The 64,730-nt window shown below is 58.8% G+C and overlaps 4 protein-coding genes across 12 annotated transcripts; 1 reads left to right on the forward strand and 3 right to left on the reverse strand.

Moving 5' to 3' along the window:
- Positions 1 to 8,161: 8,161 nt before the first annotated feature.
- Positions 8,162 to 27,985, reverse strand: MMP15 (matrix metallopeptidase 15). 2 transcript variants are annotated; one of them, XM_036345412.1, is made up of 10 exons: positions 27,217 to 27,375; positions 17,051 to 17,199; positions 16,292 to 16,417; positions 14,651 to 14,958; positions 14,190 to 14,351; positions 12,777 to 13,030; positions 12,261 to 12,399; positions 11,532 to 11,682; positions 11,293 to 11,408; positions 8,162 to 9,997 (listed from the first exon to the last, which is right to left on the reverse strand). In XM_036345412.1, exons 1-10 carry the CDS (start codon positions 27,373 to 27,375, stop codon positions 9,561 to 9,563), a joined length of 2,001 nt encoding a protein of 666 aa, XP_036201305.1. In that variant the 3' UTR covers positions 8,162 to 9,560. The 2 variants fall into 2 exon arrangements, with proteins under 2 accessions (XP_036201305.1, XP_036201306.1); XM_036345413.1 differs by lacking the exon at positions 16,292 to 16,417 and having other exon boundaries at positions 27,217 to 27,985.
- A 54-nt stretch (positions 27,986 to 28,039) lies between these two features.
- On the forward strand, positions 28,040 to 50,817 carry ZNF319 (zinc finger protein 319). 5 transcript variants are annotated; one of them, XM_036345414.1, is made up of 3 exons: positions 28,040 to 28,220; positions 29,824 to 30,063; positions 47,006 to 50,817. In XM_036345414.1, the coding sequence occupies exon 3, from the start codon at positions 47,263 to 47,265 to the stop codon at positions 49,021 to 49,023; it is 1,761 nt and encodes a 586-aa protein (XP_036201307.1). In that variant the 5' UTR covers positions 28,040 to 28,220; positions 29,824 to 30,063; positions 47,006 to 47,262; the 3' UTR covers positions 49,024 to 50,817. The 5 variants fall into 5 exon arrangements, 4 of the variants coding, with proteins under 4 accessions (XP_036201307.1, XP_036201311.1, XP_036201308.1 ...); XR_004973574.1 differs by lacking the exon at positions 47,006 to 50,817 and adding an exon at positions 30,313 to 30,371 and having other exon boundaries at positions 28,044 to 28,220; XM_036345418.1 differs by lacking the exons at positions 28,040 to 28,220; positions 29,824 to 30,063 and adding an exon at positions 33,351 to 33,954.
- On the reverse strand, positions 36,378 to 45,472 carry USB1 (U6 snRNA biogenesis phosphodiesterase 1). 3 transcript variants are annotated; one of them, XM_036345421.1, is made up of 7 exons: positions 45,454 to 45,472; positions 42,976 to 43,142; positions 42,331 to 42,514; positions 40,760 to 40,813; positions 39,619 to 39,724; positions 38,361 to 38,444; positions 36,378 to 37,402 (listed from the first exon to the last, which is right to left on the reverse strand). In XM_036345421.1, exons 2-7 carry the CDS (start codon positions 43,085 to 43,087, stop codon positions 37,298 to 37,300), a joined length of 645 nt encoding a protein of 214 aa, XP_036201314.1. In that variant the 5' UTR covers positions 43,088 to 43,142; positions 45,454 to 45,472; the 3' UTR covers positions 36,378 to 37,297. The 3 variants fall into 3 exon arrangements, with proteins under 3 accessions (XP_036201314.1, XP_036201312.1, XP_036201313.1); XM_036345419.1 differs by lacking the exon at positions 45,454 to 45,472 and adding an exon at positions 43,944 to 44,239; XM_036345420.1 differs by lacking the exon at positions 45,454 to 45,472 and adding an exon at positions 43,944 to 44,239 and having other exon boundaries at positions 37,328 to 37,461.
- Positions 50,818 to 54,747: 3,930 nt separating the features above from the next.
- Positions 54,748 to 59,013, reverse strand: LOC118674675 (testis, prostate and placenta expressed). 2 transcript variants are annotated; one of them, XM_036346732.1, is made up of 8 exons: positions 58,789 to 59,013; positions 57,703 to 57,764; positions 57,247 to 57,421; positions 56,531 to 56,592; positions 56,434 to 56,448; positions 56,252 to 56,385; positions 55,909 to 55,941; positions 54,748 to 54,909 (listed from the first exon to the last, which is right to left on the reverse strand). In XM_036346732.1, the coding sequence occupies exons 1-8, from the start codon at positions 59,009 to 59,011 to the stop codon at positions 54,879 to 54,881; spliced, it is 735 nt and encodes a 244-aa protein (XP_036202625.1). In that variant the 5' UTR covers positions 59,012 to 59,013; the 3' UTR covers positions 54,748 to 54,878. The 2 variants fall into 2 exon arrangements, with proteins under 2 accessions (XP_036202625.1, XP_036202626.1); XM_036346733.1 differs by lacking the exon at positions 56,434 to 56,448 and having other exon boundaries at positions 56,252 to 56,316.
- Between the last annotated feature and the right edge of the window lie 5,717 nt (positions 59,014 to 64,730).

Here is a 64,730-nt window from a genome sequence, read left to right on the forward strand (position 1 = left end):
GTACGCACACACTGTGCTTGAGTAAGTAAGAGTGAGGGCCGGGCCTGGCCGGTGTGGCTCAGTGGTTGAGCGCCGACCTATGCACCAGGAGGTCACGGTTCGATTCCCGTTCAGGGCACATGCCCAGGTTGCAGGCTTGGTCCCCAGATGGGGACACGCAGGAGGCAGCCGATCAGTGATGTTTCTCTCTCATCCATGTTTCTGTCTCTCTATCCCTCTCCTTTCTTCTCTCTCTAAAAGTCAATAAAAACATATTTAAAAAAAAAAAAAAAGAGTTTTGGGTCGTGACCTGGACCTTCCTCCAGGGGCCAGAGGACCACGTCTGAGCCTAACTCTACCACGGACTTTCTCTGGGACCCTGGGCAAGCCAACAGGCGTCGTTTTGGACCTCAGTTTCCCCAACTAGAGAATGAACCGGATGCTCTTGAAGGCCCCTTGGCCCCCTCCCGCCCCCCACGGGGCTAATTTCCCTTCTCTCGCCCCTCCCTCCTCTGTGAGTCCCAGCGGAGCCCTCAGTCCTGGTGGCCTGTCCCGTGCTGCCGAATGGACTTGTGTTGTAGTATCCCATCACAGGCCGGCCACGCCGTGACCGAGTTACCCCGTGTCCTGTTATTGGACCTTTTGTTTGTCCAGTTGTTCCCATTGCGAATGAAGAACAATAAACATCTTTGTGCACACAGGCTTTCCCATGCTTTGAAAATATACTTCCTCAGTATTGATTCCCAAATGGCTCCATGCGTGCATGAACCCGCGCGAGGGCACATGTGCGCAGAGCCTCTTGTTAACGGCAAGTTCTCCTGGACGTGAGGGAGGGTGACGGGGGCTGCGCATCACGCAAGCAGCTGGCCCCGGGAGCTGGGCACCGTGGCCGGGGACCGTGCGTCTGCGCTTCCGGAGCCCTCACTCCACTGCTGAGTTGTATGTGACCTGGGCCCGTCTCCTCTGCCCCTTGAGCCCCAGACGTTGGCAGTAAAGGGCCGGATTGAGTGACAGGTGTATTGGTTGTTGTTTTCAGTTACAAACACAGAAATGCCAAGTCAGACTGGAGGGACCAAAGGGAGTATTTATCGGCTCTCACCAAAGAGTCAGGGCGACAGCACCAGGTCAGGCTGCATCCAGGGGCTCAAACTATGTCATCTTTGTCTTTGCCTGTTCCCTGTGTGCTGCTCCCAGGTGGGGGCAGAGGCCAGAGGTGACTGGGATCGTTGCCTTTTCCTGGAAGGGATCGGCAGGGGAGAAGGGCTGACTCCACCTGGGCCCACCGGTCCCCACAGCTGAGGGGAACTGATGATGAACTCAGCGTGAGACAGGAGTGGCTCCCTCAAGGAAAACCAAGGTGCGTAGCCAAGAGATGGGAGGATGGGTGCTGGGTAGGCAGGGACACTGATGCCGCCACAGTTTGCACATTTAAATCCATTATTTCGCTGCTGCTTAGCACCAGCTCTGGGAACGGAACGCCCATCTTACAGCAAAGGCTGCAGCTCAGTGAGTTCCCAGGCAGAGGTGGGCCCTGGCCCAGGATTTCTGAGCCCCATCAGGACTTGCTCTGACTCACTCCACTGCCCCTTCTCTGGTGCCCCGCTCCTGTTCGAAGGCCTGCCTCTGCCAGCCTTCCCATCACAGCATGTGGCCCCTCCTGGTATCTGGGGACAAGGAGAGGACAGGGGCCCCACCCCTTCACCCCCTCCCAGTCTCCACTGCACCCAAGAAACGAAGCTCTGCTCCCCGGGACCCATCCTCTGTGGGTGACATCATCTGCACTCAGTTGTCTGCAGACTGTCTCCTCTCCATCAAGAACCAGATCGGAGGCTCAGGTGAGGAACTGGGTGTGTGTGTGTGGGGTGGGGTGGGGGGGGCAGGCAGGGGATGAAGCCTATTGACAGCAGCAGGGCCTGGGGGGCGGGGGGGGGGGAAGGGAGCGCTAGGCTCAGCACACAGCCGGCAGAATCCTCCTCCTGGGACCAGCGTGGCCCCAGAGACCCGGGAACCCGATTGGAGCCAATACCCATTGTCCGGGCCTCAGTTTACCCATCCGTACACAGGGGCTTGGGCTAAGAACTTTGCAGCTCTGAATCTCATGAAATAACAAAGTTGTTTAAGAGTTCCTCACACTATGAAGAGTTCCTACAAATCAATACGATGAGATACCCCAAGAGCAAACCAGGCAATGAACAGGCAATCCTCCCTCCCCTAAAAAAAAAAAAAAAATCCCCAAATAGTTAACAATTGACAAGGGAGAAAGTTTAAACTCAACAGCAACCAAAGGACTGCAAGTAAAACCAACAAAGCAAAATGACTTTCACTGATAACGGTGACCTCAGGCCTGGTCCTGGGGGGCGGGGTGGGCACTCAGCCGCTTGGGGGAGGAGTAGAAACAGGTGCTACTTCCTTTCTGGAGGGTAATTCCTCCTGTAGTAAAAGCCTTAGCACATTGTGGGCGGGGGATCGCACTTCGGTTCCCCTGCTAGGACTCTCTCTGAAGGCGAGAATCATGGAGATTTGCAAAGGTAGTTCAGCAAAACATGCAGTAGCCGGAGAAATAGTCTTAAAATCATAGCTCATGCCACCTTCTTCCCTACCCTTAAAATGCTCCGACGGTTTCTTGTTGGGCTTGGAATAAATCCAGCTCCTGACCCTATAGCCTGGTCCTGCGCCTGTTCTCTCTCTCTCTCTCTCTCTCACCCCCTTTGGCACCCAGCTGTCGCCTTTCTGTTCCTCGAACATGCCAGGCCTGGCCCAGCCTCAGGACCTTTGCACCGGCTGTTCCCTGTGTCCGGATGCTCATCTCCCTTACAGATAAGCCCCGTGAGGGAGAGGGTCCCTCCCTGTATGATTCGCTGCTGGATCCTCGCCTGACCCCTGACATCCATAGATGTTCACTGAACAAACAAACAGCTAAGAGTGTGAGCTTTGGGGTCACAAGAAGGTGTGGGCTTGAGTTCAGGCTCCACCACTGATTCGCTGTGTGACCGTAAGCAAGTTCCTCCACCTCTCTGAGCCCTGGGCTCCTCTGGTGGGAAGTGCAAACAGAAGAACTGCCCGTGGGCTTCTTATCAGGATTTACTCCTGTAAACCACACCAGATCCGGTGCAGAGAGAGCCCGTGAGAACTAGCGATAATTAGGGATGTTCCCAAGGTATCATCTGTGATTGTCCTGCCGTGGGTTGAGGAAGCCTCTCCGTAGCATCGTAGCATGAGTCCGCCAATAGGAGGTTGTGGAAAACAACCTGTGGACATGAAAGGGGGTTAAAGATAACTGTTTAGCCCAGCCGGCCTGGCTCAGTGGTTGAGCGTCGACCTAGGAACCAGGAGGTCATGGTTCAATTCTTGGTCAGGGCACATGCCTGGGTTGTGGGCTCGATCCTCAGCGTGGGGCGTGCAGGAGGCGGCCGCTCCATGATTCTCTCATCATTGATGTTTCTATCTCTCTCTCCCTTCCTCTCTGAAATCAATAAAAAATATATTTTAAAAAAAAGAGGTACGCTGTGTAGTCACTCCTTTCACCATCCTGGGGATGGAACGCATGCTCGTAATAATTCAGGCAGCAAATAAGGAAAAAGTCTCCTATACCTCACGTTTCTCATCCGCATCTCATGCGATACTAAATGAAAAAGGCATGACTGCAAGGAACTCATGTTTAACAAATAAAATATATTAACATATACTTGTCAGGGAAAGCCTGTGGGATTTACAATAAAACGTTAAGGTCGAGTAGAAGAGAGGGTAGAGATGGCTGGCATTTTCCGAGTCACCTTTGGCTCTCCTGTGCTGTCCTCATTGGCCAACACGTGTCACCATTTGCAATCGGAAAAAAACCCACGTGACAGTTAATGGAGCCCCCCGCCCCTCCTGCCACCACCTGGCTCCTTGCTTCCCAGGCCTCTTGAGAAGATCAAGTGTCCTGCGTGGTCTTAGGCAGCTGGGGGTTTGTGTCAGGACCCCAGAGTGAGCTCTGGCTCTTAGTAAACATCCAAGGATGGAGGAGATTGGTGCCCTGTGGTCCTGGCGTTGGGCTCCCTCTGGAGAAGAGTCCTAGATTGGCAAGAAGAATGCACGAAGCTAAACACACATCTGGGTACCCTGGGCATCAGCCGGGATAAATGTTTTAAAATAACCAAAACTAACTCACGTTGGCTTAAGAAAAAAAAAGGGGGGGGGAGTTTATTGGTACATGTAACTGAAAAACCCAAGCCAGAGAGCTTCAGGAATGGCTGGATCCAGGTGCTCAAATGGTGCCTTCCAGAATCTTCCAGGCTCTGTTTTCCCCTGTCCTGGCTCTGCTCTGAGGCAGGCTCTCTCCATATGGTGGCACGATGACCCATCAGCAGCTCTAGGCTCATGCTCCCCTAGCTCAGCGACACCCCCCTCCCCCAGACATGGGGCTTATCTCTCCCCAAAGCTCCAGAAAAAGTCACCAGGAGACCCTGATTGGCTAGGCTTGGGTTTCCTGCCCACCCCTGAACCATGCCCTGGGTGCTGATTGGCCGGCCCTGGTTCACAAGCTCATCTGGCCACCCATCGGATGGGGTCAGCGCTGCCAGACCCTGGACTGAGAGGGAACCAGGAGTTGTTCTCCCAAGACAGTGTGTGTGTGTGTTGGGGGGTGGGGTAGGGCTGTTCCCAGAGGGTGGGCTCCCCTCCACAGTGTGTGGAAGCACGAAAACGCCCTTTATCGGGAGGAAAGCTGGGTCCATCGGCACACCCTGTGCTCAGCTCTGCCGAAGAGCAGAAGAGGAAGCCCCATGTGGGGCGGGGAGGTCGAGGGGTGTCAAGGCGGGTGAGGAGGAGAGCCTTGCCTGGGGACCGGGAGACAGTTCAGGGCGGGCGCCCGGGCCTGGGCCTCAGGGTCCCGATCCGTAAAGGGGTTGGTGTGGCGAAGCCCACGGGCCTCAGGACGGCGCTGTGTGTTTTTGGAGATGACGGGCTCCCGCCGCCCCTCCCTTCCCACCGGCTCCGAATGATCTCTTGACGGAGCCCGTGTGCGGCTGCGATGCGTGCTGGCAGCGCCGTGATATCGTTTTTCCAGGCGGGGCCTGTTCGCTTGGCTGTCAGTGGAGGTTGGAGGCTATTTCTGGCCAAGACCGAGGTGGGTGAACATGTGGGGGTGGAGGGTGTCAGGCACACTTGGGGGGAAACCCGAGCCGGCCTCCTGCCCAGTGCCTGGGAAGGAGGGCTGGTGCTGTGGGTGGGGCGGGGCCGGGCCAGGGTCACAGGAAGAGGCCTAGGCAGCTGGGAGTGGAGCTGGTGGGACTTGAATGTCCCTCCTCCCCGCACCTGTCCCCGGGCTGGTGACCTTTGACCCCACACCGCACAGTCCTGGGGAGAAAGGCGAGGAGGGATGCCTCCTCCTCAGTGCCCACCAGGTCCCTGCACCTAAAACAGAGACACAGTAACAAACCACGATTCCCTGGGCGAGGTGCCGATCTAAGTGTTTACAAGGATCCGCTCGATCAAGCCTCACGACTGTGTGAGATCAGGTGTGGCCACTAGTCTCCTAGGGAAGGAGAACCTCAGACAGGTGAAGCGACTTGCCCAAGGACACACAGCCGGTGAGCAAGGGAGCCAGTCAGCATCTGGGCGCCTGGAAGGCCGGCCAGGCTGGGCTCCAAGGCAAGGAATGGCCTGGACGCAAGGGCTGGGCGAGCCAGAGGTGGGAAGAAACGCAATCACCTGGAGGAGGGAGGGAGGGGATGTGGAAAGGCAAGCCTTAATCCGGGCCTTTGAAGGATCTGCGCACCCTGGACAGGATGAAATGTGCAGGGAAGGGTTTTCAAGTAGGCGGGAACAGCATACGCCAAGTCACAGAGGCAAGCAAGTTCAGGGGGCATGTGGGACAGGCAAGCCGCCTGGCAGGGGCCTCTGGCAGAGCTCTGTGGGTCCTGAGGTCGCTGGAGCAGTGGGCTGAGGCGGGTACTACTTTGCCCTGAAAGTATCTTGAGGCCTGGAATGCCCAGCATTTGCTGGAATCGCCGAGGAGTGGCTGACCTCTACCCTTTGGGTGATCTCATGGGTTGGGAAGCACAGCCTGGCAACCTGGGGCCCCAGAGGCGGGACTGGAGGGCGCGGAGGGGGCCTGCTTCTCTCGGGCCTACATGCAGGAGTCCACCAGTCCGGGCGGCTGTGGATGGGCAGGAAGCCGGCCATTCCTTCGCGAGAGCCGGAGGAGAATGGCCTCTGTGTGAGCCACAACAAAAAGGCCTTTCTGCCAAGTCGGAGGGGGAGGAAGCGGCCGGCTTGGCCCCTGCCCCAGCCTGAAAGGAGGCTCTGTTGGTGGCCCTGGGGTCTTCCCTGCCTAGAATGTGTGGGGCGGGAAGGCCAGGGTGGCTCAGCGGTTGAGCATCTCTGTCTCAGGGTGGGGAGGCATTGGGCTGCTGCGGAGTCGGTCCTGTAGGTTCTAATCCCGGCACAGCCACTTCCTGGCTGTGTGACCTTGGGCAAGTCACTTCACCTCTCTGAGCCCCATTGTTCTCAGGGGTTAATTGTAAGTGGGGGAGCATGCGCGTCGCCTGAGGCCGCCAAATGCCCGCACTGTCACCAGCGCTGCAGCCACCATCCTCTGTCCATCTTCCCGGCAGCGGCCGAGGCAGGTCGCCTTATCCCTCCCACTGAGGTTTAAGTTTGCAGTATCCGGGCTGAAGCCTCAACTCCACGCTGTGCGAACGCGGAGGGAAATGGGCTGGAAGAAAACCCGCCGGCTGTCCGTACTGGCTGGGGGAGTTGATGGGACTCATCTTCTTCCCCTTCTCTTTATCTGTAGTGTCTTCCCTGTCTTACTTTGGAATTAGCAAAATCTAAAGGAAGAAAAGATCTAAAGGAAGGGATGGGGGCTGTGAGGGGCCCAAGGTGTTTAGGTTACAGCCGTGTTCATCAAAAAACCAGTTTAAAGATGCAGGCTCCCGTTTAATGCTGGGGCAGCCAGTGTCTGGGGGTGGGGTGGGGGGACTGGCTGGGGTGCTCCACCCGTCCCTCCCCAGAGACCTCCTTCACACAGCCGGCCCCCCGAGGGATGAGGAAGGGGCTCCAGAGATGAGCTGGCTGTCCCTTCGGCCACTGGGTTTCTTAAGATTTTACCGAAGAGCTTGGGGGTGTGAGTTTCCTGCCGGGCTGACCCCTCCGCCAAGTCCCAGTGAGAGGCCCTTCCCCCCCTCCCTGCGCCCCACACTGCCTCCCACCTGCCGGTGACCTCGGGCTTCTGGGTGACCCTGAGGTTCAGCAGAAGGCAGACCTGGGTGGGGGTCCTTTGGCTTCTGCCACAGAAAAGCTTGTAAGATGGAGTCCGCCCTGGACCCCCAGGCCCTCCCCTCTCCGCCCCCCCTCCCCGCGGTCCCTGTGTGGGGGCGCACAGGGTTTCCAAACTTAGCCTGACGGGCCTTGGGGCTTCCTAGGGCCAGCATTTCCGACTCTCTTCAGCCAGTTTTCAATACAAAGAGAGGAAAGGGAGGGGTCAGGGGGGCTGGGGAGGGGCGTGCAGCTGTGGGGGAGGGTGGAGCCCCGAACAGGTTGAAGGACCCTGTTGGAGGAGTTGTGGGACCCACTGCAGCTGATCACTGCATTCCTGGGGGTGCAGGCTGGTGCCCAATAGGATGGCCCAGAAGACAGATGGGGCTGGTTATGGGGTGGGGGGTCCAAGGCTGACCCAGACCTGAGGGCCGGCACTGCTTGTCCCCTGCCCTCCTGGGCGAGCCTTCTTGCTGCTTCAAAGATGCGAGGGCAGATCTGGGGTGCCCCTCACCCTCCGACAGAGCACAAGGTGAGGGGAGTCCGCAGTGGCATCGTTTCCCAATCCTTCTTGACCAGGCTGGTCCTCAGGCTGCTCAGAGCCCAGCCTGGATGGGTGGCCCGGGCCTCCCACTCCTGGGTGTGCAGGGCGTGGGACGCTGGGCTGCCCTTTCTCGCCAGGAATGAATGACACATCTTCCCCACCCCTTCCTGTCCCACCCCAGCCCCCTGCCCCAACCTCCTCCCAGCTACTGAGGGCAGCTGCCTCTCACTCTTACCCCAGCTCCTCCCGCCCAGGGCGCCTGGGAAGGAGACCCGCAGAGCTGGGAGCAAGGCCTGTTAGATGTGGGAACAAGTCCCCACCCCACCCCCTCCCACCGGGGACCTGCAGCCCCTCCAGCTGTCAGCTCCGGCCCAAGGCCTCTTACAAAGGAGGCCACGCTCGCCGGCCATACGGTTTAATCAGTGCAGGTTATTTACAGAAAGACACATACGGGGGTGGACACGGACCCCTGTCCCCGCTTGGCTGGCTCTCCGTTCTCAGGATGGAGGGGGCGGAAGCTGCTGGACCCGCATTTGGGGGCCAGCCCATGAGAAGTCCCTCCCTGGGGGCCTCGGGGTTCTGGGGGGCAGAGCCGGCTATACAGTACCATTTCCCACAGCAGCCTCGCCTCTGCTCGGTTTGGGAAGGAAAAGAAGGGAGCAGCTCGCCCTCAAGGCTGAGCCCGGCAGCCTCCAGGCCCCAGGGCTCCCACTGGCCTCTCCCACCAGGGCGGGGGGGGGGGGGGGGGGGGGGGGAAGGGAGTTGCAGGGGAGAAACCCCCTCCAAGCCTGGTGCATGCTGGGTTGTGGGCACCCACACAGGTGGGCATGCTCTGCTACTCCAGCGCCCCAGCCTAGGCACCCATCAGCCCCCTCTCTCCCAGGAGAGCTGGCCAACTGGTAGCTGGAGCCTGAGGCTGGTGGGGTTCCGAGACCCCTGAGGATGGAGGTGTGGGCGAGAGAGGATGGGACTAGGCCCAGGGAAGGGGCCCAGGTGGGTCCTATAGCTCAGAGAAGAGAAGGCGGACTGGGGGCTGGAGGCCCAGCCAGGGAGGCGAGGCTCCTGGCTGGAGGGGCCTTGGCAGACGCCCTTTGGTCCTTGGTAAGGCGGGCCCAGAACCCCGTCTCTAGACAGATAAGGAGGTATGGGCTGAAGGGGTACGTGGGAGCTGGGGGCTGCCGGCCCCTCCCTGGCCAGGGGCAGGTAGGGTTCTTAGGCACAAGGAGCTCAGGCTGCTGGGGTTGGTTGGGAAGGAACCAAACTCAACATGGACTCACAGCCAGGGTCACCTCCCCCTCCTGCCGCCCTGACTTGGGGTGGCCCTGGCAGCCTACACCCACTTCGCTGTTCCTAAGGCAGAGAAAGACGTAGGTGGGCGGAGGCCAGGGGAGCTCCCGGTCAGGTTCTGGGGCTCAGGCTGCGGGCAGAACCTCCCCAGCTCAGCCAGGCTCCCACCTGCGCCTTCTGACCCTCCCCTCTGCTGGCTGTGGCCTCGCCAAAGGTGGGTGGGGCCTCATTCCAGGTCTGGAGCTAAACTCCATTTAGAAAGCTCTACCCCCTGCCCTGAGGGACTGGCCCAGGCCAGGAAAGTAGAAACCAATGCTCAGTTAGTGTGCAAAAACCAAACAAAAAAAACCCTGGGCATAAATAAACCATGGGGGCAGGGCTGGCAGGGATGTTGGAGGGCCTGGGGGGCCCCACCCAGGGGCTGAGGGAGCCACGGGAGGCTCTCACCGGGTGCCCCAGGGGCAGTCTCAGAACCAGCCTGGCCCTAGCACCGTGAGGAGCAGGAGGCGGCTCAGACCCACTCCTGCAGGGAGCGCTTGCAGTACAGGAGCATGCGGGGCGCGCCCTTGCGCTGCATCTGCACCAGGGCGTACGTGAGGCCCAGGATGCACAGCAGCAGCAGCAGCGGGGGCACCAGCACCATCACCATGTTCACCGTCCGCGTCACCTCCTCCATCTGCACCACCACTCGGCTGCCCCCGTCCTCCTCCGGCCCGGCCCCGGCCTCGCGGCCCCCGTCACCCTCCTGGCCGTCCCCGCCGGCCCCTGGCTCTGCGCCTGCCTCGGGGTCGGGGTTGAAGGGCGGGCGGGCGACGTCGGGCCATCGGGGTCCCGGCTCTTCGCAGCCCATGAAGTCCCGCAGGATGGACTTGGGGTAGCCGGGCTCCATCCGCAGGCGGTCGTTGTCGAACTTCCAGTATCGGGTGCCCTTGTAGAAGTAGGTGTAGGCTGCGGGGCAAGCAGGCAGGGGTCAGAGTGGGGCCTGGCTTTAGACACCCTCCTTTCCGCATGGCCGGTGTGGCTCAGTGGAGAGAACGTCAGTCTGTAGACCAAAGGGTCCTGGGTTCGATTCCGGTCAAGGGCACATGCCTCAGTTGAGGGCTCAATCCCCGGCCCCAGGTTGGGTGCGTGTGGGAGGCAACCAATCGATGTGTCTCTCTCACATGGATGTGCCCCTCTCTCCCTTCCTTCCAGTCTCTCTAAAAATTAATGGAAAAATATCCTCGGGTGAGGATTAATCACAACAAAAAACACACAGAACAACTTCCTTTTACTTGCTTCCCTGAGCATTTTCAAATCTGCCTCTTCCCAATTACAGGTGCCCTTGACCCAAACCCTGCATAGAGGGGCAGGGTTTGGGTCAAGGTCACCTGTGCTTCTGGCGGGGCTGACACTGACGCGGGCAGTGCAGGGGGCAGGGTCCTGCAGCCTGCTGGGCAGGAGGCTCAGTCAGGGGACCCTGTCCCCTGTCCGAGGTCTGGCTTCACCCCACACGAGACCGGCCAGTGTCTCGCTCAAGGCCGCACAGCCAGCCTGTAGCGGACCTGGAGCAGAGCCCAGCACCGCCTTGGCCCGGCTCTCCGGCCTTGGGCATCTGGCCACGTCCCGTCAGCCCCAGGAAGGGCCAGAATCACGGGGTGAGTCTACACTCCGCTGAGCAGGGAGATGAGAGCGGCTGCAGAGTGCTGGCATCACACACAGAAGTACGGTGATCCCCTGAGCAATGGCAAAGCCCGAAGGGAACCTAAGAACCAGGGCTACGGTCTTTTAAGCCCGCCAGAGACCACCCTGGAGAAACAAAGCCACAGCTCCCTGTCGCTCGGTTATCACGACAGAGATCTGGCTTCCATTTCCAGGGAGGAGAGTGGGTACCGGGGAGGACTCCCATCCCATGGCTCTGAGCCCAGCTCGAGGCTGCCTGGCGAGCAGGGCGGTTCTGAGCGCCAGTGCTGGACACGGGCGGGCCTGGGTGGGACTCCTGACCCCACCACTTCCTCGCTGTGGGGTCTGGGGCCCTTTATTCAAGCTCCGTGGTTGAGTGTGTCCGTCTGTAAGCTGGGATGGTGAGGATGCAGGGAGGACCAGAGGGTCATGCGCCAGAAGCTCCCAGCAGCCTGGGGCCTGACACAACCCTGTCCCCCACACATGTCATCACAAGGTCTGATGGCCTTGGAAAGCCCCGCCCCCTGTGTGTGGGGGAGGGGATGGTGAGTGAGGCCACGGCAGGGTGCTGGCCTTGGTACCTGCATCGTTGCTCAGGAAGGCTCCTCTGGGGGAGACGGGGATCCCCTGCCAGACACTGATGGGCTTGGGGTAGCCGGGGTCTCCCCGCTGCGTCTCCTCATTGAAGCGCCAGTACCTGTGACCAAAAGCGCAGACTGTGGGCCCGCTGGGGCCTGGAGTCTGGTCCCCACTGGTTGGGGGTGCTCTCTGGGTGGGCCTGGGGGCAGGGGGGCGTTTCCCTGTTGGGGAGGGCACTCACCTGTCCTCCTGGAAGAAGAAGGTGTGCCCCGTGGGCTCCCACCAGATGGCCGTGTCGATGCGGTCGTAGGGGATGCCCAGGCCATAGCTGGTCAGCGGCTGTGGGTAGCCGGGCTCCAGGTTTGCCTCTCGGAAGAGCCAGTAGCGGTCGCCTGTGGGAGGAGCGGGAGGTGGTGAGAACAGGGCTGGGGGCTGAAGAGGTGGGCAGGGCGGGGGCACAGGAAGGTTATTCTGGGCCCACAAATCCATTCACATCCACTGCCACACTCATCACACACACACACACACACACACACACACACACACACACACACAGTCACAGTCACACTCACACCCTTGTACATAGGACAGGCACTGACACCCACGACAATACACAAGGCAACTCACCCTTGTGTCACACCCACTCTGCACTCATGGACAACTGTGACACACTCGTTTACACACACGCATGTGACCGCTCACACCTGAACACACACCACACACCCAGTCACATGTGAACATGCACCCCTGCCTGGCCTCTGGGTCTGGGGGCTGTTCCCTGGGGCACCCCAGCACATGGCCCAGGGCTCCCCACTTTTCGTTTGGGCCCAGCCCTGTTCTGGGGGAGCTGCTGCCTCACGGAAGCTCAGGGAGGGCCCTGGGACACAGGTGATCAGGCTGCTGCCCAGTGGGCGCCATGCCCTTTGCTCTCCTCCTCCCCGGGCCCCGCCCCGCCCACCACCCAGCTCACCTTTGAAGAAGACAAAACGGCCGTCCTGGCGCTCGTAGGCAGCGCTGATGTCGCTGGGCAGACCTCGCCAGAAGTGCCCAATGGGCATCGGATAGTTGTCCAGGACGCGGTTGTGCCGAACCCGCCAGAACCAGCGGCCCTGGGGAGGGCGGGGTGTGAGTGGGCAGAGCGTGTGCGCTGCCTCGACCTGGGAGAGGGACCACCTGGGGCCACCCCTACCTGGACCAGGGAGGGTCCGGCACAGGCACCGAGGGCAGCACCGGGGGAGCCCTCGGCGGAAGGGGCAGAAGGGGCGGGGGGTGGGGCAGACCCTGGGCCTGCTGTAGGACTCCAGGGAGACCCCTCATCCCCCGGCTGGGGCTCCGCAGTCTAGTCTCCTGGCTTCCGGGGCTGCTCAGTGAGGAAGTGGGGGTGCCGAGCAGCAAGGTGGGGCACGGCTCTGGGGGTGGGCGGGGCGGGGGGCTCGGGCTCTGAGTCTGGGCCAAGGGGCCGAGGGAGGCATGGGCAGGGTCAGACCTTGAACACAAACATCTCCCCACGCAGCATGGCCACCGTGTCAAAGTCCCCGTCGCAGATGTTGGGGCCATACTGGTCAGGCCGCTCCGTGGCTCGGGGCTGGACTGGGGGGCCTGGCCTTGGGGGCCGCTCCGGCTTCCCGTCTGGGGGTGGAGGCTGGGGAGGTCTGGGGGGCCGCTGGTCTGGCCGGCCTGGCCGCCGGGGTGTCACTGTGGGGAGGGGCCGGGTGGGTTGCGGCCGGCCGTCTGGGGAGCCTGCAGAGTCCAGGGAGGGGGAACAAGAAGTGAGGAAGCTGCCCGGCCGGTGTGGCTCAATGGTTGAGCATCGACCTATGAACCAGGAGGTCATGGTTCAATTCCCGGGCAGGGCACATGCCTGGGTTGCGGGCTTGATCCCTAGGAGGGGGCGTGCAGGAGGCAGCCGATCAGTGATTCTCTCTTATCATTGATGTTTCTCTCTCCCGCTCCCTTCCTCTCTGAAATCAATACAAATATATTAAATAAAAAAAAAAAAAAAAAAAGAAGTGAGAAGGAGGCCCCAGAATCCAGCCTTGTCCTCCTCAGAACCCTGCGACCCCAGGCCCAGCCTGAAAAACCTGTGCCCCAGGTGAAGGGCCCGCTCCGGTGAAAGGCCCTGTCTGTCCACACAGACCCCCTCCCCACACCCCCATCCTCAGGAGGATCCCCATCCTTCTCCATAGAGCCCCCTCGTTGGCCTCCCCACGCTGGGCTTAGGTCGCTGTGCCCCGAGGCAGCTAGTGTCTCCGGTTCCCCAGTTCCACTGGAGGCTCGCGGGACACACACAGAGTCAGGAACATGGTTCTGCAGCCCCTGCCGAGTTCCATCTGATTACCAGGTTGCTAGGGATACAGTGAGGCATGTCTGCCATGTGCCCAGCAAGGTGGGCACTGTCGGTACCAGTGAGGTGCCTGGTGTGGGCACTGAGCACAGGCCCTGACCCAGCAAACTGGCCCTCAGGAGCCCTCACCGCTGAGGCCTGGGTGGGGCCTGGGTGGGGGATGCCTCCTGCCTGAGGACACTGGGAAGTGATAAACCAACAATATTAGCAGAGAGTCCAGGGCAGGTTTGGGCTGGGAGCGACAGGAGGAGGAATGGGGTCCTGGAACCTCTGGCCAATAAGACTATCACTGAAGCTGGGAGGAGAGGGGGGTCAGAGATGGAACCACCCCCCACCCCCACCCCCCGCAGGCTCCAGCAGGAGCCACTGTTGGGCTCTGGGTATAGGTTCTGGGTTGATTTCTACCACAGTCTGAGTGATATGGACAAGTCACTAATCCTCTCTGGGCCTCAGTTTCTCGTCTATAAAATGGGACAGCAGTGGCACCTGTGCCTGGTGGGGCTGGGTTGAGGGTAGGCATGCAGAGTCCACCAGCGTGTCCCTGCGCTCGCTCACCGTACAGCTGCTGGATGCCCCGGAGGTCGTCCTCGGGCAGCTGGAAGTTGTCGATGTCCATCCACTGGTAGAATGGCGCCATGATGGCGGTGGGGTTGCTGGAGTGCTCCAGCCCCAGCGCGTGGCCCAGCTCGTGCACTGCCACCAGGAAGAGACTGTTCCCTGAGGTGGGATAGCAGCACGGTCAGCTCTGGCCTGGCCCAGGACCTGGCCCCCTGGACTGTGGGCTGAGGCTGCCAGGGAGCCTGTCCTTGTTTCACTCTTAGAAGAGGCTGAGCTGCTCTGACTTCTGGGCCTCCAACTTCCCCATCTGAGCAATGGGTACAATGATCCCTTCTCTTCCCTCCCACCCCTTGAAGATGGTAGGACAACAGCTTAAGACCAAATGTCAATGCTCTCCCCTCCCAACCCTGCGTTCCCAGCTCCGCCTCCCTTGCCCTCGCCTGGCCAGCTGTTCTCACCATGCATGTCGGTGCTGGAGAAGGTCCAGGGCTCATCTGCATCGAAATGGGTGTCCCCACCCAGACCAGGGCCCGGGAAGTAGGCGTGGGCAAGAAAGCCGCCTGTGCCATCAAAGGGTGAGCTGTCGCCATGGAAGCCGGAGGCAAAGAGGACCATGATGTCAGCCTCCTTCTGTCTCCGCAGCCTGATGTCCTGGTAGGGCACCTCCTGGAAGACCAGGGGCGTGGCCTGCTCCCACACGCGAAAGGCCCTGCGCACCGCCTCCAGCGAGTGGTACCAGCCCAGCTTCTCCGTGTAGTTCTGGATGCTGCAGGTGGGCGGGGAGACAGGCCCGTGAACCCAGGGCCTGGGGCTCCTGCTCACTGCTGGCACCCACTGGGTTGGAGGCCAGGACACATGATCTGAGCTGGGCCCTGGCCGGTGTGGCTCAGTTGGTTGAGCATTGTCCCATGCACTGCAAGGTTGCTGGTTTGACTCCTGGTCAGAGCACATGCCCGAGTTGTGGGTTTGACGCTTGGTCAGTGTATGTGTGGGAGGTAACCGGTCGATGTTTCTCTCTCTCTCTCCAAAAAAAAAGAAAAGATCTGAACCGATTTAACAACAATGCCTGAAATTTCAACCATTCGTTTGCTTGGAGGTGAATTTGAAAAAGAGGCGTGTCAAAACCAGGAATTCATTAGGATATTCCCACATAAGGCTGCATGGTGCCAAATATGCCTACTTTCTGGAAGAAAACGTTAAGTAAATGAATGTACGGGGGATATGTAGCTGAAAGAACCAAAAAGAGCAACGCGAATGCCTGAGGTTTGGGGCTATCGGTTCTGAATGTTGGGTTCCAGGTCAGGCTGACCTGAGTTCAAGGCCATTTTCTGTGTGACTTTGGGCAAGTGAGTCATCTCTCTGAACTTGAGTTTTCTCGTCTGTAAAAGGGGTAGAGGTTAGTGCTTTCATCATGGTGTCCCCGGGAAGGTGAAATGAATGAACTCGTTAAATCAGAGGAAGTGTCTGCTGGACCATGAATTCGCTGGGGGCCTGGGGTCTCAGAGGCCGTGGGAGCTACTCCTCCTCGGGCGACGGAGCTCTGGTGGGGCCGTGGCTGGACAGACACAGGAAGAGGAGCCCTTGGGGACCGCCACAAGGCGTTTCTTGCCCGAGGACTCAGCACAAAGGAGGAGGGTGCCTGCGGGTTTTTGCAGGTGACTTGCTGCCTGCCTGCCCACCCCGCAGATGCCTGGATTCCGGCCCCCTCTCCTCCCCCACCCTCAGGTGCCTGACACCCCATCCCCGCACTGTGGAGGCCCTCAGTGGGTGCCGGTGCAGTGAGGCCAAGCCAGGCAGCTGGTGGGGGGGAGGGGAGTGGGAGGGGGAGGCCGGGGGAGGGAAGGAGGAGAGAGCGGAAGCCGCTCCAAGGGTCCCGACCTTCTCAGGAGGAAGACAGCCTGGGGTGTGCAGCCGTGGTCAGTGTGGGAGCCAGAGTGGGTTTGGACTGTCTATACTGGGCACCCTGCCGGGGGGAGGCGGGGGGGGCTGCTGAGAAAGGAAACCTTCCAGACAAGTCCACTGGGAAGCCTGAAGCCTCAGACCAGGTGATGGGGAAATGCCCTGGCAGGGACGCCACCCTGGGAAGCTGGGGTCCCTACCTGAAGGTCAGGTGGGGGTTGTTCCACTTCCTGCCGGTGAGGGCATAGCGCTTCCGCCGCCGCAGATTGGCTTTCACATGCACCCCGAACTGATCTGGCACGCCACAGCGGGGCCGCTTCATCCACCTGGCTCGCGGGCGGGGAGGGGTGAGCACACAGCCTCCTCCAGGCAGCCCACCTCCTTCCACCCTCCCACCTCTGGCCTTTAGCTGCCGCTTAGGGTGTGGTGGGAGACCAGCTAAGCTTCAGTTCCCTCACCAGGAAAACAGGTACAATGACCTTGTCCTGGAAGCCTGGATGCCCAGTGAGGCCTCTGCAAAGGTGGGCCCCTTCTCAGAGAATCCCCCAGGAATGAGGCCTCCTGTCCTGGGTCCGTTACGTTCTGTGTGTGCTCATCTAGGATGGGGCTTTGGGTCACGTCCCCTCTGTCCCATTCAGAGCAAAGCCGAACGATGCTGTCCCATCCCAGGCATGTACGCTACCGAGTCCCTCCACTCCGATCAGTGATGGCAGACATCACTCATCTATCCTGTGCTCCTTGCGGCCAAGCTGGGATTCGGCCTCAGGAGCTTTCTCAACACAAGGCTTCAGGCAGCCCCTCCCAACCAATCAGAGCTAGCACAGAGGATCAAAGTATTTGTCGTCTCGTATCGAGACCACGCTTTTCTGGTAACTCCGTGTGCCAAGACCTCCCGAGAGCAGGCCAGGAGGAGGGCGGGGGCCAGGGGCGTCTGGGAAGGGCCCGACAGAGGGACTCACGTCTTGGTCTCCTCGTCAAGCACGCCGGTGACAGGGATCCCGTAGAAGCGCTGCATTTCGGAGAGGGCTGAGGCCAGGATCTGGGCCGAGCGCATGGTGGACATGTGGCGGCTGGGCTGAGGCAGGTAGCCGTAGAGTCGCAGCCAGTTCTGCAAAGGAGAGACCACGGTGGTCAGCATGGCTGGCTCTGGAGACACAGCCTGCATCAGAGCCGCCACCACCTCCCTGCTTTCACCTCCTGCGCTGGTTTTTATCCTCTCTTAAAAAAAATGATTTTATTGAATTTGAGAGAGACAAGAAGGTAGAGGGAGAGAGATAGAGAGAGAAACATTGACTGGGGCAGGACCGAACCTGAAACCTGGCCATGTGCTCTGCCTGGGAATCAAACTGGCAATCTTTTGGGCATGGGACGACATTCAACCAACCAAGCCACACCGGCCAGGGCCCTTGGGTCTATTTTCACAGGAGCGCCCAATCAAAAGCCCTTTACAAGTCAGGTCTGGTCTCCAAAGACTTCCCATCTTAGAGGAAAAGCCAAATTTTACAGAAGCTACCAGGCCCTCGCTACCTGACCCCACCTCAGCTCTCAGCCCTCACTCCTACCATCCACCCAGCCAGGCACCCTCCTGCCTCAGGCCCTTTGCACGTGCTGCGGTCTTCCAGATGTCTGCACGGCTCCCACCCCATGTGCTTCAGGTCTCTGCTTCAGCCTCACCTGACTGGAGGGTGTTCTCTGACAACACTAAAAAAAAACACCCACCTGCTGTACCCTGCACCCCCTCTCCTCCTTTCTTGCACTTGTCACCATCTGACACACTGCATATGTCACTTAGGTGTTTACCACTTATCTCCGCCACTAGGATGACAGGACGGGATCCCTGATGAGCCTGGCAGAGCTGTAGTGAGAAAGGGGACTCTGGCCTGCCCACCTCATGGCCCCATGGCCACGAGTGCACGATGACCACCGTGGGAGGCTGGGGCACAGAGGCCAGGGACTTCTGTGGGCCTTGGCCACATGGAAAGGGGTCCTTTGCACCTTTCCTGGCCCACCCTGGGTCTCTGGGTGCCTCCCCGCCCCCACAGAGTGATGGGGCCTGAAGGCCTGCTGCGCGCCCACAAGACAGGATGATGACCGAACATGGTGGCTGCTCTGGGCTGACAGCCAGGTGTCAGCTGGCCAGGGCCACGCCCCCATCTGTCTGCCACCAGTGTCACAGCCAGCTCCTCGGGGACTTGCTCCCTCAGTGCCACCCAGCCCCGGTATCCGGCCACACCCCTGGCTCAGCAGCACCCAGACTGCCGCTGGAGGGAGCGCTGCTGGGCCCAGGAGGGCAGCGCAGAGACACAGAAAGAACCACCAGGCTTCTCAGGCCCAGGAAACAGCCACAGAACCAGGAGGCAGAGCCGGGGGCAGATGAGAAACAGCCATGGCTCTGGGGACAGACAGGGCTGGGAACATAGCCAGCCAAGCCTCGCTGAGGGGTGGCTCTGTTATCCGAGGACTTGCCTCACATCTTGGGTTTCTGTGAGGACTAAGTGGGGACACTAGCACTTGCACTGTTGGGCAGGGGAACGTGCTCAATAAACGTGCCATTAATGACAGAGGCCGGGGGCTGTCTGGCTGTCCCTGGAGGGGCAGGTTTTTGCTTCTACCGACAGGGCTGAAGGTTCCAGGCTCCAGCTGGGCCTGAGGGCTGTGCATCTCAGGTGAGGGCCGGGCAGCTGGAGGAGGCGGGTGGCCTCCCCTGCCAGCCCAGCCCAGCCCAGCCCAGCCGTGTGGCCCAGGGCACCTTCCCTCCGCTCCACCAGACATAGGCACAGTCTGGGCACCTTCCCTCATCTCTTGCTCTTTCCAATCACAGGAAACTGCTCCCAAAGTTCCTGGGTGTGTGTCTAAGGGGGGACACCCGCCACCCTTAATGGACGATTTTCCCGAAGAAGCGTGGAGAGATCTAGAAGGTCAGGCCATGATGCTCAGCTCGGCAGGGAAAGGATCAGCTGGAGGTGGGGCTGCTGCCTACAGCGAGGGCACCTGACATCACTTATTTGCATAAGGTAAAAATATCTCCGGGAGCTCAATCACAGGCACCCCGGGCTGATTAGCAGTGTCTGCGGGAGTGACAGGGCAGGGAGGGGGAGGCTCAGGCTGGGGCCCTGGGCTGGGGGAGGGGAGCGAGTTGGGCCTGTCTGCAGGGAGGAGCTCAGAGCCCAGCAGAGGGCATGGGATGGGGGAGGCCTTTTAAAAAATATATATATTTTCATTGAGTTCAGAGAGGGAGAGGAAGAGAGAGACAGAAACATCAGTGATGAGAGAGAACCACAGCACGCCCCCCCGCCCCGGGAATCAAGCCTGCAACTCAGGCATGTGCCCTGACCGGGAATCAAACCATGACCTTCTGGGTCATAGGTCGACGTTCAACCACTGAGCCGCACCAGCAGGGCACCTAGTCTCACAGGTGGAGGGCCAAGCGGGTGGAACTTGGTTTCTCAGCTGGGGACACTGAGGCTTGGGGAGGTCAGCAAGCAGCAGAGCAGAGGGACCTCCTCCACGAGGATCACTCAGTGGGAGGCAGGGAAGGTTCTAAAGCGAACTCTGGAGCCATGAGGCCCCTCCTACCTGCAGCCCATCCTGAAGACCCCGCCCACCCTGGCTCCTTCAGCCATTTCTTTCTTGAGCTCCACATGTGTGCACAGATGCTTCAGGTGAGTGGCTGGGTCCAGGCAAGGAGATGTGGGGCCATCAGGTGTCTGAGAGGGGATCCCTGGCCCTCTGCCCCTAGGAGAAGCCATACATGCAGCAGGCCAGGGCCGAGACTGCTGTGGGCTGGCCATCCGGTCAATGCTCACAAGAACCCCATTCCTGTTATACAAACGGTGAGTGAGGTTCAGAGAGGGTGCGTGGCCCACCCAGGGTCGCACAGCTGATCTGGCTAGAGCTCGAGCCCACAAGCAGAACGACTGGACCAGGCTGCTTGCGAAGCAGCACCAGCCCCGCTTGGCCGGAGGCTGGGGACACCGGGCTCCGGCCCTTCCCAGGAACAGTGCCTCGCACAGCCCCGGGGGAGGGCGTCTGATCCTCCCCACGCTCCCCAGCTCTGGCTGGGTCTGGGCACTGGGCCATGTTAGCTGGGCTGCCCCCCGGGGCTGCAGAGACAATGCCAAGGCAGGCCTGCAGGGAGGGTGTGTCTGGGAAGGAGCTTCCAGATCAATCAATACTGTGCATTAAGCACAGCCGTGGGGGCAGGGGGCGAGGGCTGCGGCTGTCACCACAGCCAGCTCCTCCCACGGGCCTTATCAGAGCCTGTGCGATAAGGTCAGTCCGCAGGGCTCTGCTTTGCTTCTGTCACCCATGGCTCTCCGTGGCGTGTCACCCTGGCGGGGCTGCCCAGACAGACACAAAGGCATCTTGTTGGCCCTTCAGGGCGCTCGTCCCTGCTGTGCTCCTCCCCACCCCGTGTCGCAGTCTGAGGGCTCTTGGGAGCAAGCCAAGGCCATGCCGGGCACAGAGCGGGATGAGCCTGGGGGAGTCACAGACGCTGCAGAGGCAGGGCATGCACCCCAGGCCTGCTGGGCCCAAACCTGCGCAGCGGTCTGAGCCAGGCGCCCATGTGACCAGCCAGGTGACCCTGAGCAGGCCTAGGCTCCCCCAGTCTCAGGCTGGAAGGGACCTCAAAGCCATCAAATCCAACTACTTCACGGAAACCTCCATGGGCCACCACTGGGCCAGGGTCCCATCAGGCCTGTTCCCCTGAAAAGATGGGGAGCTCGCTGCCACCAAGGTGGCCCGTTCCATCTTCAGGCAGCCTTGATGGTTAGCCCTTCCTCAGGCAGAGCAGAAACCTGCCCGTGCCATCTGCCCCTTGGTCCGGACTGCTTCGGCCGCACAGGGGTGACAGCACAGGTGACCTAACCAGCCCCAAGGCTGCTGAGGAAAGGGGGCGCCGGCCAGGCCACCCCATCCTCGGTGGGTGATTTACTACCTTCAGAAGCAGCACGGTCCATATTCGAGCAATTCTAGAACTGCCCTTCAAGAAGGGAAAGCTGCGGGTAGGGGAAGGGACTCTGGGGGCGGGGGGCGCGGGGCTGTGAGCCAGAGAAGCAGGAAAGAGGCTGGCAGCCTGTGTTCCTGCCCCTTCCTTACCTTGTGGCCTCCCAGCCTGCCGGGCTTTCCTTAACCCGGAGCAAGAAACAGCAGGGTCCTCTGGCCAGTGGGTGGGCAGGGTGGGGTGAAAGAGGCCTGTTTGCTAGTGGTTTCGGTTGGCGGGGGGCCAGGCCTGGGCCTCACCTGGAAACCCTCATAGGTGTTCATCTCCTAGATGGGGATGCCCACAGGGCAGAGCCTGGGTGGCCGGACTGGAGATGGGGAGGGCTCCAGGTTCAGCCATCCCCACCTCCACCATCTCTTTCCCACCTGACTGGGGCCCAGCAGGACAGAACCAAATGTATCGAAGGTGCTCAAAAAAGCATGGGAGCCTGCTGGGCCCAGGCGAGGCCACTGCGCACAGCGGTTGGTCAGCATTTTACACATTAACGCGCAGACTCTCCCCACTGACTCCACCCAGGAGATGCGCTCACTAGTCTCACTCTGGAGATAGGGAAACTGAGGCTCAGATGGGTTCAGCGACTTGCTCGGTAGCCAATGCCGTTTGCTCCTCACTGTCACTGCTCTGCCACCATTCTGCAAGCACTTCCTATGTGCCAGGGGCCATGCCCACAAGTGTTGGACAGGAAGCTGGGCTCTCACCCTCGAGGGTGCAGTCGCTCCTGGGAGAAGGACAGGGTGGTGTCCGGAGACAAGGACCAGCTTGGAGAGCTGATCTGGACTCTGGCCTCCAGGCGCCATGGCTCCGGTAGCTCAGCCATCACATGGCAATGGGATGGGAGCATCCACCAAGGCTGGCTCATGGCTGGGACCCAGGCCCTCACCTGTCAGTCCAGATGCTGGAGGTTGAATGTCTTGTTTCCTGCTGTCCCCCCCATGGGGAATGGGATCGGCCCGAGGCATCCCTCCTTGTCTCTCCGATTCATGTCCCTCTCAAACATCTGTTGTTCTTGCCCCGGGCTGCAAATTCTGTGCTCCCGCCCCCAAAGGGCCCAGGCATCCTGGAACCAGGTCTTTCTGGGGCTCATCTTGCCAGATGGCACCTACTGTGTGCCACAGGCCTAGAGTGTTCAGCCACCTTCGGGGTCCCAGGTCCTCACATTCATTATGGAGTCTTCCCAGGACCCTTTTGGTGATGGAGAAGGCTCCAAACCGGGAGCCCCTGACCCCTCTCTGCTTCTGTGACTCGGAGAACACAGCTCCAGGCCCAAGTGAGCCACAGAGATCTTGGGATGATACTAAGGATGCCAACTATCCTAGTCCACTTGGGCTGCTATAACAAAAATATAAGCTGGGTAGCTTATCACAACAGACATTTATTTCTCAGTTCTGGAGACTAAAGTCCACACTCAGGATCCATGCAGGCCCTCTTCCTGGTTACAAACTTCCTGGTTGCTCACTGTTCTCACATGGTGGGCGGGGCAAGGAGCTTTCTGGGGCCAGCTTTTATAAGAGCACTGATCTCATTCATGCTGGCTCTCTGTTCATCACCTCACCACCTCCCAAAGGCCCTAATATCATCACCTTGGGAGTTAGATTTTAGCATATGAATTTGGGGGGTGGGGGCGGGCATTGGTGACACATTCAGTCTATAGCACCAACTTTAATGTCCGCTGACCACAGCTGGCCTCACAGAAGTCCAGCTCCCAGCTGGGCAGAGGTGACGATGGCAGGGCACATCTGGAGCAGCAACAAAAGGGGAATGGAGGGGGCAGCCAGAACCCAGCACTTAGCAGGAAGGGGCTTTTCCATTCTGGCCAGCATTGCCCTTCTGAGTTGGCATCAGAGAACTTGGGCAGTGGGTGCTGGGGTTCGGAGGAAGGCTTCTTGGGGGGGGGGGCATGTTTCTATCTATGTCATTTCTGGGTGTGTTTCTATGTCATTTCCTCTCCGCCCTTCTTGGGTGGAGCAAGGTGAGGTGTTTGTCCAAAGGTTGGAATGAGCAGGTCGGACGGATGTATTGTTCAAACAAGGAGGGCACAACAAGGAGGGCACCCTTCAAGGAGGCAGCTGACTGAGGGGACCCCAAAGCAGCCCCAAAGCAGGGACCTGGCAAAGGGCTGGACATGAGGGGCACGGCCCAATCAGATCCTGGGCCCCTGGCGGCATCCATCAACCCAGTTCTCTGGGGGTTTGCAGATACACCATGGAGGGATGGTTTGTTGGTAGAAAGAGAACAGACTGAAAGAAGGGATGGGTGGGAGAAGAGAAGGGTTGCCAATGATAAGGCTCACTTTCCTCAAGGGCCGGCCCAGGCCTCTGGAGTTTCTGCTCCGTATTTAAGAAGGGGTGTTAATCAGAGTGTAGGAGGGGGTGGCCAGCATGGAAGTGCCCGCAGAGATGGGAGCACAGGACACCTGGGGCTATGGCTCCCCAGTCGGATCTGAAGGTCAAAACCAGAATTCAAGCTGCCCCCCCACCCTTCCTTTTGCTCGTTCTGCTCAGCAGCCAGGTAGGGACAAGAAAGGTACACAGAAGGAGTCTGTCCAGGGAAGATGAGTGTGCCCATGCTTTCGTGGCAGCTGCATCATACCTGTGACCTCTGGCAGCCTGAGTCACCTGTAGGGGGCTGGCTGAGGGCTGAGATTATACCTGGGGAGGAGGGGGCCAGTGGGAAGAGACCATAGCTTCTCTGGTGAAACCAATGGCACTTACTAGTAAGCAGGCCAGGTGCCGTAGCCAGTAAGAGTGGGACGGATCCGAAAGGGGGCCTGGACTCTTGGGGCGGGGCGGGTGTGTGTGTGGGGGGGGCTGGGGAGAGGCTGGGAGCTACAGCTGCTACCTAAGTCAGGTGAGGCCTGCATGTAGGCAGGGGGGTCGGGCTCCAGCCCAGAACAGCTGGAGACTGGCACCTGACATCCAAGGGAGAGAGTGGGACAGGGCAGAGTAATTCCGAGGTGGCTTCTTCAAGAAAGACAGCCTTGCCCGGCTGGTGTGGCTCAGTGGTTAAGCACTGACCTATGAACCAGGAGGTCACAGTTTGATTCCCGGTCAGAGCACATGCCCAGGTTGTGGGCTCAATCCCCAGTGTGGGGCGTGCAGGAGGCAGTGGTCAATGATTCTCTCTCATCACTGATGTTTCTATCTCTCTCTCCCTTCCTCTCTGAAATCAATAAAAATATATTTAAAAAGAAAAAAAAGAAAGACAGCCTTCTCCAGGCAGGGGCTTGGCAGGTTGCAGGTGCCTGCCAGCTCCTAGCACATGCCAGACTCCTGGTTCCTCCGTCTAGTGAAACTCCTGTGGTTTCTGTCTGGGAGGGGGAGGGGCTGGCCTTGGCTCAGTTACCAGGATGCTCAGAGAAGGCGCCAGCCATGACCCGACCTAAAGCCTGGAGTTTTGGGGTTCTGGGGCAAGGACCAGAGCCCTTCCCTAGGGGAGGGAGGCTCTGGACACAGGGTGCAGGCCAGGCCCAGGAGTCTCAGAGGCTGGTCTCGGAGAGCGTGGACAATTGTTCCCAAGCCTCCTGGCAAATGCATTGGCTGCTGAAGCCATTCAACTCTTTGGGCCTAGATCTGGCCAAACTTGGTGCAACTCCAAGGAACAGTCTGTACCCCAAAGCCAATCCCAGGAGCAGGGACAAGCCCCCTGTCTCTAGCTCTCCATCTACCTCGGTTTCCACGTTGGGCCCCCTAAACCTTCCAGTCTCTTTTAGCAACAGCCAACCCATAATTCTCCCCCAGAGAGAGGTTGCAGGTCACTCTCAGAATCTCTAGCTCCGTGGCCGGCAAACTGCAGCTCGCGAGCCACATGCGGCTCTTTGGCCCCTTGAGTGTGGCTCTTCCACAAAATACCACGTGCGGGTGCACACGTACAGTGCGATTGAAACTTCATGGCCCATGCACAGAAGTTGGTATTTTGTGGAAGAGCCACACTCAAGGGGCCAAAGAGCCGCCTGTGCCTTGTGAGCCGCAGTTTGCCGACCACTGCTCTAGCTAATGCCACCAAAGGCTGAGGGCCATGATCTGTGACCCCTGTCTGGCCCTGGGAGAGGAGGGGGTGATAGAGGAGCAGAAGCAAAGGAAGGAGAGAAGGAAGTCCTGCAGACCACAGGTCCCAGGACCTATCACCTGGCCATCTAAGATGACACTTCATCATGCACGGCCACCAAATTCCCACGTGGTCCGTAATCGCTTCCTGTGCTGCCATGCCATTGCTAAGTGCAGCGGTTCTCAACCCGTGGGTTGCGACCCCTTTGGGGGTCGAATGACCCTTTCACAGGGGTTGCCTAAGACCATCGGAGAACACATATATAATTACATATTGTTTTTGTGATTAATTACTATGCTTTAACTATGTTCAATTTGTAACAATGAAATTGGGGGTCACCACAAGGTGAGGAACTGTATTAAAGGGTCGAAGCATTAGGAAGGTTGAGAACCACTGCCTTAGTGGATTAAAAGCGGCTCCAGGGCGGGTCTGTGACTGGCTATCCTTTAGCTCTCCCCTCCAGAGAGTGGCAGGTGGGTCCAGACACTTCACTGGGTACCTGGCTCACAGGCTGAGGGGCAAGCCCCACCCGCAGAAGCCCCCTGAGTGCCTGCCCCTATGAATGAGGGGGGATGGCAGCTGGACCGGGCATGGGCTGGGCTCCCACTCCACCTCCTGCCAGCACCCGGCTCCCTGCAGCTTTCCCTGGCCAGGCGAGGAGCAAGGGAAGAGCAGGTGGGGAACTGGCGGAGAGGTGTAACTTGAGCCGGGAGGAATTCCCTGCCCTTCCTCCAAGCTTTTATTAAAGTCGGGCGGGGAGAGGCAGACTTCCATCGGAAAATCTCCCAGGCAGCAGGGAGATGTGGGGAAGCCGCTGGGGGCTGGGAGAACCGGCGCTCAGCGCGGCAGCGGGAGGCTTCAGGCCGGCTCAAGGGCACCGAGGCCGGAGCCTACCCCGCGAGCGCAGAGGCGGTCTTCCCCTGCCATCCGTCCACTCTCCCTTCCTAGTCCCCACAGGGAACCGGATCTTAGAAGTTGGGCCCTAGCCGGTTTGGCTCAGTAGATGGAGCGTCGGCCTGCGAACTGAAAGGTCCCAGGTTCGATTCCCGTCAAGGGCACATGCCCGGGTTGTGGGCTCGATCCCCAGTGGGGGACTTGCAGGAGGCAGCCGATCCATGATTCTCTCTTATCATGGATGTTTCTATCTCTCTCTCCCTCTTTGAAATCAATAAAAATATATATATATATATAGAAGTCGGGAAAGAGTGGACCCCACTTTTAATTTGGGGCAATGGAGCTGGTGCCCTCACTATCCTGCCCCGAAGGATGGCGCTGGGCGACTCCATGGAGCCGCTGGCACTTAGACCCAGCTCTTCCCCGGGAGGCCGCACCTGATCACCCACCGGACCGACCCAGAGTGGGGGCCCCGTCCGACGCCAGACGGGCTCGGGGTGAAAAGACGTGCGGAGCCAGTCCTCTGCGCAAAGCAGCCTCGGGCGCGGAAACTCCGGTGGCTCGGAAGCGCCGGGGAGCATGGGTTTCTCTCTCGGACTCAACCTGGCCGTGGCGCGGCTTCGGTCCAAGAGCCCAAGAAAGTCGCCAAAGCGCCCCTTCCACCCGAGTCTGCGGCCTCGGAGGTTCGCAGCCCCTTCCTCATCCCGGCCCCCTCGAGTGCCTCAGTGTCCCCCAGACCAGATGCTTTCTAGTCGGGGACGCGGGGGCGCCGCCTGCTCAGCCCGTGCTCCCCCAGGGCAGCCCCCACCCCACTCGCAAAAAACGTCACGGCGCCCGCAGGGCTCTCGAGGAATCGGCCGCCGGGAGGAAGGAGGCGAGCAAGGGCTGGGGGCGTCAGAAGCGGCTCCCGGACCGGGGCTGGGGCGGAGCAGCGCCCAGGGCAGGGGAGTGGTAGGGAAGGGAGGCAAGCCCTACGCCCCCAGGGTTTGGGAAGAGGTGCACTGCACGGGGAGAGCTGGGGAGGGCGGGCGTGCCTGGCCCCTTTCTGCGACCCCCCCCATCCCTAGGGACTCGGGGGCTCGTCTCCTCGCTTCTACCTCCCGGCCGCAGCCTGCGGGCGTGGCTCCTTCCCTGCCCCCCAAGTCTCCCAGCCCCCGGCGAAGTACGGGCGGGGGTCCTTACCTCGGCATTGACTTCTGCGTCCTCCGCTGCGCCGGGGCCCAGGCAGCCCAGAGCCATCAGGAGCAGCGGCAGCAGTCGCGGCCGCGCCGCCGCCTCCCGGCCGCCAGGGAGGCTGCCCGCCCAGGACGGCCGTCCGGGCGCGCTCCGTTCGCTGCCCATGCTCGGCGCGGCCAGCCCGGCCGGGAGCGCCGCACGCGGGGCTCGCCCGCTCCGTGTCCCTTCACGCGGCTCGGAAACTTGCGACGCTCCCTGGCTCCCCGCCCGGCGGGCGCGCGGCAGACGGACTCCCGGTCCCGGTCCCCGCCGAAGCCGCAGAGGTCCCCTCGGCAAATTCCCACGCCCGCGGAGAAGCGGGCAGGGCAGATCCGGGCACGCGGAGCCGGCCCACGGGGGAGAGGGCCGGCCAGAGCCGCCAGCCGCCGGGTCCCGCAGCCTGGGCGCCCGGGGCCCGGCTCCCGAGAGCAATTGCAACTCCCGAGCCTTTGTCTGGCTCAGCGCTCCGGCCGCCCGGTCCCGCGGCGCCCCCTGCGCGCCCAGCTCTCTCTGTCCATGCCCGGGGCCGGGCGCTGCCCAGAGCGCGCGCCTCCCGCCCGGGGACCCTGCTCGCCCCGCGCCCGATCGGGCCCGGGTCCCCGCGCAGTCCCGGGAGGAGGCGCAGGGAGCCGGTCAGAGCGATGAGCCAGCCAGGGAGCCGGAGCCCGACGTCCCCGGCGAGTTCGGCGCAGCTGGGGCGCTCCCAGCCCTCCTCCCCGCGCGCGGTCGCCGCGGCTCTTAAAGGGCCAGTGCTCTGTCTGCGCGCGGCCGCGGGCGGGGGGCGGGGGGCGGGGGCCGGGGGCGGTGTCTTCGGCGGAAGCTTCTTGGTAGCAGGTGCCGGCGGTGGGGCCGGACAGGCGGTCCTTTCACCCCTTCCAGGCGGCGGGAATCCTCCCCAGCCCACCTCCTTCACCCCGATCCCTGCCTTTGGAGAGTGGGGTGGATCCCTGAAGTGACCCCCCGCCGAGCGGGTAAGGAGAAACGAAGACTCCCACTGCTCCCACCCGGGGGGTGGGTGGGGCTACTGAGGCTACGGGTGGGCAGGAAGGAGGGCTGGGAGGAAGGACCCAGTATCCTGTTTTAGGCTGAAGCAGCAGCAGCAACAACAAAAGATAAACAAAATCTAGGGATTTGTTGTTTTCTCAAAACCCCGCAAGTCTTTGCCTCTCCCAGTGACTTTTCTTAATTGCAAAGGGAGGGGTTGGGCATGTTGCGTGTGCCTGCAGGGAGGCCACGCACGGGTTTAGGAGGGGCAGGTAGCGACTTGCGTTCCCTCTGACCTGGGGCACGTGGGCACGTGGCTTCACTTTCCTGAGCCTCCGTGTCCTTCCCTGGGACGTGGGCCGAGGGTTAGGTGTGCTTCCGGTCTCGGGCCTGGCACACCTCAGGTTCCCAAGTGGAGGACACTGTTGTGCCAGTGAACTGTGCCAGTTGGGCCTGACAAGGTGCTGGGCTGGGGGGCAAATCTTCCCGCCGCCGAGCGGAGCTTGCAGTGCGAGATTAAACCCTGCCCTCCATGTGGACCTCAAAAATCAAAAGCCTTGAGGTCCCTAGTCCAGAGTCTGAAGAGGCTGTGTGCCCACGGCAAGCACGGCCCTGGCCCAACACATCAGTGTCAGGGTTTGGATGTGAAGGCGCCCCGCAGGGCAGGAGGGCTGAGACCTTCCTTCCCCTCTGCCACCTCCCAGCCCGGAAATGGGAGCTTTCCTCACCACGGGAGCTTTCTCTTGAACTCTCCGTCTCCCCACCCCCACAAGCCTCACCTCCCGGAAATGGGCAGAGATCTGGCAGAGTTTGATAATTGGCTTGTTTCACCCACCTGCCAGGTGGGAAAAAAGAGCACCATTAAAGAGAACAGGCTGAAGTTAAAGCGGCAAAGATAGAATGTAAAACACAAAACAAGCCCGGCCAGTGTGGCTCAGTGGCTGAGCATCAACCTATGAACCAGGAGGTCATGGTTCGATTCCCCGTCAGGGCACGTGCCTGGGTTGCAGGCTCGATTCCCAGTGTGGGGTGTGCAGGAGGCAACCGATTGACGATTCTCTCTCATCATTGATGTTTCTATCTCTCTCTCTCCCTCTTCCTTTTCTCTCAAATCAATAAAAAAGAAATTAAAAGAAAACAAAAACAGGAAACTATTGCAATAAAGGAAGAGAGACTCAGTATAGAACTGGGCCTGATTCCCAACACAACCAGTAACAACTGGGGATGTACAGCTGAGGAGCAAAGGGTGGGGCTTTGGTGGATGGCAAATGACTAAGAGGAGACATCAAGCCTGGGGGTATTCTGGCCGAGGCGATCAGATATCACCGGGGGGCAGGGGGGTTCTAGAGGTTGACCAGATATTAAAGGTGAGGATTTCTCATTAAACTGACTTAGCAGGTTTCTTGCTACAACCGGATCCTACAGAGAGTACAGGCATGGACGCTGCTGGGGAGAGGGCTCAGGGGCGCCACTAAAGGCTGATCAAGCAAAGAATCCTTGCAGTCCCCTCTTGTTCAAGGGAAGAACCGTTCTTTTTTGCTCTGAACAACGTTAAGTCCATGTCTCACTTGGTTGCCTTTGTTACCTTAGAACCAGCTGGACCATCTGTTGAGACTTGGTGACAGTGGATGATGACTATACTATACGACCCACAAGCCATGTAATGGGAGGGATACTTTGAAGATAAACGGAAAGACGAAGATTAAAGGCTGAACCGGCTTGTGTGCCCCCGCCTTGTAGACCTTCATGGACAGACTGGAAGAAGTCCGTGACCTGTTGCCCTTCCTCTGCGGTGATGCGGGCATTTCTCCGTTACGGCAAAGATGTCAGGTGGGTTGCAGGGGACAGGGGTGCGGCAGTCGCTTCCGATCACTGTGCAAGTGCCCCCTTCTGCAGCCAGGGTCCCGTGAAGGGCGATGCCAGGATGGAGAACATGGAGCTTGGTTTCTCATAGTTGGGCAGTCACCAGGTCAAGGCCAGTGGTTAACCAGGGACAAGGTGGATTGCAAGGTCAACTGCCTAAGCCATGAATGTGGTTGTCCCCCCCCTTATCTGTGATTTCACTTTCCATGGTTTCAGGTACCTGCGGTCAGTCGTGGTCTGAAAATATTAAGTGGAAAATTCCAGGAAGAAACAATGCATACGTGCCCTGGCCAGTTTGGCTCAGTGGTTAGAATGTTGGCCTGTGGACCGAGGGTCAAGGGCTTGGTTGCAGGTTCCCCAGCTCCAGTAAGGGCATGTCGGGGAGGCAGCCAATCGATGTGTCTTTCTCACGTTAATGTTTTCCTCTCTCTTTCTCCCCCTCCTCCCTCCCTTCCACGCTCACTAGAAATCTATGGAAAAAATATCCTGGGGTGAGGATTAAAAAAACAAGGCGTATATTTTAAGTTGCCATCGTTCTGAGCAGTGTGATAAAATCTCGTGCCGTCCTGCTCTGTCTTGCTAGGGACGTGAATCATGCATGGGGCATGGTCCCAGGCTTGGGAACCACTTAGATTTCTTGGGTGGTGGGGGACGAGGCTGCTAATTTAGCATATTTATCAGCCCATCTATTTCCTCAGGCCTCATCTGAATTTTTTGTGTTATGTCCCTCAGGTTTCTTTTTATTTTAAAGGTTTTAAATTGATTTTTAGAGAGAGAGGAAAGGAGAAGGAGAGAGAGAGAGAAAAAACACACACAACATAGACATCTATTGGCTGCCTTCTGCACGAGATTGAGCCCGAAACCTGGCATGTGCCCTCACTGGGAATCGAACTGGCAACCATTTGGTGCATGGGACAGTGCCCAACCAACTGAGCCACACTGGCCAGGGCTGCCCCTCAGTTTTAACTGCAGTGATCTGCTGGGGCAGTAACAATGCTCTAGAAATTATGCTGTTTGGGGTCCGTCTGTTACTGGGGTACCAGCTGCTGTCAAGAATCCTCTGTGTTTCTATAACATACCCAAACCAGGCACCAGCCCACAGGCACAGCGGATATCAGCGTGAATGTTAACCTTCCCTCTGCTCCTGTGCAAGCTGAGTAAGAGCCACGAATTCAGTGACGTGGGCTGATTTGGCATTGGGCAGGACTCGGTGTTCTAGAACTTCATGTTGGACTGTAACAGCATATCCAGCCTCCTTCGGGAGGTGAGAGTCATGGACGGGAAGAGGAAGGTCAGCTTGGGAGAGGGGGTTTTCTGGTAAAGCTAGCCTAGGACAGGATAATGATCTGGTGTGAATAATACAGTTGTGGGGCGTCCCACCTGTGGGCAAAGGAGGCAGGGTTAAGACAGTGACAGTGATGTATGGTGATGGGAGAGGGAGGAAGGAGTAAGATTTCATAGGAGGTAAGCTGAGACGCAGAAAAGTGCCATATATTTTATTAGGCGACGGGGTCTGCATAGCCTACGGAATGTGTATGTCAAGCGGGTGACCTAACACTACATCAGAGGTAGCTTAGACAAGTGTGGTGGTTGCAGCCATGGCTCACAGGAGGATATGCCTTGGTCTCTGGGTCAAAGGCCAAACTGTAATATCCCAGGGGTCTTTGGTGTCCATTATGTTTCAGGGATAACATTCCAAGGGCATGACCCTCTGCTTCATGCACAAGCAAAAGGCAGGGAGTAACTGAGAAGTCCAAGGATGGGAGGTGGAAGAGGTTGAGCATCGACCTATGAACCTGGAGGTCACAGTTTGATTCCTGGTCGGTGCACATGCCCAGGTTGCGGGCTCGATCCCCAGCGTGGAGCCTGCAGGAGGCAGCTGATGGATGATTCTCTCTCACCATTGATGTTTCTATCTTTCTGTCCCTCTCCCTTCGTCTCCTGGGTCTGGGGATGCTTCCCTAGTCATGGCATAGAGGAGTGAGGCAATCATGGAGAAATGAGGCATCCACATCGGACCCCACAAGACCTAAAACACTTCTCCGTTGTCGTTTTCTGGGAGAAGAAAATGTTGAATTGTAGAGGCTCTGTCTGTGGAGACAGGTTACCTGCAGCTGAAATATCATGACCCAGATACAGAGAGAACAGTTAGAGAGTGTCTCTAGCCACCTTGTGGCCCTTCCTCACTGCTGGCTTAGGAAGGCGTTCCGTGTCCCGAGGACTTGTCACGACTGTGAGAACAGAGAAGGAGGTCATCTGCATATTGGCTTACAGTGGAGGCTCCTGGGAACTTCAAGTCCCTCCACTTGGCAATTAGGGTGTGCAAGAAGGAAGGAGGAGGAGCCTCCGTCAATCTTTGGGGCATAACAGTGCAAGTACATTGTTGGTTATCCCAGGTGAAGGCAAACAAGTATTGGGATGCCGTACAGAGGGGGTCCTAAACCAGACGGAACACGAATAAGGACTGAAACGCTGGGTGTTGGAAGGGACATCTGACAGGATAGTGTTGGGATTAGGTGCCGAGGCCAATCTGGGTTTGACGACTTCATTGATAGATCGCAGATCTCGGACTAACGCGTGCCCTTGCCTATTTGGTTTTTTGACAGCCAAAAGGGGAGTATTGCATAGACTAGGAGTGGGGACCAGACGTGTTTTGTCTAACAAACCTTGGGTTATTGGGCAGAGTCAGTCCCTCAAGTCCTTCTGGCTTTGAATGGCGCTGGGAAATCATGGGTGGGGGTGGGGGCAGGGGCAAGCAGACTGGATGGAGGCAAAGGTCTAGGTCGCACTGTCTGATGGTGGTTATGATCCAGATCCCAGTAATGGCATGAAGAACTGTTAAAGAGAACCAGAGTTGACAGAAGTTAAAGTGGTAAAGATGGATTTTACTCAAAAATCTATTGCAGAAGGGAGAGAGAGAGAGAGAGAGAGAGAGAGAGAGAGAGAGAAGAGAGAGAAAGAGAGAGAGAGAGAGAGAGAGAAACCATTGCAAAAGGGAGAGATTCCAATGTAGAATGGGGTTCAGTTCCAAATACAACCAGAACAAGTGGGGATTTATCAACTAGGAGCAAATTGTGTGTGTGTGTGGGGGGTCATTGATGAATGGGAACTCACCCAGAGGAGGCAAGGTCAGGCCCAGGGGGATTCTGGCCGAAGGCAGGCCATCAGGGTGATCAGATCACGTGGCAGGGGGGCAGTGGGGATGGGGAGTTGGATCAGGTAACCAAGGGTGGGGGTTTCTTGCTAATCTGATCAGCAGGATTCTAGATGAAACTGGATTCTAGAGGAAGTACATGCCTGGGTCTTGTTGGGTGGAGGGCTCAGGGGGCCAGGCTGAAGTTTGGTCAAAGGCAAAATCGTCAGCACCAACAATCGGTGGACATTACCTGGTGTTTGACAGAGGTTGCTTGGGGAAAGGAAGTCGGGGTTTGGAGAAAAGGTGGGGCAATTCCACCCCTTTCCACGGACAAACTTCTCTGTGGGGGTCCCTCCTTTGGGAAATGGATTTCTAAATTGTTTTTTGCTCTGAAATTTCCTTTTGGGAAATGTACAGTAGACGTCAGACGTGAACAACAGGGTTGTCCCAGTTTAACTGCACGCCTTGCCATCTTTCACACTATGTATTCCCAGCAGCCATTTTTTTTTTTAAAGTTTGAATTTAGGTTGCTACGTAGTAAAGAGAGGTGCCTAGGAACCATGCGCTTAGGGGCCTATGGGAAACCAGTTTGGTCATTGTTTTTCTCTTGGTTGGAGCTTCCTCTAGTATAAGTCCTATCTGAAGGCGATGGCATCCCTGGGACCAGACCTTGAAGTTCCCAGTGATGGGTTCTGGCTCCTACAGGTAGCTTGGGGCCCAAGGTGAGTTTGTACACCCATCCATCACAGGGCTCTGTGGCTCTCCAGGGTCTGGCCAGCACCCAAGGCCTGAGGGGACCAGAGGGACCGAGAGGTGTGAACCCCAGCCCTTCAGTCAGCCAGCTCTAAGCATTATCCACATTTTACCATATCGGTTCATCTAGACCAGCCGTTCTCAACCTGCGGGTGGCGACCCCTTTGGGGGTCGAACGACCCTTTCACAGGGGTCGCCTAAGACCATCGGAAAACACATCTATAATTACATATTGTTTTTGTGATTAATCGTTATGCTTTAATGATGTTCAATTTGTAACAATGAAATTGGGGGTCACCACCACGTGAGGGACTGTATTAAAGGGTCGCGGCACTAGGAAGGTTGAGAACCACTGGTCTAGAGCTTAGCCTCCCCCATCCCTTTCCCGTGGAGTCTTCTGAATTAAAGCCCAGACATGGCATTTCACAGCACACTCTCCTTCTGAGACCCTGGTGGTATGAGGGGGTGCCCGAACAGCTCTGGAGCAGACACCGGGTTCTCGGGGTTCCTGCCCCGCACTGATTTACGGCTCCATCGGATTCAGTCGCGAGCAAGTGGTTGCCCCTCTGTGGGGTTGTCTCCCCATTTGTAAAGGGAAGGTTCTGGGTCAGGGAGTGGCCGAGGCCCCTTGTTTGGTAAAGCAAAGCACTGTGGATGGGAACCAGGCCCAGGGCCCCCACCCCCACCCCCGGCTGCCCCACCCTGCACCCCCACAGGCCTCTCAGGCTCGGGGTACCACAAGACAAAGAATAAACAAACAAGACGAGGTAATTTCCCTCGCCCTGGGAAGCAGAGCTCGGGTGGTCTGCTCTGCTGAGCGGGGTGGAGAGCCCAGAGTGCCAGGTGGAAGCGGGCCAACCAGGCGAGGGAGGATCCTCTCCCTGCCCTGCGGGGAACATCTGAGGACACCGAGGCCAGATGTGTTGATTTTGCACCCTCCCTGGTGTGATAACATCCCCATCTCCAGCTTGTCTTTACTCCATGCCAGCCTGGCCTGGGGCGTGCAGCCTGGCCTGGGGCAGATCGGCCTGCCTGGGGCGGACCAGCCGCTCTGGTCCTGCCAGAGTCCGGAGCATCGGAGCATCAGACACATCGCCTCTTAAGGAAGCGCCCCAGCGGCTTCTGCACTGTCAGCGTGCACTCCAGGTCTGGGCGCCTGCCAAGCCCCTGCCGCCCTGCCGGCCTGGCCTCCGCCCCTCCCCCAGTGAATCTCCTACTTCCTTCCTCTGTCACCACCTTCCATTCTCCATTGACGAGCCGGTTATTGATCTTGGCCCGTTTCTCAAAGTTGCCCCACGCTCATTCCATCCATACCCCATCCTCTCCCCGCACCCCCCCTCCCACACACACACCAAGGTCCAGTCCTCCCAGTTTGTGGATGGAGGTGCTAATCACACCCAGCCCCTCCCAGGAAGAGCAGGCACCCCAGACAGTGTCCCTGATGCGGAAAGTCAGCTGGTCTGTGCCCATGGAACCTGCCTGTGGGAGGCCGGCTTCCATCCTGAACCGGCAGCCTGCAGGAAATGGGGTGGCTGAGCCGTACAGAGCTGGGGAGGGGGCTTCTGCTCGGTGCACCCCGCCTGTGCATCCCCTGCCCCCCCTTGTGAGCATCCAGAGGCCGGGATGAGCCTGATTCACCCAGCTGCCCAGGTCAGGGCCTGGCACAGAGCAGGCGTCAGTAACTGCTGACTGCATAGCACAGCCGGATTGCCGTGTTCCTTCCGTGCCAGGAGAGGCGCTTGGCTGCTGCTCCTCCATCTCCAGCGTGAGCTCAAAAGCCAGAACGGACTGACCAGTCAGAGTTGACTCAGCAGATCAGTGTGGTGGGGCTGGGGAACCAGGCACAGAACGCGACTTCAGGGACCTTCGGCGCAGCGACTGGGAAGCACGTGCAGGAGGCCTGGCCCCCATTCCCCACCTTCCCTCGGGCCTGACCAGGGCAGGATGGAGGCGAGGGTGGAGGCGGGGCCTGCCTCTGATTTCTCCCGTGATCTCGGGCTGGTCATTGAACCCGCTCTTCTCTATAATGGAATAATCATTCCCCCCAGTTCACCTTTCAGGGGGCATATTGGGAGGAATGGACGAGAAGGTCCCAGAAAGGGCTTTGAAATCGTTTTAGTATCTAAGTGTCTATTCTTACACCGATGACGAATGGGGGTGGCGACCTCCAGCCTCATGCCCGGCCCTGGCCTCGATGTGGCATGTGACCTCGCTGGTGTGCGGGCCTGGCAGGCTGGGTGACCCCACCCCAACATGAATGTCTCGCGTGGCCATGTTAGAAGTCGTAATGGACTTCCAGGGTCCCCCCAAACTGTGAAGCACCTGAAGAAGGTGGGGGGGCGGGGGGGGGTGGAGAAGAATCATCTTTTCACATAGTTAGATAGAAGCAACCCAAAATACAAACTGTAATTTTTATTTGTTAAACATAATTTAAAACTGTAACATAAAAATATCTCCTTATCCATCACTGGAAATCCAGATGGCCACCCAAGAGGACCGGTCCTTTGCTCTCGTGAGGGCTGGGAGAATAAAACCCCTGGGCAGCCCCTGGCCCTCTGTCCGTGTCCCAGAGAGCGAGCCCTGGATGGGGGAGGCGCCTCTGCCTCTTTGGGAAAAGCTGCTGGGAAACCAGAGGTCACAGCAGAGCGTTGGAGGCCTGGCTGGAAGCCGCCAGCGAGGCCAAAATGAAACATCTGCTGGAGCCTCCCCAGGCACCTGGCTGGGGCGAGTGGGAGGAAGGAATGGAGAAAGCTGATGCTGAACCTCAAATTAGCACCCTGTGCCTTGGCCCTGACATGGCCTTCGCTGGCGTAGGAGGGGCTGGGACTAGCGATAAAGGGACAGGCTTCAGCGAGGGAGAGTGACAAACCCCTTGAAGGACCCTATGTCCTGGCTTGAGCAGGGATGAGCCAGGACTCATGGTTTTGAAAAGGCTGGTCTGAAGCCAAGGGCATTGCAGTGCAAACAGCTGAGGGAGCCGTGGGGTGTGTGGGAGTGGGGGGGTGGGGAGGGGCCATTTGTTGGCGGGACTACAGTGGGGATTCTGGCTGAGTATGGGTGGGCTCACCGGGTGACCCCATTTTTATCTATATTTTTGCATAAGAACCACAGATCTAGAGCTAGGGAGCCCGGTCTGCCCTCTACTGGTGGTTTTTGGGAACGACCACAACACAGCAGCTCTGGACTGGCAACCCAAAAGGGCGGGAGAGGACCAGGCCCGGGGACCACCAGGCCTCCCAGGCCGGTTTGCGCAGGCTCCTCCACCTCTGCCTGGCTTGCGGCGGGACCTGGGACGAGGAGGGCCTCTGGCGCTCACTTCAAAGGCACCGAGAAGAACTTGTTCCCGGACTTGCAGCGGACCTGCTCAGCGTGCACACGCAGCAGCATCTCGGAGTCTTCGAACTCGTCCACAATTTCCTACAGCCGGGAGCCAGGAGGGGACAGTCACTTTAGGGGGCTCGGGGGACCGGAGGGCACTGCAAACAAACAGCTTTCTGAGGTCCTTCAGAGGTGGTGCTGAAGGGGGACCCCAGGCCACACAGACCCCAGGCCCTATCAGCTCCACAATCTTGTGAGGTCGACCCTGCCATCCCAACTGTGCAGAGGAGGGAGTGGCTGCTCAGGGCCCTGCAGGACAGAATCCAATAAAACCAGGATGGGCACCCGGGTCTGCTGGAGCCCCCAGCAAGCTCTTTGCCACCTCCATCCAGCACGATCGGGCCAAGAGCAGGGGCAGCTGCTTGATGCAGGTCCATGGCTGCACCTAGCATGCCGGTTTTGTTGGGCTTGCAAAATGTTTTTGAAAAGCATACACATTGGTTGCCAACATTAGGAACTAGGGAGACGATACATAGAAATCTGGGTTTCTGGCTTCTCTGGAAAAACAGGAGTGGTAGCAGCATGAGGCCACATTCCTGCACGGCAACACTCCCACCGCCTCCCTGACCTGAGGAGGCGAGCCCGCAGCTCGACGGACCGACGGGAGAGGGAACTATTTCACCTCCTCATCACAATACGAGGAAGGCCACGAAGGTGGATGTTCCTTACGCCCGGCACGGTTCACTCATTTCCAACACCTGCCGGGCCCCTGGGGGCATCCCGGCCTCTGACCTCCGGGCAAGGGGCTAGGACTTCAGGGAAGGCCCGCAGCGTCCTCTCGGATTCGTGTTCTGGGGCCGCGCTGCTCAGATTTTATCGCGCGCACAGATCCCGAGGGAGCGTGTTGAAACTCGGGTCTGATGCTCAGGTCTGGGCTGGGGCCTCAGAGTCTGCAGGGCTGCGTACCTCACCCCCAGGGCCAGTCAGCACCCCCCGCTTCCCGATACCCCTCACTCTGGAGTTCAGCACCCTCGGGGCTCCTGCTCTGGGAACTCACCTGCAGCTCCCTCAGGCACTGGCCTTCCAGCTGGAGACGAGCATCACCCACACACCAGGCCAGGCTGATGTGGAAGGAAGGGTCCTGCGGGGGAAGGGCAGGGAGGCGGGCGGTCACCAGGTGCCAAGGCCGGCCTGGGCATCACAGCAGATCTGTGACATGGCATTCTCGCTGGATCCCTGGAAGGCTCCACGGGAGAGACCCTCAGTGCTGATCCGAGTTGGTCCCAAGCACCCTCTACAGGTAAACAAAATAGCCCTGGACCGAACTGTGTTCCCCCGGGTTCCTATGCTGAAGCCCTACCCTCCAACAGGATGGCACTTGGAGGTGGGGTCTTTGGGAGATAATTAGCCAAGAGGGTGGGGCCCTCATGATGGGATATGCGCCCTATAAGAAGAGACCCCTGAGAGCTTGCTTCCCCTCTCCCTCCACCATGTGAGGACACAGTGAGAAGACGACTGTCTACAAACAAGGAAGAGCTGCCTCACCAACACTGACTGTGCGGACACCTTGACCTTGGACGTCTAGGCCCCACAGCTGGGAGGAAATAAATTTCAGAGCTTAAGTCGCCCAGTGCAAGGTATTTTGTCGTGGCAGCCCGAGCGGAGACAGTCCTGTTCGCAGAGACTTTCCTTTACTTATGGGGGGAGTCATTGAATCTGGGACGCGGGAGAGAACCCAGGCTCTGAGCCTGTGTCCTGATCTAAAACGCTTCGACAGATGACACACTTTTTAAGGTGAGATGAACAAAAATCAAAGTGTCTAAAACTATGAAGAAGAAACAACCATTGTCTCCATTCAGGTTCACACTTGCCTATCTCAGCATGATTTGAAAAGAAGATATTAAGCAAAACCAGCGGCCCTTTAAAGCCCCGATACTCAGCTTGGAGTTCGAGAACCCCATGGAGACCATGGGGTGCAGGAAGATATATGAAGCTATACCCTTTGGGGTGTCAAAACTGAGGAAAACCGCCTCTTACAAAAATATAAAAATAAACAAAAAACTATGGAGTAGAAGGCATAACTCTTGTGCATATTTAAGATGCATAAAAAAAGAATTCTAAGGAATGTTGGCCTTTGGATGGGCTGCACCTGACCACATCACAGACCCCTCAGCTTCCAGGGGGGCGTGAAGGCTGGCGCTGGGGACACCTGGCGTGGGAAAGTTCTGGAGGGCTCTTCGGTTTGCCTCTAACCGGGGCGGGTTTTACTCGAGTAGAAGAAGGGGCCGCAGGAGAAAAAAGGCCCCGTGGGTTACCTTGTAGAAAGTGGTGAGGTCAAACTCCTCCATGACTCTGTCCACCTCTGAAACCAGGTCCAGGAACTGGGCGTGGCCAGAGGTGACCTCCAGCCCAACAAAGGTCCTGGGAGGAGACACAAGTGGAGACCACAGGGGCATGAGACGCAGCCACTGAGAACGGGAGCATCTGTGACGGGGTGGAGGACGTGACAGACGGATGGCCGAGCAGGCTGGACCATGAGTGCTCGCGCACCGTCTCCTGTTCATCCTCCCTCCTCGGGCTGGAAACCTTCCTGCCCCCGGGCTAACCACATGCCTCCCTTCCTCCCCAGGGTCTGATAACACTTACAGGAGTGCTTTCGCCGGCCACTGCCGAGTCTACAGACCCCAAAGCCCCTGTACTCATCTCTCCATCGTCACTTCGGAGTCTGCCCCTTTCTCGAGGACTTGGCTCCGTGGCACCGGCTACCCTCCCACCAGCACTCAGACACGTCCTCTTTCATTTTTTAATCCTCACCCGAGGATATTTCCCCCACCTCAATTTTAGAGAGAGTGGGAGGGAGGGGAAGAGACAGAAACATCGATGTGAGAGAGACACATCAGTTGGTTGCCTCCTACATGCACCCCAACTGGCCTGGGGGGCGGGGATCGGACCCGCAACCAAGGTACATGCCCTTGACTGGGAATCAAACCCAAGACCCTCCGGTGCACGGGCCGATGCTCTAACCACTTAGCAACACTGGCCAGGGCCATCAAAAACTCGTTTGGCTCATCTGAGCCTCACAAGTGTCCAGTGATGAACGGATCAAGGACAGGTGTGTGACGTGGAAACAGAAGGCCACAGAGCTGGAGCTGTGAGCTAAGTGTTAAATTGGGGGCAGAGCTGGGCGGGAACTCAGGTTTTCTTCTGGCCGCAGGCTTTTTGCAGTACACCTAGATGTTTACCACTGCCCCTCCCCCCACACCCCTCTGTTATTTCTCTTAATGAAAGAAAGGCTCAGATTTGGGAACAATCGCCTTGGTAGTCATAGAGTCCGTTAAAACACAAGCAAATGGAAAACTGTGACAGACAAGGCCAGAAACCAAGCCGCCGCCTGCCCCCCCAATCTTTATTCTAGAGAATCTTCTGGAAATGACGGGGCCTAGGGGGAAGACCCACCTGGTTTTCTCTTCATTGGTATAAATCTTTACCCGGTCGGCTGTAAAGCAGAATCTGAAATTTAGAAAAAAAGACCACATTTCAGGAAGAATAAGGAAAAAAAATCAGAAAAAAAATAGTTTATAGGAAAAAAAAATAGCACTTTGAAAATATAGTGAACTCATGGTGCACTAGTATTGTCCCCCTATCATACAGGCGGTGAATTGAACCCTAACATATTAGAGCTGGACAAGACCTTAAATAATCACCCAGTTCAAGTGACATCCAGTTCCATCTAGGTGCCAGCAAAATTTCTACTTTAGGAATAGCCAGTCATTCCATTAAGCGGTTTGAGACCATCTCAACTTACCGACGGGAACCAAGAGAGTCTTACTCGTCAAGTAGGTGGTAACAGATCATGGAAGGGATCATGTGTTCCTTGTATATTTTTAAAAAAAGACAATTCTGATCTCACCTAAGCAATGACAAGAACAGTCCCTGTGTGCCAGGCACTATAATGATGCCCATTTCACAGACGAGAAAACTGAGGGGTTGGATGTGGCGAGCCACACTTTGAGCCTCAGTGTGCCTGATTCCAAAGTCCTTGCTCTCCTAGTGGTTTGGGTATAAAACTGGGGCAGAAACTTGCTCCCGCCACTCAGATCAGTTCCACAGGTTCCATCTGCTTCTTCTAGAACCAACACCAGAGGACCCAGGGATGATCTCGGGGCTCTCTCTGGCCTGCGCGCTCACTCACTCACTGTATGTCCAGGGGATGCCTACAGTGAGCAGAGCGCCTGGAAACAGGGGAGTTCCGAGAGAAGCCGCACGCCTGGGCTTGCAGCGGTTCTCAACCTGTGGGTCGCGACCCCTGAAAATACATCCTGCATATCAGATACTTACAGTACGATTCATAACAGTAGCAAAATTACAGTTATGAAGTAGCAACGAAAATAATGTTATGGTTGGGGGTCACCACAACATGAGGAACTGTATTAAAGGGTCGCGGCGTTAGGGAGGTTGAGAACCACTGGCTTAGAGGAACTTGGGCTCCGAAGGGACGTGGGAAGGACTGGGTTTGAGGAGGACTGAAATGAGTGTAGGGTGTAAACAGCCATGGGATGGATGGTCCTTGGGACTGCCCCGAGGGATTCTGGGGGAAACGCCAACCGGGAGAGCAGTGAAGAGCAGGACTATGATCTGGCCAAATCTAGGAGAAAAGGCATTCCTGGCAGGCCGATGTATGAAACAGTTAAGTTTTTATAAAAGTCCTAGAACGGCAGATACAACGAGAAGTGGGGTCCAGTTCCGATCCTTCGCCAAGTGCCATGATAAGGGCACCCCGGATCTCCTGTCACTCTCCCAAGTCCCCTCTGAGCAGCCACCACCACGCCCATGACCAGCACACAGTCGACGATGCGAAGGCTCCAGAGCTTACGTGGGGGGCCGAGCTCACACAGGATGAGGTGCAGACGTTTGGCCTGCTGGCTGGGGTGACACACCCCACACCTCCATGCCCCAGGAAGCTCAGGACAGGAAGAGGAGCCTGGGAGGGGAGGGAGGGGAGAGGCAGGGGGGCGCTGGGCACTCACCTCTGGCGGGAGGCCACGCGCTCTTTCAGTGCCTGCACGAAGGGGAGGATCCAGTGGTGCCGCAGGACCACGCTCTGGGACAGGCTGAGGTGGAAGGCCTCCATCCTCACCAGCCGGGGCACGCGGGTCTGGGCGTGGGGCAGCAACGCATCAAGCAGGTCCGGGAACTCCTCCCTGGCTTCGTCTGGAGGGCACAGTGCAGAGGGTGGGCCGTTCTCTTAGCCAGGGGGGCACGGCTGAGTGAAGGATCCCAGAAGGCAAAGGCCCTTTTCACTCTGGCTTTTAGGAGAAAATTACCGTGACAGCAGCCCGTGTCTATGTATTTTAATATTTCAGCCCGGCCGGTGTGGCTCAGTGGTTGAGCGTCGGCCTGTGAACCGGGGGTGGCAGGGGGGAGGGACGTGTTTGTTTGTCATGGTTCGATTCCGGGTCAGGGCACATGTATGGGGTTGTGGGCTCGATCCCCAGTAGGGGGAGTGCAGGAGGCAGCCGATGAATGATTCTCTCTCATCATTGATGTTTCTATCTCTCTCTCTCCCTTCCTCTCTGAAATCAATTTAAAAAATATATATTTTAAAAATCTAAAAAAAAAAAAATAAGAGGCACCTATGGGTCTCAGCCACTTGCCTTTCACACATTACTCACATGGGACGTAGACATGGGTGGCCCAGTTGCCCCGTTCGTGGGGGAAGGTGCGCACCCGGCCCCCATGCTTTGCACTGTCATCCTCAGGGCCCTCTTCGGTGCCTGCGAACATGTGCAGCACACTGTCCGGCACTGGCAGCCTCTGGCTGGGAAGGGGGCTCTGGACACTGCAAGAGGAAAAAAGAAAATGAGTGAGCACTTGTGTCCTCCCAGCATCCTCTGCCTCCGTCCGGGGGACGTGCATCTGTTTCCACCAGGTGCTGCAAGCCGCGTCTAGACAACTGCAAAGCTCTCCCCCCAGGATTGTCTCATTGGGGTCCCCCAGCGACTCAGAGTCAGACCTCAGCAGGGAGCAGGCAGCAATGTTTGGATCAGACTGAGCTGGAGCAGCACTGCCCAGCTCTGCGGTCTGGGCCAGCCCTGTGCCCTCTGTGGGCCTCATTTCCTCTTCTGTAAAGTATACTTCGACCCGACGGCGCCATTGGAGCTGCTGCTGGAAAAGCACTCAGCGGCACCAGGCCTGGCACCTCGGAGCCGAGGCTCCGCTGGTTCTGCTCACTGCTGGGCCCCCTGTCCCCAGCCTGGCGCGGAGCGGGCGCTCAATGAATCTTCACTGAATGAATGAAAACAACTCCACGCTTTAGCTCTTATTACTATGCAACTGTGTTAAACGAGGAAACAGACCTAGGGCGGTGCAGGGATGGGCGCCAGGAGATGGTCAGCCAGTGGCAGAGGCTGACCCGAACCCAGGCTTCTTGCCTCTTAACCTGGGTCTAGTCCGAGTGGGGGGAGGGGGTCATTCTGGGGCTTTGTCCAGGGGTGTCTCCTGGAATCTCCATTTCTCCGCCCCCCCCCCCCCCGCCCCTTCTCCTTCCTGCCCAGCCGCTTCTCACTGGGATCTCCCACCCTCCCCTCGGGGGCTCACGTGAACCCCGCAACCTCCCCAGAAAGACTTCTTGGCTCCTCACCGAGGGCGGCATCCAGCCCCCGGCCTGGCCGGCCCCCCGGCCGCGGCCTCGGCCTCATCCTCATCCTCCGAGCCGCTGCTGCTGTAGCCCACCAGCGGAGCCGCGCTCATGGGGCCTCCTGGGCGACAACAGGGTGGCCGGCTCGCTGCTCTCAGCACCCGGAATTCCGCGATGCCGGAAGTGCCCCCGGGGGGGGGAGGGACCTGGAGGGGGCGGGGCCCGCGTTAGCACCGCCTCTGGGCGGGGCCTGGAGGGAGGCGCGGGCCAGCGCCGCCCAGCACCCTCCCTCCCCACCCGGACCGCACTGCCTGCCGCTTGCTGCTGGTGCGGGGCATCCCGGCCCCTCCGCGTGCCCCCAGCCTCCGTGTGCCCATGTCACAGGTCGCGCGGGAGCTCTGTCTGCAGCCACCGGGAGCAGACGTCCCGGCTACCGACAGTCCCTAAGGCAGCGGGCCGCGCTCTAGACTCAGCGGAGATCCTGCCCTCGCCGCCCCGGCCGGATCCGAGGTCCCCGAGCCCCCAGCTCAGGCCGGCCCCGCCCCTAAGAGCCCGCTGAGCAGTCAGGCGGGTCACTTGCAGAGGACCCGGGGTCTAGGGGCCCCCCTCTCAGGTGCAGGGGTCGGGCGGGTGTGCTCGGCAGCGGAGGACCCTCCCGAGTCAGCTGAGGCGTGACGGCCCGGCGCCTGCAAAGCGTTCCGCGCGCCCGGCGGTCCGACCCTGCCCGGCCGGGCTTCGAGGTCCCCGGCAGGGGGCGGCCTCGCTCCGCGCGGCCCGCTCCTCCCGCAGCCGCCACCGCCCGGGCCGCCGCTCCTCCTCCAGCCCCGCCTCCCTGGCCCCGCGCGCCCGCCCGTCCTCCGGTCTCTGCAAGGCCATCGGTCCGTCCGCTCGTCTTCCCGGCGCTCCTCCGCTCCGAACCGCTATCCCGGCCGCACTCGCCGCTTCCCTGGTTCCGATCGCCGATAGCCCGTCCCTCGCTCCCGGGCCGGTGCCGCCGCTACGCGAGGCCGGGGATTGGCAGCGCGCGTAGGCCGCGCCTCGGCCGATCGAGCCGGAATAAAGGGGCGGCCGAGAACAGCGGGTCTCCTCGCGCCCCGCGCCCGACTCCGCGGGTGGCCTGGAGCAGGTGAGCGGCGGGGCGCCCGCGGCTGAGTCTGGGGGCCACTCCCGCGCCCGCCGCACCCCTTCCCCAGCCGTCCCGACCGGTCCCCTCCCCCCCCCAACCATCCAGCCCGACCCGGCGGCCTCCGACCTGGGCGGCCAGGCCGGCCTCGCGGCGCAGCAGCTTCCCGGGCCGGGCCTGCGCCCCCAGGCCTTCCTGGGGCCCATTCGCCCGCGGGGCCAGCGGCCGGGCTGCAGCGGCCTGGCGGTGCCGGGCGAGGGCTGACAGGCGCTGCGGAGCTGAGCCAGCAGGCAGTGCGGGTGGGGAGGTGATGGGCTTTCTTTCGCTCTCCCCGGGAGGAGGAAGGGCTGGGGTGGGGCGCAGGGGTGGGCCTCCCCCTTGCTTCCCTACCGCACTCTCTCCGCAGGGCGATCAGGGAGGCCTCATGGCTGCACCTTCCTGGAGTGGGTGGGCAGTGGCGCTGGGGGCCCTGGGCCAGGGACCTTATGCTTGGCAGCCATTCATGCAGGAAAAAACAGCTGTGTTGGCGCCGCCCTTGGAGGAGCCCCGTTCCCTCTCTTCTGGGGAGGCTTTGGCACCTGCCAGCTCTGCAACCTGCTGCCTTCACCCAGCCCAGCGGCTCTTTCCCCCTCTTCCCAGAAGATGGAGGGTGACAGCTTTCAGCCTGACTCTCACGTTTCTTTGGCAGAACAGTTAGAGGCCAGGCTGGCCGGTGAAGGCATCCACTTCTCTTTCCCTCAGGAGAAAACTTTGAAACTTTTCAGTTTTAGAGGCAGAAGAGCTGGGAACCTGTACGTGGGTTACAGTGGATTCTAAAAGTTCCTCCCTCTCACTGTCATTACCTTATGCTGCCACAAAGTGGTGAGTTAGAAGATTTGCCTGGACCGGGTGGTCTTTACCCAGGAAGTTGTAGACTTGGAGCCAGGGAGCAGGATGGTCTCTGGGAAGGCGATGAGGAGAAACGCTCTGTGCTTAGCAGGCTACTCCCCACAACGCAGAGGCAAGCTCGTAATTGCTTATATCTGCCTGCAGGCCTCGGCACAGTCACATCAGAGGATTTAGCAGTATTTTTTTTTTTTATATTCTGTGGGATTAGTAGAAATTCTCCTGTAGGTATTGAAGCTTGGTGGGTCAGTGGACCTATCATTTAATCCCATCATGCATTGGCTCAGGTCCCCTCAAGACCATCCAACCTGCGTGTAGGGAGAGAGAGCAGTCGCATGGTCAGGGTGGAGGGCCTAGGGGATAGTTGAAAGGGATGTGGGCCAGCCCCTCACAAGAGAAGGCTTTGAGAGGGTCCTTTGTTCCGTGCAGTTGTTTGAAATATTGACCGATGGAGGCCGTTTGCTGTGGGGCCCTCACACCTGGGAGGCCTGGCCTCTTTGACCCAGCAGGCTGTTCTGAGCAGTGATGTTCTGAGTCGGAATTCAGGGCAGCAACGGGAGAGGAGCTGGCAGGCCTTAGGGAGGCCCCAAACGGAGCCTCTCTGCTTTTATCCATCTTAGATACTGGGCTTCCAAGTAAGAATTTATTTGCAAAGAAAAAAAAAAAAGTTATGCTGCTAAAATCATTGTTTTGGATACTGTGGCCCAAACTGGTCAGCTTTTCTTGGAGCCTGAGCAGAATGTGTGACTTCTTTGTGTGGCGGGCAGGTCACCGCGGACTCTCACCTGTGAGGCAGCTGGTGAAAGAAGGCTGGCAGTACGTGGGGGGCTGGGACGTCCTGGCCCAGGTGGGGTGGAGACAGCTATTGTCCCTTCTGCCGGAGGCGCTGAGCTGCCAACAGACTTCTCTGGTGGTGTGTGAAGGGAGCAGACCTCCCAGCCCGAGCCTCCCCCTTCCCTGGTGTGGCTGATGTCAGTGTGACCAGTGCAGGAAAAACAGGGAGAGGGCCCAGTGGCGGGACTCTGCCTCAATCTCACGATTTCTCTCTTTTCTACAGAACCCGTCATCCGGGAAGGCAGAGCCTCCCTGGCATTGTTGGCACCCTGCCCCGAAGAGCCCCTGGTGCTGTAGGCAGAGCCTTGTAGCCTGTCGTGGTTAATGACTGGGGCCATCTGACCAGAAGTCCCTCCTCTGTGCCTTGTCTGAGGTCCTCGTCCACCCCTGATCCCGGGCACCTTCTCTCTCTGGGTTGGGTCATCTTAATCGGGGAAACTGAAGCCATTACTGTCCAAGCCCTGCTTCATCTTCCCAAGCATGTCGGAGAGCTGGCAGCAGCCGCCGCAGACGCAGCCGCAGCAGCCGCAGCCCCCGCAGCCGCAGCACCACGCGGAGCCACCGCCCGCCCTAGCGGAGCACGCGCTGCCCCCCGGCTCCGCCGAGAACCCTCTGGGCTGTGCCGTCTATGGCATCCTCCTGCAGCCCGACCCGGGCCTGCAGCCCCCACAGCACGAGCCCCTGCAGGCGGCAGGGGAGCCAGGCCCCAAGTGCGGGGTGTGCGGGCACGACCTGGCACACCTGTCCAGCCCGCACGAGCACCAGTGCCTGGTGGGCCACGACCGCTCGTTCCAGTGCACGCAGTGTCTCAAGATCTTCCACCAGGCCACCGACCTGCTGGAGCACCAGTGCGTGCAGGTGGAGCAGAAGCCTTTCGTCTGCGGCGTCTGCAAGATGGGCTTCTCGCTGCTCACCTCGCTGGCCCAGCACCACAGCGCGCACAGCGGCACCGGCGGCCTCGTGAAATGTTCCATCTGCGAGAAGACCTACAAGCCGGCCGAGGCGGCGGAGCCCGCGGCCACGGCGGCCCCCTCGCTGCCCCCGCCGCCGCCGCCGCCGCCCGCGGTCGTCCCTCCCGAGCAGGTCGACAAGCCCTACAGCTGCCCGGTCTGCCAGAAGCCCTTCAAGCACCTGTCGGAGCTGTCGCGGCACGAGCGCATCCACACGGGCGAGAAGCCGTACAAGTGCACGCTGTGTGACAAGAGCTTCAGCCAGTCGTCCCACCTCGTGCACCACAAGCGCACGCACAGCTCCGAGCGGCCCTACAAGTGCGCCGTGTGCGAGAAGACCTTCAAGCACCGCTCGCACCTGGTGCGCCACATGTACGCGCACTCGGGCGAGCACCACCTGTTCCGCTGCAACGTGTGCGAGCTGCACTTCAAGGAGTCCTCGGAGCTGCTGCAGCACCCGTGCACGCCCAGCGGCGAGCGGCCCTTCCGCTGCGGCGAGTGCCAGAAGGCCTTCAAGCGGCCCTCGGACCTGCGGCAGCACGAGCGCACGCACAGCGCCGAGCGGCCCTTCAAGTGCGACCTGTGTCCCATGGGCTTCAAGCAGCAGTACGCGCTGATGCGGCACCGGCGCACGCACAAGACCGAGGAGCCCTTCAAGTGCGGCCTGTGCGAGAAGGGCTTCGGGCAGCCCAGCCACCTGCTCTACCACCAGCACGTGCACACCCTCGAGACCCTCTTCAAGTGCCCCGTGTGCCAGAAGGGCTTCGACCAGTCGGCCGAGCTGCTGCGGCACAAGTGCCTGCCGAGCGCCCCCGAGCGGCCCTTCAAGTGCTCGGTGTGCAACAAGGCCTACAAGCGGGCGTCGGCCCTGCAGAAGCACCAGCTGGCCCACTGCTCCCCGGCCGAGAAACCCCTGCGCTGCACCCTGTGCGAGCGCCGCTTCTTCTCGTCCTCGGAGTTCGTGCAGCACCGCTGCGACCCAGCCCGCGACAAGCCGCTCAAGTGTCCGGACTGCGAAAAGCGCTTCAAGTACGCGTCCGACCTGCAGCGGCACCGGCGCGTGCACACCGGCGAGAAGCCCTACAAGTGCCCCAGTTGCGACAAGGCCTTCAAGCAGCGCGAGCACCTCAACAAGCACCAGGGCGTGCACGCCCGCGAGCAGCAGTTCAAGTGTGTGTGGTGCGGCGAGCGCTTCCTGGATGTGGCCCTGCTGCAGGAGCACAGCGCGCAGCACAGCGCGGCGGCCGCCGCTGCCGAGGGCGCCTACCAGGTGGCCGCCTGCCTGCCCTGAGTCCCTGCTGTGGCCAACCCCCCCCCCCCCCCCCCCAGGCCAGGCCCGGCCTCCTGGTTCAGAGGCCCCTCCACCCAGCTCCATGTTCAGAGGCTCTGGGCAGGAGGACAGGAGAGCCCTGGGCAGGTGGAGAGGCCTGGCACTTCTGGAACCTGCCCAGAGGTGGGGGAGCCAGATTGCCCTGGCTGGTCCCGACACCACAAACCTCTTTCCCAGGAGAGGATTCGTTTTCTCGGGAGCCATCGGCCTCCTTTGTCTTTGTGGCCTGGAACCAGACTGGAAGTCAGGTGGCCTCTCTCCTCCCTAAGGAGGGGTTGGTGCCAGCCTGACCTTCCCAAACCTTGTAGCCTAATTAGAAACCAGATGGTTAGGAAAGAGGACAGTCATAGAAGGGCCTGGGCGAAGGGCTGGACTCCAGAGGTGGGCTGGGTGGAGGGCACCCTCCTTCAAGTTGCTGTTTGAGGGAGAAGGCCGGCCTCGTGATTAGTCTTGGGGACCAGGAGGGCATGCCGTGAGCCGCAGGCCTCTCTGTCTGCCCCGGCCAGGGGTTTCTGACAGGTGAGATGGATAAGCGGGCCGCACACTTGTGGGCTGGGTCTGCCTGGAGAGCAATCGGCCTGGCCAGAGGGAGGAGGCCGAGAAGTCCCCAGGGGAGGACACTCAGCCAGGGACAGGGCCCAGGACAGTGCCGTCTACAGGAAAAGGAGGAGAGACAGGAGGTCTAATCCCGATACTTTAGAAGCGCCCCTCCCACCTTTGCCACCTGGTTCCGAGCTCTGCTGGGGAGTGTGCTCTCAGCCAGACAGAGCTGCCGATGTGACGGGGATGGTTAGGCCACCTGGTGCCTGGGCCACGCCCATGACCTTCCCAGTGGTTGTGGACAAGTGCCCTCCCCCTTGAATTGTGTGAACCACAGTGTCAAGGGTGTGGCCTCAATCAGCTCCCGGCCCTGCGTCAGGGCCCAGGCCAGGCCTGTGTACCCAGGGCGGGGCAGGTTAAAGGACCGTGCGAATGGCCAGCCCCTGGGAACCCTCCCCTATCAGGGACCGCAGCCATCTCGCATTGCCCAGATGCCCTGGACGACATCCAGCTACTTCCAAGGCCAGGGAGTTCTCCCTTGGGTCCTCCTGCACCCTCCCTGTCTCTGGCTGCCCGCATTGCTCATGGAACCGTGGTGTCGGCAGAGGGAGCAGGCGGGGAAGGGGGTTAAGGAAATCAATAGGTGGATGGAGTCCACTGATGTCACTGGATGCCCGGGGCCCTTGGGAAGCCCGAGGACCTTTATCATGGAGATGAGTATTTAGGCCCCAGCTCTGCCCCTGCCTCTTCCAGCCCCCTTCCCTGGTCATGGGTCTTAAAAGAAGACTTTAATCAATGCACCAAGGACCCAGAGGAGCAGGGAGCCCCCCCTCATCCCACTCTCCCTTAACACATCTGAAAAGCACATCCACCTCCTCCATCTGACCCGGTTCCCTTCCCGTGGGGCTGGGCCGACCCCCAGGAAGGGCCGGCCCCAAAAGACAGTCTCAATGCCTCAAAAGACATTGACCCCAGGCTGACAGCAGTCCCAACTGCTACTTTTTTTTCTTTTCCTTTTGCTTTCTAAAAGCTATTGTTATACTCTTCATAACATCATATATTTTAATTTCATGTCATTTTGAATCTTATATAAAAATGTGAGAATTTGGATTTTTAAAAAGAATGTCTCCATTTTAGATAGCCCCTTTGGATGTTAATATATAGTGAGTCCAATGTATGCTTTAGAAGTAAAGACATTGCCCATCGCAGACCCCAGCGCTGCGTGTTCTGGTCGTCCTTCCACGGGGGCATGACGGGACGTGGAGAAGGAGGGAGGGGTGCGAGCCAGGGTGGCAGGCTTGAGCCTGGGACATAGGCGGGGTTCGGATCCTGAGTTTTGAACCTTGTGGTTGTGTGACTGGGCAAGTCACTGTGGAAACTCCCTCGCTGGGGACTCATCTGTAGAATGGGGAGGTTAACCCTTCCCTTGCTTGGCTGTTGTGAGAATTAAATGGAGTCGTGTATGGAGGCCCTGGTGGGGGAGCTGTGAAGATGCTGACAAGACCAATCGCAGGATACCTGGGCCCCTCAGAAACGGCCCTGCAGCCCTGGGTCGCCAGGACGAGCAGGTCATGGATGGTCAGAAGCCGCTTGCTCAGCCCCAGTGGAAAACCAGCGCCTGCCAAGAGCAGCGACGGACCCAGAGGAGTGCCCGCTCTCACCCGCTTCCCCTCGCCCGTGATCCGTCTGCATGCCCAACCCAGCCGCCTCCCGTCTCAGCCCTCCTACACCCCCTTTCTCCTGTACCCCACCCCTGCCTCCCAGCGGCCCAACTCCAGCTCAAGCTTCTTCCATTTCTCAAAGGCAAGGGCGGAGGCGGGGATAGAGAGGGAGAAACAACCTCCCCAGGTTGGGGCATCTGAGAGCCAGTGGAGGGCGGTCAGCAAAGACACGCTGTCCTGGGGGTGGGGGTGGGAGTTGAGGCTAGAAAATCAAGAAGACAGGGAGCTGCCCACAATGCAGGGGCTCAAAAATGGGTACAGAAGGCTTAGTGGAAAGGCTGGGGGGACGGGACCCCAGATATGACCCGGACCTCACACTTCTCTTATTTCCTCTGTGTGTGGCCACAGGAGGACCCCGCCCCCGAGACTGAGAAACCATGTGGTTCCTCTGTCCACTCAGCTAGAGGACACCCGGTCCTTGGTGCCTGTGCCAGCCTCGGATCCCGGCTTCCCCTGTAGCTGCATGAGCTCAGGCAAACCCCAGCCACTCCCCAGAGATGCCTGGAAAGCACTGGCATGTGCCTGGTGATTTACAGCTTCAGGTCCTCCTTCCCGAGCGGAGGATGGTCTGCGTGCACCAGAGGTAGGAGCAGCCCCGGCTGGGAAAGGCTGAGCCCACATGGAGCCTGCAATGACCTTTTCTTCCTTTGTCACTACCCCTGCTTCCCTTCACAAACCACCGAGGCCCCTCCAGCTCCCACCTGGCCCTCAGCCTCTGCGCTCCAGCCTGGGCCCAACCAGGACTGTGAATGAAGCCCGGAGGCTCAGTTTCAAGTCCTAGCCCTTTGCTAACAAGGGACCACAGGCCTTTCTCTGCTCCTCTTGGGGCCTTAATTCTCCATCCGAAGCAGAGGTCTTGACCCCTGATCTCCAAAGGCCCTCAGAGACCCGAGGCTCTGATTCTGGGAAGGTGACAGGATCGATCCACATCTCCTTTTCCCTCCGCGTCCCTCCTGGCCTCCAGCCTGCTGCCTGCCTGTCTCAGTCTGCGTTCTCTTGGTTGTAAGTCACAGGAACGACACAAACTGGCTTACGCAGCTGCGCAACGCACCTGGCCACATACACAGGTCCCTCTCTCACCTGTCCCATATCTGATGCGACTGTCCTCCTAGAGCAGGGGTGGGGGATGTCCGGCCTGGGGGCCGTATAAGGCCTGGGAAACCATTTGGTCTGGCCCTGCCAAGGCAACTGCATGCGGGACTCAAAATTCAATAAATTAGCAGCTTCCTTTCATAGCAACATAAATTTATATTAAGTGAATTATATTAAGCAAATGGTGATATACATATCCAAATGGCCCTCAGCAGAAAAAGGGTTCCCCACCCCTGTCTTAGAGCGTAGCATTTTCACAGGGGAACTTCAGACATTGTGACCAGGGCGGCACACTGGCGCCGTCTTCTTTAGTCTCTGGGCGATCATTCCCTTCGCCCCAACCACTGACGGCATGGCAAGAGAGTGGTACCTTGTGGGGAGGAGGACATCCAGATGAGAGCCAGAGCTGGGAGGAGCCAGAGGGGGAGGCTGGCATAAACTCTACCTTTTGGAGTTAGTAATTCCCGCTGGCTGGGGAGAGGCACTGCCCTGGTGGGGGTGGGGGCGTTCTCCCAGGGTCCACAGGTCATCGCCGGGGCAGGCAGGGCCACCAAAGACAACTTCCCTTGGGACCCATCATCCTGGCAGCTCTGTCAAACTCCCACTCTGTGGCTGGCTGTGTGTTCCGCCCCACAGGGGACAGTGGGAGGGGCCCCTGTGCGCATGAGCTGTGGTGGCAGTGGCGTGGTGGCGTGGTGAAGAGCACACAGTCACAGCTGGCTAGTGTCCCACCGCTGTCGCTCCTCAGTGCCAGGTTGTTGGACTTTCTGAGCCTCATTTTCCTCATCTGTGAAATGGAGCCAGTAATGCTCTCCTCTGGGCTTAGGGCGAGGGCACGGTGAGGTGACATTGCCCTCACTGTGTGTGTGCAGTGTTTGGCACGTAGTGGGCACTCAGGAAAGCAGGGCACGGGGAGGGCAGAGGAGAGAGGGAGCCGGACTAGCTCTCCCATCTGAGTGTCAGGGGTGTCCCACTCCCCTCCGAAACCCTGTTCCCAAGACCCGTCCGACCCCCCAGCTGGCCTGAGCCTCATGCCATCCCCGTGAGATGGGCAGGGCAGACCCTTGAGATATCCAGGGGCTGCCCAAAGCCATGCATTTAGTGATAAAAATAGCCTGGCACTGCTGGGGCTGGCCAGGTGGGGGACGGGCAGTGGGGCTGGGACCTCACAGGCCTCCAGCTCCAGCCACTGGAGCCTGGGGCTCTGGCTCCACCCACTGCAGTTGACCAGGAAGCCGGAACAATGGCCGGGACTGGAGCTGGCACTGGGTCTGGCCAGGGGAGCAGGAAAGCTCTTTCCCAGCAGGCAGAGGGGGCGGCCAGCCCTCCGCTTCCTCAGAGGTTGAAGCCGCTGGGCTCCGTCTTCCCGTCTGTGAGGAGCAGCTTTATAAAGAGCCGGGGCCTCCGCAGGCACCTGGTGGAGGGCCTTCTCTGGTCTCCAGTCCTCCCTCCTGACTCTCAGACCCCCCACCCCCACCCCCTGCTCCCCCTCTATCCGGGCGGGCCAGGCTCCCTGTGATAAGCTGCTATCCTCACGCTGGCGGGTTTCTTTGTTCCTTGAAGGTCATGCATCCAGGAAAAGCCTGACCTTCCGTAGATTCACAGATTCCGCTGGAATGCCTGGCCCTCCTCAGGGCCCAAAGAGAAGGTGGAAAGAGGGCCGGGTGGGGAGGGCCTGTGGGTCTCCTCGTCACGGTGGGCGTCCATCCCCACCAGCCTGCATGCCTGCCTTTGCTCACCTGCCAGCACTGGGTAGAGCAGACAACTGTTTGCTCACATGGTATGTTCACTAGCAGTGCCTGTGGAGCAGGAAACTTGCTTCTCTGAGTGGCCTGGGGCCCTCATCTTACTTCTACTCTCTGCTGTGCCAGGAAGAGTGCCCAGGCCTGGCCAGCCCTCCAAGCCTGCCTCCACCTCTCCAGCCCCAGCCCCCCCGCCCCCCGCCACCTTCCCCCCACTCCCGGCATACTGGTATGGTGTCTAAAAATCCCCTTTGAACCTCTTCTTTTCTCTTTAGGGCTCAAGTTCACAGTCCGAGGTGGAGGGGACTTGCTTGTGGGGCTACAAGCAGGGGACAGGGCACAAGGAAACCCCAATTCTCAGCCTGCTTCTGCATCTCACCCCCAGCTGGGCCTCGGGGCTTAGATCCTGGCTCTTTCCCGGGGTCGCCAGACTTTTCCTCCCACCCCACCAGTCCTGCAGGAGTCGGTAGGGGCAGGAAAGGGTAAGATATTGTCATCTGCAGGTCCTGGCCACTCCCAGCCTCTGACACACACACACACACACACACACACACACACACACAGGATATGAGCCTGGTGCCTTTCTGTGGGAGCATTAGGTTTATTTCCAGTGAGGATGAACTCTTGGGGAGATGGGGGCTTCCACCATACCCTCTCTGTCCAGCTGGGAAACTGAGCTGGCATGGTCCAGCAGCCTGGGCATTGGCCTCCTTTTCACAGATTAGTGCCAGGGGGTCAGGTAGTTGACACGACTGTGGAGAGAAACTGGGGTGAGGTGGGCGCCTCTGGGGCATCCTGGGGGAAAATCAGGATGTCTACCCCCCGCCCCCAACCCACCTTCCTGCCCTCAAAGCTCTGAAAACACAGCTTCCGCCTGCCTTTCTTTGGCTCAAGAACCTTCAATGGCTCCCTATTTCCCTTGTTATATTTTCAGTTGCTCTGCTTGACTTCCAAGCCCCCTCCCTTCCGGTTTGCCTCACCTTTCTCTCCCTGTGATCCCCAACCATGCACCGCATTTCTCACGTTCAACCCTTTAGTGAACCGCGCTGGCAGGCGTTATATGTTAGTAACAGAATAGCACGTGCTCCCTGCGTGTGCGCAGGGTGGGCGAGAGAAGCCAGCTTCCCATCAATCATTAGGACACAGCAGCCTGTGCACCATCAGATAGGGACACCACCCCTAGGGAGGTGGTTTGCGCTGGAGGGGAGAGGCAGAGGGGCGACTTCAAGGGTGGGATATCCTTGGGTTGGGCTGTAAAGACTGAAGAGGACTTTTCAGGCACAGAAAGATCAGCACCCGCGAAGGTGTGGAGCATGTGGTTGTGCTGGTGGCTTGGGTCCCCCGACCAAGAGACTGCGGACTGATGAAGAGAATGGGGCTGGAGAGGTGGGAGCCGGCCAAATGAGGCAGACGCTTGAATCGGGCTGAGAACACTTGCGCCCGCTCCTGCCAGCTCTGCATCCCGGAGGGCAGCCCTGACCCTCTCCATCGTGTTTCTTATATCTGTCTGCTCGTCTGGCCCCTGTTCTCCTCTCGGGTAACCCTTCCAACCCTGCATGGCCAGGGGCACATTGGGTGGGACAAGCTCTCTGCCTCCCTCCCCACACCCCCCTCCAGGTGGGCTGCGCTCCTGCCTGGGCGGGTCTCTGGAAGGCAGCGGCTCTCTCTAACCCTTGGAGCCTCCCCTCGCCCAGGAGCCCAGGCAGAGGGAGGGAAGGGCCAGGTGTGGGGCGGGCGGGGCAGTTTCCTACCTGTATTTGGAGCCGAATTGTCGGAACGCATTCCTGCGGGAGAGGGAGGAGGGTGAACCGGGGTGGGGAGGCGCATTCCCATCTTAGGGAACCTCGCTCCCCGGAAACCTGGCTCCCACCTCGGGAGCCTCCAGGCCACCAGGATTACGCTGCACCTTCGCCCACCCGAAAGGGCGAGGTTGCCAGGGACTGGGGGACAGGGGGCTCCGTTCGGCAGAAGTTCAACAGTTATTCATTTTGAAATTGCGATTTTCTTGTGGTGTAGTGGAGCCAACGAATTTTCCCTCATCTCACAGGGGTCCAGGGCGGGGAGGGGTGGGGGGAAGGCTGTGGCCTCACTTACAGGGAATCGAAAGGCAGGGGCTTCTGTCCGTAGCGGTCCAGGCTGGGGTTCTGGTTGAGACAGTACTGGGGCAGGCCAGAGGGATGGGGGGTGGTCCGTGAGCCGGGAGACACGCACCCCCCAACCCCACCCCGCTCACGCCCCACACAGCGCTCTCTGCGGGAGATCTCGACCCTGAGGACTGGGAGACCCTCCCTCTGCCCACGCCCCATCCCGGGTTAGCCGTTCCTCCCTCCACCCTGCCGGGCCCCAAGGACGGGCCAGCGCAGCACTGCCTACCCGCCAGTTCTGGGTCAACTCCGGCTTCAAATAGCGCACCGCGTAGCCGCTGAAACTCTCGACTGCGGAGAGAGCGCCCATCTCCCGCCCCGAGCACACTCGGAGCAAGCCCCGCCCTCTCTCACCTGAGCCCCGCCCCTGGACCCAGCCCCGCCCACACCTGCTCCTAGAACAGGCCCCGCCTGAACTGCATGGCCAGGACAAGCCCCGCCCTCTCGCTCACCTGAGCTCCGCCCCTAGACCAAGCCCCGCCCACACCTGCTTAGAACCCGTCCCACATCGACTGAGCGGCGGGAACAAGCCCCGCCTTCTCGCTCACCTGAGCCCCGCCCCTAGACCAAGCCCCGCCCACACCTGCTTAGAACCTGTCCCACCTCCACGGAGCGGCGGGAACAAGCCCCGCCTCCAGACCCTTCTTCGCGGGTCGCAGAACCCACCCTGGGCTCAGCCTCAGGCTCAGCCCAAAGGCTCCTGGCTCGTACCTGGCTCCACCGTGTCCCTAAGACGAACCTCGCTTCCACGTCCCTCAATGCGTCTCAGCCCTTCCCTCTCTCAGTGCCCCCACTGCTCCCCAGCTTCCCCGCCCTGTCCTTGCTGGAGCGCCACCCCCACCCCCCTCCCCTGTCCGTAGTCAGCGCTGCGGATCCCGGACTCCAGGTCCCGCGGCTCTGCTACCTCTCCCGCCCCAGGGCATCCTCCGCGCCAGGGAGACTAACCCCTCTGGCTCGAGCAGGGCAGCTTGAACTCGCCGGCAGAGGACACGAAACGGGACCAGTCCTCGATGGCATGTGTGAAGCTGGGCCAGCTGATTCGGTTGATGCCCGGGGGGATGGGCGCCAGCTTTCCCTCGCGGCACCTGTGGCGGATCTTCTGGCCAGTGGCGGTGATGTCCTGACCGGGCGATGGGAGTCAGGACCCCAGGGGCAGATGCAGAAGCCTGGGGGGCCGACGCAAACTACACTGGAGGGCGGAGCCGACACTTGGCTCATCTGACCGAGGGGCGCCTGAAGCCCCTGATGGAGACGGGAAGGGGACCAGGCTCCCCAGGCTGCGGCCGAGGAAGCACCCGGAGTAGAGCCCAAGATCAGAGGCGCCTGGGGCTGGGTGCAGGTGAGGCCTTCTTCCTTTCCCCTGAGCAAACCCAGGGCCAGGAGCAGAGGACACTCACTCACCAAGCACTGCAGGGGTTTGTTGGGGACACCGAGGAGTGTGTAGTGTGCGTTGTCAAAGTCATCTGAAGAAGGAAGAGGAAGGGAGAGGAGATGCCTCCTGCACAGCAGTCGCAGGCCCACACCAGAAGAGGTTTGGCCACACTGCTTAAAATTCTTTTGAGGGAAAATATTTGACAACTTTAAGAAAACTAAGATAAAGTGGCTTACAACAGAATAAACTCCAAGAGATCAAATATTTCAATATTAAGAGAAAAGAAACTATAGAAGTACTAGAAGAAAACATGGGTAGCACTGGCCAGTGTGGCTGAGTTGGTTGGGTATCATCCCATGCACTGAAAGGTTGCTGGTTTGATCCCCCGTAGGGGACATGCAAGAGGCAGCTGATGGATGTCTCCACCCCCCGCCCCCTCCTCCTCCTCCTTTCCCTTTCTCTCTCTTAAAAAAAATCAATTAAAAATAATCTTTAGAAAAAAGAAAAGAAAGAAAACATGGGTAAATTTCTTCCTAATCTTGGGGTGGGGAAGGCTGTGCCAACTCTAAATCTGGGAGCCTTAAAGAAAGAGTTGATAACTTTGGCTACATAAAAATAAACTTCTGCATTGCAAAAAACAACACGAGAAGTCAAAAGACAAATGGAAAAAATATTTCCACGTATTTTCCAGATGGAGAGAGGATTGGGCAGAAGTTGTTACTAGTGCTTTTATTATTAATTCCTGCTGCTGCGGCTGCTGACCTCTGCACAGTTGTTCTCCATGAATAACAATAACATCTCCATCAATATGCGCCATGCGTTGAGACCTGTTAGGTGCCAGGCACTAGTCTAATTAGTTTTCCTGCTTTATCTCATTTGAACCTCACACTGGGCCTTGGGAGGCAGGTCCCATTACCAACCCCATTTTGCTGAGAAGGAAACAGAGGCTCAGACCTTGTGAGGTTTCCTGGGTAGGAAGTAGCAGAGCTGGGACTAGCCCCTTGGTTGCTTCCACCTGCCACTCATGGCCTTGCACTCCCAGATCTCTCTCCTCCAAACCACCCACCCCTTTGCCAAAGACCCAGGGGCCCCAGCAGCGGGCCAGGCGGCCTGACCTTTGCGGCAGTAGCTGGTGGTCTGGCAGTGCTCGTCCGACAGGCAAGCCCTGGCATTATCCATGTCCATGCGGCGCAGGGTGGGCAGGGCCGGGTGGTAGAGCTGCTGCTTCACGCCGGCCAACTGGTTTCTCTGCCGCTCCATCGGGAGCAGGATGGCCGGGGACGCGTACACGTGGGTGGAGCCATCGTCCCAGGGCACCAGGTCGATGATGCGGGCCATAGCTGGGGAGCAAGGAGTACAAAGGGGTTCACCCTGGGCTCAGGTCAGCCAGACACCCTTCAGCATCGGAACACCACCTTGGCCAGTGCGGATTTGTCTTCTGGCCTGACATTTATTGAGCACCTACTGTATGCCAGATGTTTTTTATGTTTTCATGAGCTCCCTGTGTGGTGGCAGGGACAATCGGACAACATGGTACACCCAGGATGTGCTAAGGGCTCTGACAGGGTCAACGCAGGGGTGTGTGTGTCTGGGGAGGCTGAGGTTGTGGCATTTGGGGAATGGTCTACAGGAGGTGGCATTTGAGTCTATTCTTAAACAAGGAGCAGGAAGCAGCAGCAGCAACTGGGTTCAGATTTAGATCAGAATGAGAACTAATTATGGACTTTTGGCCTTAGCTAAGGCCTCTGGCATTTACTCAAAATTCTACAGGGAGCAAAGGCATTTTAAAGAAGGGAAGAGACAAGATAGATAGGAGCTGGGGAAACATTGCTCCCTGGGCAGCGCCTCCCTTTAAAAAGCGGGCATTCCCAGGAGCCATTCCGCCTTTTCAACTGTAGTGAGGATTTGTTGACTCAGCTCATTTCCTTCCTGAGTCCCGTTAGAGGTGAGAGATGGAGGTGGTGGTAGGTGGGCAGGAGGCGAGGACCTAGGGCCATGGAGGAGCAGGGAGAGGGCACAGGGATGGGCTTGCAGGGGGAGGGACAGGGAGTAGAGCAGGGAAGGGAGGACCCTCTGCTCCTGACCCACCCACAGTGGCTACCTGATCGGCAGGGCTCAGGCCCCAAGTGCTCGGGCTTATAAGGATTTTCTCTTCTTCCAGCTGCTCAGGGCGGGAAGAGATAGGGAGGTGGGCCAGGCCCAGTGCCTTATAAGACAGTAGGGGAATAAAGAATGTTCTGCAGACACAATGCCCATTGCAACCTGATTGTGAGGGCACCCACTCCTTGGCAACCCTAGCAACCACAGGCTCTGGGGAGAAGAGCCTGCTGCCAGGGGTCCTCTGTCTGCCCCCCCGACCCCCCATTTCAGCCTTCCTGAAGGTTGCTGTCCCCTGGGCCACAGCACAGGCCAGGCATGTTGGGAAATGTCAGACAGGGAGCCAGGCTCCCTGGGGATGGCCATGCCAGGGCTGGCCAGGGCAGGCGGTGTGATCCTGGACTAGTTACTCTCTCTCTCTGGGCCTCAAGGCTCCCATTGGTATTAAGCAAGGGCCCCAGGCCCTGCCATGAGGGGTGTCTGGGGTCTGGGAGGGCCCTCCCTCCCTGAAAACCTCGAGGACGAGGGCACTGCCCTGCCTGCCAGCCCTTGGGGCTCCAGGGGCGGGGATTAGTGGCGGCCGTATCCAGGGTCAGCATAAGGGGATCAGGGAGAGCTGTGGCCTCAGCAGGACAGGGATTAGGAGGTGATACATCATCCCAGCCCCCTGCAGCCTCCCTCCCTCCTTCCCAGAAAGCAAGGTCACAAGTGCCTAAGCCCAGCACCCCCAAGCCCTGGGGCCTGTGACCACCTTGGTCACAACCAGTAGAGAGAGACCCTAAGGTGGGGGACCCCTGGGAGAGCCTGACCTATTTGCATATACTTTGCATATGTACTTTGCATATGCCTGCCCGGGTGCTGAGTGGGTGCTGAGCCTGTGAGATCACGTAGGATCTGGCTCCCCAGTTGCTCCTCCTGCAGGCCTCCATACAGCCCCAGGGCAGCATCCCCAAGCCCGCAGCTCACGGAAAACTCTCCCAGAGTTGACTTCAGTCACCTCCCCCCCTCCCCCCCATTTATTTCTATTTTAAAGCTGTGAAACGTAACAAAATACAGAAAGTGCATAAATAATGTGACCAAAAATTTATAGAATGAGACCTCATGTAACTACCACGCAAGTCAAGACATGGGGCACTACTTTGCAAAAAAAGTTTAGCAGTTTCTCAGAAAGTGAAACAGAGCCTGGCCAGTGTTGCTCAGTGGTTGGGTGTCGATCTATGAACCAGGAGGTCACGGTTTGATCCCTGTCAGGGCCCATGCCTGGGTTGCAGGCTTGATCCCCAGTAGAGGGCCTGTAGGTGGCAACTGATCTGTGATTCGCTCTCATCATTGATGTTTCTATCTCTCTCTCCTTCGCCCGTCTGCTCTGAGCTTAAAAAAGAAAAAGTGAAACGTAAATTGACATATGACCCAGCAATTGTACCTCTAAGAATCTTCCCAAGATAAATGAAAAGATATGGCCACACAAAGACTTCACGCAAATGTTCATTCTTTATAATGGCCCAAGAGTGGCAAGAACCCAAGTGTCTGCTGACTGGCGAACAGATAAACAGACGGTGTTATAGCTACACCATGGGATACTCTTGAGAATGAAAAAGAAACCAAGATACGTGCTATCATGTGGCTGATCCTCAAAAACATGATGCCTAGAACATTATGAAAGAAATCACACACGAAAACACTCCGCAGATTGTGCGATCCATTTATATAAAATGTGAGCGAAAGGCAAAGCCTGGGAGACGGAAGGCAGATTAGTGGTTGCCTGGGGCTGGGGTGGGACGGGACGTCACAGGAGGGATCTTGGGGGGGGGGGGGGCGAGTGGAATGGGTGATGGGAATGTTCTAAAACTAGAGGGTGCTAATTTCCTAGCTCAGGCATTTTACTAAAAAATCACTGTACACTAAAACGGGTGAAACTTATGGCATGTAAATTATACCTCTTAAAGTTGTTCTAAAAAAATAGATGCCAACTGAAGAAAGCAAAAATCAGAGTCTAGGAGCTTCCAGTACCTCTTCCAAGTCACAGCCCCAACTTCCTACAAGCGGTAACCCATTTTCCTGCTACGTAGTATGACCATGGATTGTCTTTACCGGTGGTCGCAGCCGCAGACAAGACAGGCTCATGCGGCCCATGAGCTAAAACCCAATCTTCTCATGGCTCACAGGCCGACATGACCTGCCTGGGCCTGTCTCTGGGCCTCACCTCCTGCCACTCTCCCTACACCCACTGAGCCCCGGCCCCGGCCCCCCTCCTCCTCAGGTGCATTCAAGGTCATTCCAGCCGCAGGACCTTCCCCTTGGCAGCGTCCTCTGCCTGGTCCACCGTTCACTCAGATCTTGCTTTTCATGTCTCAGCTCACATGTCTACCTCTTCACAGACACCTGCCAGCCCTTACCCCCTGCCCCGTTTGCTTCTTTCATGGAATCAGCAACATTTGCAATATGTCTTTTTTTAAAATATGTTTTTATTGATTTTTTTTTAGAGAGAGAGAGGAAGGGAGAGGGAGAGAGAGATAGAGACACTGATGAGAGAGGAACATCAGCATCAATCAGCTGCCTGTGGGGATTGAGCCCACAACCTGGGAATTGAACCGTGACTTCCTGGTTCATAGGTCCATGCTCAACCACTGAGCCACGCCAGCTGGGCTGCAATATTTCTTTACTCCTCCTTAATCTGGTTTACTTCTGTCCCTCCGTTGAATAGAAGCTCCAGGAGGGCAGGCCCCGTGCCTGTCTTGCTCAATGGGCCAAGGCTGGCACGCTGTTGGGCGCGGAGGAAGAGCTCGAGAAATACTGTGGATGATCGAGTTAGGCTCCCACCCCTTTGCGGAACATCCCTCTACCCCACCGCCCGTCCAGGTCCTGTCGCCTCAGCGTCCCTCTTTCCCGGGCCTCTGTCCCTCTTGTCCTCCTCCCCGAGATCTCTGTCTCCCCTCTAGGGTCCCACCTCAGTTCAGGGGGCCAGCTCACCCGCAGTCAGTCACCCCTCAGTCCTCGATCCTTCCTCAAGGCCTGGCCCTGGGACCACAGCGGTTTGGGCAGAGCCCACGGCAGGAGCTGCTGGGGCCCCGCCCCGCCCCAGCTGCCCGGGATTCGAGGGTTCGGGATCAGAGAGAATCCGCCTGAGTTCGGCCTTGGCACTGGGGGGCTGGGGTGTACGGCCACTGATGACCGAGAGTGGACAAGCCCCTGCCACTTGGAGGAGTCTCCCAGGATCACCCGGGAACCCCAAGCTGTCCAGCCACTCTGACCAGCCACTCTGCAGCTTGGCCAAGGTATGTGGGGAGCCAGGCCCCTGGGCGCCCCCGAGGCTCCCAAATCTGTGTCCCCCCCCCCCCCCCAGACTCCTTGCTGGCCTCTAGGGGGCTGCTGTTGGCTCCCTGAGCATCAGCCTCCTCCCCACCCCCATTTGGCACCTGTTAATCCTTTGCACACGGCCCTGTGCTGTGCTGTCAATTAAGGGCCCGCCTGCCCGGTGCTGTCAATTAATCCCGGTGTCTGAGAGGGCAGCTGTGAGTGGTGGGGAGAAGGCACTTCCTGGCTGGTGGCCGGCCTCAGAGCAGGTAAGTGGGGATGAGGTGGTGGTGGGCCTGCTGATGGGATCCCCATGCTCTCCTGCTAGCGAGGCCTTTAGACACAGAGAACCAGGCGAGGCTGAGCACCCAGGGCTTCCCTCCCCCGGCCCTCCCCGCGCGGCTCAAACCTTAGTGTGCATCCGACTCCCAGGGCAGCTTGTGAAATGCAGATTCTAGGCCCGCAGAGGGCTTGGGGGCCTAGGAATCAACATTTTTACCAGCTCCTCAAAAGATTCTGAAAGGCTGGTCGGAAGGGGGCCCTGAGAGGGACAGCTAGGACCACAGTGGTGCCTGGGCCCCAGCCACTGTCTATACCCCACCCAGCAGGGCCATGGATGCCTGGAGGGGTCATGTCTGGCCCAAGTTCACTTTTTTGGAGGCTGAGCCCCTCATAGGGGAGGCTGGCTGCTGAGGCCGAGTGGGGACAGAAGTCAGAGCTGTGAGCAGAAGGAGGCAGCATGGCCATGGGCTTCAGGGAGCGGGGCCCTGGGGCAGGGATCCTGGGCCCGGGCCTGCCCTTTTCAGCCAGGGGCTGGGGTCCTTGGTGGAGCAGGGACAGAGGAGGCTGCCCAGGGCTGGGGCGGGCATGACCCGGAAGGGACCATTCAGGGCTGGGAGTTTGCACAGCCTCACCTGTGTGGTGCCGCTAGGCTAGACCCTCCTGCGGGGATCTGATCACGAGGGAGGGGGCTCCCTGTTCCCTGAAGGTAAATGATACCAGAAACTGAACCCATATAAGGCAGGGCTGACCTATCCCAGTAAACCAAGCACAAGGGGCTTCCCTGTCATTTTACTTTAAAACATTGAAATCATGAAAATAGGTTAATTTTGTCTGTATTCAAACAGATTTCCCACTTACCGATTAGAATGCTTTTATAAAAATTTGCAAGGGGGTTATGCTGAACATGATATTCCACAACAAGCACTTTTACTCCAATAACAGTCACAGCCGTTTATCAAGCTTCCAGCGTGTGCAACTCACTGTTCTAACCAGTTTATTTCATCCTTCCAGTCACCCCGACAAAGTAGGCACTTATACCCCATTTTACAGACAAGCAAACCGAGGGACTCTGAGTCTAACTGATTTGCTCATGACTAGAGCATGTAAAACTTCCCATGTTAGTGCAGACAGATCCACAATATTCCGTTACTGCATGGAGTGTAATTTACCCAACAGGTGAACATTGAGGTGTTTTCCAATAACCTGTCTCCTGCTGAGGGATATGTGAATTTTTTCATCTGCTGCTGTAACACTGTTGTGACCAGTCTCTTTGTACACATGTGTTTGTGGGCCTGACTATTGCTACTTGGAGATATAATTGCAAACATATATTTTTTATTGATTGTTTTACAGAGAGGAAGGGAGAGGGATAGAGAGTTAGAAA

Source organism: Myotis myotis, unplaced genomic scaffold, assembly GCF_014108235.1.
Source record: "Myotis myotis isolate mMyoMyo1 unplaced genomic scaffold, mMyoMyo1.p scaffold_m19_p_19, whole genome shotgun sequence".
NCBI lineage: Eukaryota > Metazoa > Chordata > Mammalia > Chiroptera > Vespertilionidae > Myotis > Myotis myotis.

Coding starts and splice junctions, on each gene's coding strand:
- MMP15 (XM_036345412.1), bottom strand. CDS start 27,375: ATGGGCAGCGAACGGAGCGCGCCCGGACGGCCGTCCTGGGCGGGCAGC. Junction 11,409..11,531: donor TTCTTCTTCCAGGAGGACAG/GTGAGTGCCCTC, acceptor TTTTGGTCACAG/GTACTGGCGCTTCAATGAGG. Junction 9,998..11,292: donor CTTCCTGAGCAACGATGCAG/GTACCAAGGCCA, acceptor CTTGCCCCGCAG/CCTACACCTACTTCTACAAG.
- USB1 (XM_036345419.1), bottom strand. CDS start 44,053: ATGAGCGCGGCTCCGCTGGTGGGCTACAGCAGCAGCGGCTCGGAGGAT. Junction 38,445..39,618: donor ACCTCACCACTTTCTACAAG/GTAACCCACGGG, acceptor CTTCCCCCGCAG/GACCCTTCCTTCCACATCAG. Junction 37,403..38,360: donor AGTGCCTGAGGGAGCTGCAG/GTGAGTTCCCAG, acceptor TCCCGGCTGTAG/GAAATTGTGGACGAGTTCGA.
- ZNF319 (XM_036345414.1), top strand. CDS start 47,263: ATGTCGGAGAGCTGGCAGCAGCCGCCGCAGACGCAGCCGCAGCAGCCG.
- LOC118674675 (XM_036346732.1), bottom strand. CDS start 59,011: ATGGCCCGCATCATCGACCTGGTGCCCTGGGACGATGGCTCCACCCAC. Junction 57,422..57,702: donor ACAAACCCCTGCAGTGCTTG/GTGAGTGAGTGT, acceptor TCGCCCGGTCAG/GACATCACCGCCACTGGCCA. Junction 56,593..57,246: donor GCCCTGCTCGAGCCAGAGGG/GTTAGTCTCCCT, acceptor CTCTCTCCGCAG/TCGAGAGTTTCAGCGGCTAC.